Raw genomic sequence first — 70,814 nt, 5'->3', positions numbered from 1 at the left:
CCCTGTGTTATGCCCTCCTACCCAGGCGTCCCTCAAGGAATCCCCTCCCTCCTCACCAGATTTTTCCCTGTCTGTCAAGACAACCCGGCCCCTTTGGCCCATCCATCAGCCCAAACCCTACCCTTTGTTCCAGAAAGTTCCCTGTCCCTCACCCTAAGATCCAATCCCTATCCCAACCCTCTCTCCTCCCCTTGTTCTGATTTGTTGTAGCCCTCAAAACCACACCCTGAGAGTCGCTTATTGGTTACTATATGGTGTCCACCCTCCACTTTGAAAGATTTTAAAAACCCATGCACAGGGAGCGCTTTTTACTTCTGCTTGCTTTTGGGCTGTTCACTTCTATCTTTCTCCCACCTCTGCTGATAAATTTGCTGTATTTTACACTGCAGAAGAGCCTCTTCTGCCTCCTTCAGTCGGTCCTCGTCGATCCTCCAGGGCTCTGTACTGTTATGCAATTGGCCTAGAGATTCTGGCTCAGGCAAAACCCTAACCTAGCCAGTTCCTCACTCTTGCCATTGCCTCTGGAACATCACAGAGCTAGCCAGGGCTCCGGAGGCCAGTGACAGTGACCATGCCCTGGCATGTCCCAGCTTCCAGAGCCGCACCTGCCAGGCCACAAGCCCCAGGCCTGGTCCCCACTGCCGGCCTCGGGGGCTCCTGGGCATCCTCACCCTGAGTGCAAAGGCAGCCACAGGAGCCCCCCAGGGCGCTCTGGATCCAGGCTGCAGACACCCTAAAGGCAGCACTGAAAGGGACATGGATGGGGACTGCAGCTGGATCTTGCAGTGCTCACCACCCCTACCTGCCCTCTAGGTGCACCCAAACCTCACCTGCTGCACCTTGAGCACATTTACCCTTTTTGCCCATCCTGGCATGTGTGGTGTTCCCACATCACAGAGCAGCCCTTTGCAGGGAGTGACCAGCTCCCAGCTGCTCTGCTACCCTGGCCTTACTTTCTGTTTCCCAGCAATGAACCTAACGGATACACTCATGAGAATTGTAGCACAACATTGGCTTCTCAGTGTGGGATCTCAGCACATCATTCCCGATGTCCAGAGATGCCAGGAGAACTCTTGGGGGTCTCGAAAATCCTGGAATGTTGCCAAGAGTGTTTGGTGGCTTGATTTTGATCCATCCACAGAAGTAACAAGAGTTTGAGGACAAGAGAATCACTTTAGAGTAAAAGGTGTAAAAGAGACACATTTAGAGGGTGAAATATAAACTTTAAGGTTTTTGGTACAGGGGGGTTATGGAGACAAGATGGAGGGATCAGGGCGTGTCTCGTCCTTCTTCTTTCTTCTTCTTGTCCTCCATCTCCTGTGATGATGTTGGCACTTGGGGATTGGTTTCTGGTGAAGGTGCACTTGCCAACATGGGTGAAAAGCATTGGGAAATAAAGGTAAATATTGTGTACGTAGATTTTAGTATAAAAAGACATGACCGCCCCGTGGGTGGTCAGAGAGTGCCTGTGACTGCTTGCAGATCAGACCTCTGTTGGGCAGACAGAAAATTTTGTAGGTAAGAAATAATAAACAATCCGAAGACCGAAAAGCTGAAGAGTCCAGACTCGTCCTTTGCATCGCGTGCCACCCAAGAACCACTCTACCCGTGTCGGGGCAGAGACAGACAGCCGAACCCGACATTTGGCGTCCCTGGGTGGGCACCCGGTGGGCACTCGGCGGGCGACCCGAGGAGCAGCTCGGCAGCGACCAGCGATCCAGCAGCATCCGGCAGCCTTTGCTGAGCCACGGTGAGCTCTGCTGTGCACCTCTTGCACAGGGTCAGCCTTGAAGCACCGAGTGGGCAGCTCCCGAGTTGGACTCATTCCCAGGAGAGCACTGATAACTCCTTGGGAAAACAGCCAGAAAGCAGCCAGGAGAATCTGAAGACGCAGCAGCCACAGAAAACATCGCACTCCACCTCAGCCGAAGAAAGTTCGTAGCAGAACAGCCCGGATCGGAATCGGAAAGGCGCCTCCGGATCCATCTCCTGTGACCTGCAGGCCAGAGACCAGGAGCTTTCGGACTGCTCTGACGACAGGAATTCGGTGAGAAGGTCAAGAATTAAGAACATGGGGGGGTACACTTTCCCAGGAACAAATAGAAATTCTGTCCGACCTGTTGCCTTCTTGTGAAGGCCGCGATGACCTGGTTTCAGAGTCCGGCACTTCGATCTCCTTCGTGGGATCCCTTGTGGTCAATAACGGACGCTGACACCAATGTGGTGGACGGTTAAAGGCCTTTATTGAGGGGTCTTAAGGGTATTTATGGACTAAGGGGTCTCTCTACGTCACAGGGGTTTGGCTATACTTTCTAGGGTTAGTATGGAGTGGAAAGTTACTGGCATGCATAGGTTAGGGGGGCTACACGTCTGGCTACATTCCAAGGGTGATCCTTATCTATGGGGAGGGGGGTAGAAGGATTCCTGTAATTTTCCGTTACAGCCCGAAATCTTCCGAACGCCTGTCCCTGGCCTACCACACTTCCCCCCCCCTCTTTCACAAATGAACGAGGTAGTCTTATACATAGGCACCAAAATGAGGTAGGAAGTTGAGATTTGACTAGGGAAAAGGGTCTTGGGAAACCTGAGTAAGTTTCTGCCAAGCAAGTCTCTCGTGACTGGCAGCGTTCCCTGTTGAATTCACAGGAATTGTGGCTGTCCCATGAACAGGATGTTAGCCTGTTCTAGGCGGGCCTGAACAAATGAGACTAGCTTGTTCAGCAGGCATGGCCCAAAGGTAATAGCTAAAAGCAGCATTGCCAATGGACCTATTAGGGTAGAAATTAAGGTAGTTAGCCATGGTGATTGGTTGAACCAGGATTCGAACCAGTTCTGTTGGGCTTCCCTGTCTTTCTGTCTCTGAGCCAGTCTGTTTCGGAGGTCTGCCATGGAGTCTCTGATGACTCCCGTGTGATCAGCGTAGAAACAGCATTCCTCTTTCAAGGCAGCACACAGGCCCCCTTGCTGCATGAACAGGAGATCCAGTCCTCGCCTGTTCTGCAGGACTACTTCTGAGAGCGAAGAGACTGACTTTTCTAGAAAGGAAATGGATTTCTCGATCCTCTGCAGGTCCTCATCGATGGTCATCTGCAGCTGGGACAGTCCTTGGTGTTGAGTTGCTAGGGCTGAGACACCTGTTGCCGTTCCAGCTGCTCCTAGGCCGAGCAGCATTGCGATAGTTATACCTGTTAATATTTCTCTCTTGTGGAGCCGGTTGTTATTTTCGAGAAGGTGGTACACCTCTTCGTCTGAGTGGTACAGGATCCTAGGGATGATCAGAACTTGAACACAAAAGTCGTTAGAGTTATCGAATTTGGCAAGAGACACACAGGGACTCACTCCAGATCTCTGGCAAACCCACATCCCAGATGTGGATGGGACTACCCACTTATTATTTTTCCTGTCGGGCTCAACTACTTCGGTGCAGATGTCGCCTTTCCGCTTAGCTAGGGTTGCATTGCCGAAGCATCTGCCCTGACCTGTGACTTGACTCAGGGTAATTCCTTTGTGGGGTGTGTCCCATCTGCACTGGCGAGGGGCATCGGCTGTGGAATAGCTGAAGGGGGTATCTAAAGCGACTCCTTCGTAAAAGGGGGGTTTAACATCGTAAAAAAGCCAGCAGGAATCGGTTAAGTTAGGGTTAGATTCATTCAGGGATAGAAAGGTAGCTTCTAACATGCGAAGGATTGGGTTCGAGCCTGACCTGGCTGATTGGCCTATCTGGAAGGCTTCCTCATCGCCAGTCGGGACGTCGGTGACCCTTGTGGGTAAGGGTTTGGGGTAGGTCATGTTTCTCCCTTTCTGTGTGCTTTTGATCACTTTGTTGGGCCCAACTGCTCTGGGTGCTGACGGTGGGAGTCTGGTAATTCGCACATTCACCCACTTTCCTGACCCTTGAAGGACTACTGTCCATGCTTTGCCCACGGCCCAGCTAGGGTGATTCGGCTGTAAAACTGTCATGTTATAGTGAGTGCATTTCCGGAATTTGGGGACTTTATGTTGGTTTCGATAGAAACTTCCCTGGAGGAAGACGGGTGTTTTGCAACCTGTGGGTGCCCAGGTGAACTGTAGGAATCTGTCGGGCTCTTGTGGGTCCCACCCAGGTCCTGACGGCCTGGCGTCTGTAACTATTGTTTCGCAGCCCCAGTGTCCACAGTATCCCCACCCTGGGCGATTGCAATAACTTTTTCCTGGGTTTGAGGCTGGGCACCAGTAAGATAGGTACATGTGCGTGGCGTGTGAAGAGTAGGGGTCTACCTTTTGTTGTTCTGGAAACAGGTCGGTGATGTGAAGCATGAAGGATGGGGCATTCGGCGTGGTGATGACTCTGAGCACCTTGTCACCAGCAACATGTTGCATGACCCACCTGAATGGCTGATGAGGGTAGTAGTCTGGGCTGGCTTGTCCTCCGGCGACAAGCCCCAATAGCATAATCACGCAGAAACACCGTGTTTGCTTGGGTCCCGCCCGTGTGGGTCTCTCAGGTGCTGTCCGGTGGCTCGGTGGACTGTCACTTTCCTCCGGGAGGGGAACGTACGCATCCCGGGGACGGCCAATAAGCATGTCCTGTAAATAGAAACTCACAATTCTCATAGCAGCGCCTGGACTGGATCTATGGGTCGAATCGTCTTGTTCACTTCTCTCAGGTCATGGGCGAGACGATAACCCTCTCCGGACCTTTTGGGGATTACAAACACAGGGGTGTTCCATGGACTGGTGGAGGGTTCTATGTGACCCTTTTGCAGTTCACGGTTAACCAGTTCCAGCAAAGCTGCCACTCGAGGCTCTGACAAAGGCCACTGCTCCCTCCAAATAGGATCTGATGATTTCCAAGTCGATTTGATCGGCAGCTGAGGGTGTACAGCAGTAGCCCTTATGATAAATTTGTAATCTTGACTTTTAGCCTAGCAAGGACGTCCCTTCCTATTAGTGGTGGAGAGTTTTGCAAAATGTAGGGGTAAATTGCTACTGTCTGCTCTGGTCCCTTGTTTGTGTGAAGTGTGATAGCCACCAGCTGGGTGCTTTTCCACGCCCGGGTTTGTCCCCCCACCCCGTTCACTGGGGGGACTTCCTTAAACCGCCAATGTCTGGGCCAATGCCGCTGAGGGAGAATCATGCAGTCTGATCCCGTGTCTACCCAAAACTGAAGTCCTACAATGTGGGGGTCCTGACTGCCATAGAGGCGGCATGTCCCCCTCACCCTCGGGGGTTCCTTCCCTATTCTCATGGCCAGGGCCACCCAGGGGTCCCGGTTTGGGGCGTCCCCTGATGGTCCTGTAGCGCTTGCGTGGCTTGTGATGATGGGGGGTGTGAGGGTGCGGTTGGTGGTACTGCATAGCTCTGCCATTGTATCGCTGGCGAGGGTGCGATACTGACTGCCTCCTGTGGGAGCATAGGGTATGAAGGTCCCCTGCCCCACTGTGGGTTGGCATATGCAGGCCGTCTCGCATCCATAGCGGGAGGGGGCTGAATATGGCCCGCACGCCCCCCCCCCTCTCCCGTTTCCCCGGGGCCGGGATCTACAGTCCCTAGCAAGGTGACCTCTCTTCCCACAGCTCCAGCAGATCCCTCTGGGGCGCTGTTGGGGCGAGGGTGTTGCCTGGGGACGCTGTGCCGGCTGGGGGCAGTTAGCCGCAACATGACCTGATTGACCACATTTGAAGCAGGCCATCACACTGGTTAGGGTGTGCACGGTTGCCTGAAGTGGGGCCAGCTGCTCTTCCCTCACAACATGCTTAATCATGTCAGCCAGGCTGGCCCCGGCTGGTAGGGAACGCAATATATCTTTGGTTACGGTGTTACATTGTTGTCGAAGGCAGTCAGTTACCACCGGGCCTTTTGCGACAGCGGGTAAATTAGAAGAGTCCACCGCAGCCTGAAGGCGGTCAACAAATTGTGTAAAGCCTTCACTCTCCCCTGTTTGATGGTCGACCATGGTGTCGGTCTGGCCACTACCCTGGATGCGGCGTGTATAGCTTCTCTGGCCGCCCGGGAAGTCGCCCTGACTTCCTCGATCCGGAGCTGGGCAGCTTGTTGCTGGGGTGTGGCTACTTCGTCATGTTTCCCCAACAACCTAGATAAACTCGACCCGTGGAGTGGCTGCCCTTCCCCCGCTGTCTGAGCGAGCATGGTTGCACATTGGTCCGTCCATTCCTGTTTAAATATTATCAAGCCCGCCCCATCAAAAAGCATACGGCTTATTTGCACTATATCGAAAGGGAGTAAATCATCATTGCTAAAAAGACCATCCACGAGAGTGGAAACCACCCCTGAGTTAATTCCTTTTTCTGAAATGGCTTTTACTATTGTTTGAACGTCTTTGGAATTAACGGGAGTATACCTTCTTTGCTGGTTCCCCTGGGGTCCCGTAATTCTCACCGGGAAGGCAAGCACCGATGCTGCGGATGCCCATTCCGCGCATTCGATTTTGATTTTACCCCAGTCGGTGAGTTCGTACTGGGGCTGGTTCCCGGTTGTGTTAAAAGTTTTAATTGGTTTCGTCCGAAACTGCATTGATTCTGTTTTCTCTGCTTCCGAGTCGCTGCTGGACTCGGTGGGCTCCGCAGAGCGATCTGGGGAGCTGTGGCTCCCTTCAGAGTCGGAAGTCGACTGCCAATATACTTCCGGTCTCTGCTGCCGTTTTGTCCGGCTATGGCCCCGCTCCTCCCCTCGGGGGCGGTGCTGATGCCGCTGGCGGTGCCACCCCCTGGGCTCGCCCTGCCTCCCGCAGGGAGGGATCTCTCCCATATATGGTGGCATCAGTCGGCGTGGCTCCCGAGTGAGTGCCCGCCCTCTGTCGCACCCCTGCGCATGCGCGTCTGCTGGGATCCGCGGCTCTCAGCCAGGCATGGGCTCAGCGCTGGTTTCCCGCGCATGCGTGTTCGCGGCTGGCCGCGGTTCTGGGTTCTTCCCGCCGCGAGCCGGCGGGCTCCACCCCTCTTCCCGGCCACCCGCGCCATATTCAAACGGGTAGGGGGGCGGATCCCCTCCGCCGCTCGCCCGCGCGCCAGCCCTCTCGATATTTCGGGCTTCTGCCGCCAGCCCCTCCCAAAAGGACCGTGCGAGTCCCTCCGCTTCTTGCGCTAAGTCGGCTATCGGCGGGGAAGGGTTGGGCGAGGGGTCCGCGGGCACCCCGGGGGGCTCCAGAGGTGGTCTGGGCCCCGGCGGGTCCCCCGAAGGGGTCAGGGGGTCCCCCGGGGGCTCTGAGGGCTCCGGGGGCTTTGGGCTGGAGGAGGGATGGGACGCACCCGGCCCCCCCGTCTCCCCGCTTTCAATCGGGTCGCTACCAGGGGGGTTTCGTGTTATCGCCTCCTCCCCCAGCTGTGGCGCGATTAACAAACAGGAGCGCGCCGCATTCCACGTCTCCTGTTCTTCTAATGCTTTGCGTAGGGCAGCTTCTGCCTTCCCCCACGCTTTCAGGCTTTTGCTGCTGCCTGTGGCTTTCGTGTCCTCTGCTAGCGCGACAGTACATTTCTGCCACACCTCAGAGTGCAATATATCTATGGGTCGAGAAATGACCCCAATCTCTAGGAGTCTTGTCAATGCGAGATTAAAATTCCTGAGTTCACATTTGATTCCCCATTGCATATGTATCAAACTTACGACCTTCGCTATCGCTTCCATACAAATCGCGGGTCCTGGGGCGTCCCCCTTCTTCGCTATGGCCGTTCCGGCGTTGAGTGCTGTCCCCTGGCCAGGAGTACTCCCGTCGCCCGGACTCGTCCCGATCCCGGGTTTTGGCACCACTATGTTGCCTTCTTGTGAAGGCCGCGATGACCTGGTTTCAGAGTCTGGCACTTCGATCTCCTTCGTGGGATCCCTTGTGGCCAATAACAGACGCTGACACCAATGTGGTGGACGGTTAAAGGCCTTTATTGAGGGGTCTTAAGGGTATTTATGGACTAAGGGGTCTCTCTACGTCAGACAGGGGTTTGGCTATACTTTCTAGGGTTAGTATGGAGTGGAAAGTTACTGGCATGCATAGGTTAGGGGGGCTACACGTCTGGCTACATTCCAAGGGTGATCCTTATCTATGGGGAGGGGGGTAGAAGGATTCCTGTAATTTTCCGTTACAGCCCGAAATCTTCCGAACACCTGTCCCTGGCCTACCACACCGACCTACAAGGCGTGGCAGACACACACACTAAGGGGATCCCAAAGAAAAAGCTCAGAGAATTATTGCTGTGGGTGCGTGTAATTACCTGTACTCCGAAACAAGGTTGTTATTTGAAGTAGGCTTTTGGCAAGAAGTTAACAGACATCTATATTTTCTAGCCATCAATGAGGATAAGACAGCCTTAAAATTGCTGTCCTCAGCAAAAATTATGTTAGAGGCAACCTCGACTCAATTTAGGGGGTCAGCCAGGCAACAAGTTGTTGCGAGTCCCACAAGGGCAGAGGGAGCAGAGCAAGGTTCCAAGCAGAAATTGGCTCTGATCTCAATTGGCCCGGGGGAAAAGGTGCCCGAGAAAAGGGTACAAGGAGAAATGTCATTGCCTTCAATCCCACCATCCCGAAAACCCAAGGGAACCCTAAAGCACCCTGAGACTCCAGAGAGTGCAGGGGCTTCAGACTCCGACTCAGACACTGATGATACTATTCCACTCCCTGATGAAATAAAGTTTTCTCCTAGCGACATCGAAGAGACAGGTCACCCTTCAGGAGTGTACCGTCCCGATTCACAGGAATCAGGGGGGGAGGAGGTGGAAAACGTGGCGGAGTCGGGGAGGGGGGTTCAAAGGGAACAAGCAGGGAGGGGGGATGCGCTCTCTCGTGGCAGGCGCGGCGGCGCGGAAGCGGCGGCGGCCGGCGGGGGGGGGCGTGGAGGTGATGGGAGACACGGGTTTTGGTGCGGCTTTTGCGAGCGCAATGCCGAGAGCGGTGACAGCCACCTCTGGAGCAGTGCCAAAAGCGTGTGGGTCGAGCAAAGCTCAGGGAATGGCCGGGGAGAGCTCTCAAACCGGCGCGGCAGCGTCAGACACGGGCGGCAAGAGCGGAGCAGCTGCAGAGCTCCGGCGAGCTGCCATGGGGGGACGCAGGAGACGCGCGGTGGTGACGTCAGACCCGGAAGTCTGGACCCGGAGATCGGCTCGAATCGCAGCGAGAAAGGGGACACCCGCAGAGGGGGGGCTGCGCGCTTCGGCGGGGGGTGTGGATACAGCGTCAGAGGAGGAGGAGAGAGGGGCAGGAACAGACAATAGGGAGGAGACTTCGGAGGTGGAGCGGGACGGAGACAGTGACGTCAGTACAGGGGAGGCAGAGGGCGTCCCCGAAGGCACGCATGCGCGGGAAGTGCCGGCGGAGCGAGGTCGGGGGCGGGTCCGATCCTCTGTGACGTCTGGGGCGAAAAGGAGGAGCCACGCTCGGGGTTCGACATCCCGGGGCTCCACACCCTCTCTGAGCCCGATGCCTTTAGCCTCAAACCCTATGGTTCAAACCCTTTCCACTCAAAAGAAACGCTCAAGTACTCAGCCCTCAATGCCAGCTCAGTCAACAGCCATGCAAACTCGGTCTCAAACAAGGTTGCGAGCGTTGCAGTCTGCTGAGCGAGGACCGATGGAGTTCGTGTCGTCATCAAGGTTGTCCAGGCAGGCGACAGCGCCACCTCGGTCACCTGAGGGGTGACCACATTGCAGGACACGTCGGACCTGCTCGACAGCGCCACCACATCACCTGCTGGCCAAACTGCAACAATGCAGCAATTTTTTCCAACAATTTATAAAAAGAAAGCCACATTAAAGAAGATAAAACCAACAACAGCAACACAACAAAAGGATAATATTCCATCAACTTCAGGATCATATGAAGTTGAAGACAGTTCAGATGAAGCACAGTCTCAAGAAGAAGAGATGATACACATTACAGCAAGAGAGGGAATTCCAACATGGATGCTTTCAGCAGCGGAAGCAGCAAGGAATCTTCTGCAGTCTTTTGATGCAGCAAAAAGAACACGTTCAAGAGAGCCTCAAGTTTCTTTTCTGGATTTAGGAGCGAGACTGAGGACCTCAAGTCAAAGGACATGGAGCGAAGGATCACCAAGAGCCTCCACGATTCCATTGTGCAGGCAATGGCCAATGGAGTTTCCAGAAGAGGATGAAGAAGAACAACCAATAGAACCAATAGACTGGAAGGAAATTAGAAATGAATTATCAAAAGAAAAGGGTTTGATCAGAGGATCAGGAGACATAATAATGCCAGTGACATATGATGCACAAGGCCAAAATCCAAGGTGGGAAAGGCTGGGTCACGAGGTGATCAAGGACTTATCAAAGGCCACTCAAAACAATGGTCTGAATTCGCAGTACTTCAAACAGCTCCTGAAGGGGACATTCAATACATATGATTTCACGCCATTCGACATTCGATGTCTTGTGTCGATGATTCTCACTGACACACAAAGTCTTATCTGGGACAGAAGATGGAGAAGATATCTCACAGAGTTGAGAGTCAGCTATCAAGGTGGGCCAAACGCAAACCTCACAGAAGCACAGTTAGCAGGAGATCCTCCAGATGACAATCCAGTGGAGCAAGCAGCACGGCTTCCACGACGGGTGTTGAATGACATCAAAGAAGCAGCACGCAAAGCAATCTTGCAGATTGCTCCGGCGGGAGTTCCGGACGTCCCATTCTCATGCGTCAGGCAAGGTCCCACAGAACCATTCTCATCTTTCATAGATCGGCTCTCGCAAGCTGTGGATCGACAGGTGACGATTGACGAGGCGAAGCAACCTCTCATGGAAAGTTTAGCTTTCGGCAATGCCAACCCGGATTGTCAACGGGTCATCAGCGCAATGCCAGGACGGCCATCCTTGGCAGAGATGGTGGAGGCATGCGGCAGAGTGGGAACACCTCAGCACGTCGCGTCAATCGTGAGGGATGAGCTGAGAGGAGAATGGGGAGAGCAGATAAGAAGAAACCCAGAGAGGCAGTCAGAAGATCAGGACAAAGTTGAAAAGATGCTGGAAAAGGTACTCCAACAACAGAGTGAAAACATAAATAAAGTTCTTGTGACCATCCAGAAGAAGAGCAATCCATCAGGAGGACAATGCTACAAATGTGGAGCATTTGGACACTTGAAAAAGAATTGTCCACATGCACACGCACAAGTGCAGACACAAAAGCCTGCAAAGCCACTTTGTGTGCGGTGTGGAAGAGGAAGACACTCTGTGAAAGAATGTTTTTCCCAGACAGACGTGGAAGGGAATCCTTTACCACTTCCGGGAAACGGGAGAAGGAGCGCGCCCACAAACCGTCAGCGCGCGTCGACACAAGTGATGGCGGTGACACAACAACCAACAGGACAATCATCGGGGATCGTCAAGCAGACACCCTCAGCAAACTCCTCAGCCGATTCTCAAGCGACCCAGACCTCCTTCCACCAGGGGCACAGTGCACACTGGCAACTTCCAAATTAATTTGCTTTCTGGATGAAAGTCATGCGGAGGTTCCAACAGGAATCCGCGGAGATTCACACAAAAAACAAGATTTCTTAATAATAGGACAGGATAGGAGCAGAATCCTAGGACTTATTGTTTATCCATCAGTTGTTTCCGCAGACAAAAGTACGGAACTGACAGTTCTGGCAAAAGCACTTTGTCCACCATTGACCGTGGCGGAAAACACTCAGATCGTGAGAGCTTTTGCTCTGCCACCACACGCCATTGAAGTCATGTCAATCTTCGATGAAGAAGGGCTTCCTTTGAGGGAACATGTCGAAATACATACCACATGGGTAAAGCACATAGGTCGAGATTGACCCACGCTCACATGCCAATTAACTTGTGGAGACAGAACAATAGAAGTCAGAGGCATGCTCGATACAAGGGCAGATGTCACAGTAATATCCTACATCTTTTGGCCTCGCAACTGGAGCTTGATTGCGCCCTTGGGATCTCTCTCAGGCATAGGGGGAGTTTCTCTGTGTCTGCAGAGTGAGAATGCCATCGTTGTCACGGGACAAGGAAACAAGACGGCGATCATTCGTCCTTTCGTTGTGCAGAAGCCAATCACAGTTTGGGGATGAGATCTCTTGGCACAATGGGGTACGAAGATCGAGGTGGATTTTTAGTAGGGGTCACTGCGGCACTCTCCACATTGAAGTTGACTTGGAGAATGGATGATCCAGTCTGGGTGGATCAGTGGCCCCTGGAGCGAAAAAAATTGAGTGCATTGAAAACCCTGGTCCAAGAACAGTTGCAGAAGGGACACATCAAGCCAACAAACAGCCCTTGGAATTCTCCAGTGTTTGTCTTCAAAAAGAAGCTGTCAGGCAAATGGAGGTTGTTGCACGATCTCAGGAAGATCAATGAAGTCCTCGAAGACATGGGACCGCTTCAGCTGGGTCTTCCATCTGTTTCGATGATTCCCAGAGATTGGCCGCTTGTGGTCATTGACCTCAAGGACTGTTTCTTCAGCATTCCACTTCATCCGGATGATGCTCCGAGGCTTGCCTTTTCAGTTCCAAGTATCAACAAGGAAACGCCTCTGCAGCGGTACCATTGGGTCGTTCTTCCTCAGGGCCTGAAAAACTCGCCGACAATCTGCCAATGGTACGTGGCACGAGCTTTGTCACCAGCGCGGAAGAAATTCCCGAAGGTGAGAATCATTCATTATATGGATGATTTGCTCATTGCGGCATCAACACAACAAGAGCTGCAAAAGGCTTGTGACTGTGTGATTGCAGAAGTGCAAAAGGCAGGTCTGGAAATCATTGTTTCAAAGATTCAGGAGGTCGCACCTTGGAAATATCTAGGGTGGAAGATCTCAGAGAAAACAATAAGGCCTCAAAAGATGGAAATCAGCACAAGAATCAACAATCTCCATGATTTACAACAACTTCTAGGAGAAATCAACTGGATGAGGTCAATTTTGGGAATCACAAACAGTGACATTCCAGCGTTGCTTGATCTCTTGAGAGGAGATGCAGACATTTGATCTCCCAGGACGCTCACAAAAGAAGCAAAGAAGGAGTTGGAAAAAGTTACAGATTCCATTCAGAAGAGACAGGCACATCGATTCGTTGAATCGTTGCCTTTCCAGTTAGCAGTGTTGGGAAAGAAAGCACAATTCCATGGTTTAATCTTTCAATGGGACGCATCTCAGAGAGATCCTTTAATAATCATAGAGTGGATTTTCTTACCGTATAGGCCTTCAAAGACAATTCTGACAGATTTGGAGATGGCAGCACAGATCATCATAAAGGGGAGAACAAGATTGCTGACAATGGCGGGACGAGAATTTTCAAAGATATATCTGCCTTTGAAGAAAGATTATTTCGATTGGGCGATGCAGAAATCAAAAGATTTGTTAATTGCATTGTTAGCTTTTCCAGGAGCTTGCACAATCAATTTTCCACAACATAGAATGTTGCAGTCACAAATATGCTACAGAGCAAAGCCAAGAATAAGTGAAGAACCTCTGGACGGGATCACAGTGTTCACTGATGGATCAGGAAAGACACACAAGTCAGTGATCACGTGGATGAACTCAACGACAGGGGAATGGGATTCAAACGTGAAGACGGTTCAAGGCTCTCCACAAATTGTGGAGTTGGCAGCTGTTGTCCAAGCATTTCAGTTGTTCCAACAACCGCTCAATTTGGTCACGGACTCTGCATATGTTGCAGGGGTGGTCAAACGATTGGAAGGTTCGCTCTTGAAAGAAGTCAGCAACGAAGTTTTATATTCCTATCTAGTGAGCATGAAAGCAGTGCTAGAAAGCAGGGAAGAAGAATACTTCATCACTCACATCAGAGCGCACACAACACTACCAGGATTTCTAGCAGAAGGAAATGCTCAGGCAGACAGGTTGACAATGCCCATTTCACAAACACTTCCGGACATTTTTGAGCAAGCATGACTGAGTCATGCATTTTTTCATCAGAATGCGCAGGCGCTGATGGAATCCTTTCATCTCACAAAAACTCAGGCGAGGGAAATCATTAGTGCTTGTCCAGATTGTCAGCTCGTGCAACCACCTGCTTCGACAGGAGCAGTCAATCCACGAGGACTGCAAAGTCTTCAGTTGTGGCAAACAGATGTCACAAAATATCCATCATTTGGGAGACTCAAAAATGTTCATGTATCCGTAGATACATTTTCAGGGGCAGTCTTTGCTTCAGCACATGCAGGAGAAACAGCAGAACATGCTTGTCGACATTTTTTACAAGCATTTGCATCATTAGGTGTGCCTCAAGAAATAAAAACAGATAATGGTCCAACATATACAGGCAGGGTGCTTGACAGATTCCTGAAAAGATGGGGTGTCAGACACACATTTGGCATTCCACATTCACCCACAGGTCAGGCAATCATTGAAAGAACACATCACACCCTGAAATCCCTTTTGGACAGGCAGAAAAGGGGGGAGCCAGAGGCGACACCACATATGAAGTTAAACAAAGCATTGTATGTGTTGAATTTTCTTAACAGTTCGTCTTCTGAACCCAATCCACCAATCGTGAGGCATTTTTCAAACAGCTCTCAGGCAAAACTAAGGGAGAATCCTTTGGTTTTGATCAGAAACCCAGAGACAGGACAAATAGAGGGTCCTTTCAAACTAATCACTTGGGGCAAGGGTTTCGCTTGTGTTTCCACAGGGCGAGGGCTGAAGTGGGTGTCAGCGCGGCACGTGAAGCCATTTCGAACAAGAGAGCAGGAGAGCACAGATCCCGGAAGCAGAGAAACGAGCACACAGACAGAGGAAGAAACTCAAGTTGTGAACAACAACTCAGAAGGAGAACAAAAAGAATAAAAACTTTGGGGGTTTTTTTTCTTTGTGGCTTTGAGTGGGAGCATGAAAATGGTTTTTTATAAGGGTGAAGTCATGAGTTTCATAATGCTCATGCTTTCATCTGTTGCTTTAAGCAATGGAGCAAATCTACCTGTCAGTCAGCCAAAACAAAATGTTTGGGAAACGTTAGCCCAGGCAGCAAATTTAGAAAGTATCTGCCTGACACATTCGAAACCAGGGAAACCATTCACGGCATGCATGGTTGGGTTGCCAGTGGGCGAATGGCCAATTCCAGGGCATCCTTCAATGGAGATTTCGCAGGTCATCAAAGATCCTGTGAATGAATGGTGTGCCTGGACACATCTTTTACCTGTGGCTTCTACCGAACCGCAGGAATTGGAGATTTTTGGGTCCACAACAATGGAGCTATGCATGAAATTTGAAAATTCGAATGTGTCAAGGACGAACAAAAGCATTGGTGTCACACCAAATCACGAATATTATAGAAACGCATCAGCTTGGTGCAATCACACTGTGACGACAGCCAAAGGATCAATCCAGGTCCCAGTGCAATTGCCACGTGGGTTGTTTTTAATTTGTGGGGACAGAATTTGGCACGGCATTCCTGCAAATGCCAAGGGAGGTCCATGCAGCATTGGAAGGATTTCAATGTTGTCACCAGATTTGAAAGTATTGAGAGAGCAAAAACACAAAGAAAAAAAGTCCTTGCAACATTACAGTGCAGATTGTGATGATGAAGTATACACCTGGGACAAGGCAAGGAGAATTGCGGCAGCAATTTTCTCACCTCAGACAGCGTCGGGGGTGGCCTTGACTCAACTGGACCATATGGGTTGTTGGTTGAGCAAGCATGCTCAATCAGTCTCTCTCGCTTTGAGTGACATGTTGAAAGATATAAGCAGTGTGAGAGAGGCAACTCTTCAAAATAGGGCAGCAATCGATTATCTATTGCTTGCTCATGGACATGGATGTGAAGAGTTTGAGGGAATGTGCTGCATGAATCTCTCAGATCATTCAAAATCAATTCATGAAAGCATTCAAAATATAAAAGACAGTATAAAGAAACTAGGCGAAATCACTGGGTCATGGATTGATGATGTGGCGGGATTTTTTGATCTTTCTCCCTTATGGAGAGGGTTTTTAAAAATGGGATTTTATATTTTAATAATACTCTTAGTCCTCATGCTCATCGTCCCATGCATCTTTTTGTGTGTGAGACGTGTCATGAGTCAAGTTGCCAAAGAAGTCTTCTTGGTGCAAACAGAAGGGGGAGATGTGGGATCTCAGCACATCGTTCCCGATGTCCAGAGATGCCAGGAGAACTCTTGGGGGTCTCGAAAATCCTGGAATGTTGCCAAGAGTGTTTGGTGGCTTGATTTTGATCCATCCACAGAAGTAACAAGAGTTTGAGGACAAGAGAATCACTTTAGAGTAAAAGGTGTAAAAGAGACACATTTAGAGGGTGAAATATAAACTTTAAGGTTTTTGGTACAGGGGGGTTATGGAGACAAGATGGAGGGATCAGGGCGTGTCTCGTCTTTCTTCTTTCTTCTTCTTGTCCTCCATCTCCTGTGATGATGTTGGCACTTGGGGATTGGTTTCTGGTGAAGGTGCACTTGCTAACATGGGTGAAAAGCATTGGGAAATAAAGGTAAATATTGTGTACGTAGATTTTAGTATAAAAAGACATGACCGCCCCGTGGGTGGTCAGAGAGTGCCTGTGACTGCTTGCAGATCAGACCTCTGTTGGGCAGACAGAAAATTTTGTAGATAAGAAATAATAAACAATCCGAAGACCGAAAAGCTGAAGAGTCCAGACTCGTCCTTTGAAACGCGTGCCACCCAAGAACCACTCTACCCGTGTCGGGGCAGAGACAGACAGCCGAACCCAACATCTCAGGAGCTCTTAGGCAAAAAAACTCCACTGATGACTAGTTTTTGCACAGAAGAGGAGGTACTGACAAGCATAAGGCGCAGGCAGGCTCTGGCTTAAGAATTCCTGAGCCACAGGATTGCACGCACTGCTGTTGCCAGCTGCTTTGCTCGTATTTTTAGAGCCAGTTCTGGACAAAGGCTGCTGTTGACAGAGTAGGAAAATGTAGAGAAAGAAAGGTGCAGGACACAAGCAAAAAAACTCAGGAGGGAAAACACTAAGAAATACAGAGCTCAACAGAAGTCCTGGAGATGGTTCAATGGAAAATGGCACCAGCAGTGAGCAGAACCCGAGGCTGCTCACTGCCACCACAGGGGCTCCTCAGTCTCCTGCTGCTTTGTGTCTGATCCCTGCTGGGCTGTCTCTGCCCCTGCAGCAGACGCAGCCCTGCCTGGAAAGGGCTCCATGCTCTGGTGTTGCAGCCTCCTCCAAGCTACATTCTTAGCAGCACTGAAAGAAGAGGTGAAACCAAGAGCCATTTCTGTCCTGCCTGGAAACTCCTCTCCTTCAGTGCCACTGCCAGAGATCATCCCTCTGTCAGCTTGGCTCTGTGCCTGCTGCATTCTCATCCCTGTGCCTTCCATCAGCTGGAACTCTCCTGCACATCAGCACTCGCTGTCCCACATGATGAAGAGAGAGCTGTGTCAGAAGAGCAAAGATTGCATTTTCTTGGTCTTTTGAACAGCCACAAGAAACATGAGTCCAAAGAACTTTGTTGTTTGTTCCTGGCCTCCTTTTAGGTAACTCTTTTCTGCTTTAATACAAAAGTCTCTTTTCCCACGTGGATGGAATGATGTGGAATTGGCAGTTGCTTCAGGCTGTCAGACAGCATGGGAGTTTTTTCCGTTGTCTCTGCTGAGGATTTGGTGACTTTTCCATTGGTCACTTGGTGGTGTCACCATGGGCTGAGCTCAGCGGCCGACTCTGCTGTCCGCAGGGGATGCATTGGGACGCCAAGGCCCTCAGGGCTGGAGTTCGGGGGCAGGGCGGGCTCGGAGCACGCGGAGGCTGGGCCCGTCAGGAGCTGCTGCTGCTGGCGCTCGCTGTGCTCAGCCCGCTGGGCCGAGCAGCCGCGGCCATGGGGACACAGGCGGGAGCTGTGGCCGAGGCCGGCAGGCGGCCCGGGCCGGCTCGCAGCTGCGAGGACGCCGGCAGCCCGTGCCCTGAGGCCGAGGCCGTGGCGGGCAGTTTGCGGGCAGGGCTTTTCCGAGCCGGCCGCAATGTGCTGCCTCCCGTGTGGGCCCGGCTGCGGCAGAGGCGGGCGGGAGCGCGGCGGGGCCGGCAGCGGCGGGCAGAGGCCGCAGAGAGCAGCAGCCCGGCCGGGCCCGCCGCAGAGCGGCAGGGAGCTGTCGGGCGGCCCTCGGCCGTGTCTGTGCGCACAGGGCAGGAGCAGAGGCAGGAGCCGCGGCAGGAGCCGGCCATAGCGGCAGCTGGCCGTGCCCAGGGCCGCAGCCGCAGCTCTCTCCCCTGCCGGCCACAGCAGCAGCCGCTCGCCTCCGAGGCTCCGGCGCTTGCCGAAGACGAGGGGCCCGGCCCCCAGCACGCCCTGGAGCCCCGCAGCGAGAGGAGCCGCCGGTGCCGCAAAGGCAGCGCAGAGGGCGCAGCTTGAGGAGGAGGAGGACGTGAGGCTCGCTCTGGGCCGCGCTGGGGCAGCTCTGCCGTCTCGGCCTTCGCCTTGAGCCCTTTGCTTCTTTTCCATGAGCCCTGATGGCCGTCCTCGGCCAAGGGTCCCCGCAGCCCTTTCCAGGGCTGGCGGAAAAGCTCCCTCAGTGACAGAATCGCAGAATCACTGCCTTGGAAGACAGCCACTTTCAAAAATGATCGAGTCCAACCCATTTCCTAACATCTCTACTAAAGCACGGCACCGAGTGCCACATCCAGTCTTCTTTTAAAGGCTTGCAGGGATGGTGAGTCCACCAGCTCCCTGCAGGGGTCTGTCCCAGGAAGAACCAAGATAACACTGGGGCCTTCTACCCCCCCGGCGCTTGGAGCTCTGCAAGTTTGTCTTTCTGCTTAGGCAAAGGCCGTGGCAAAGGACTGGGAAAAGTAGTCACAAATAGAGTAGTCTACAGAGCTCTAAATAGATGTGCAAGCAATACAGGAAAGATAGAAAAGAAAAAAAGGCAAAACCCAAATGGCATCAGCAAAGTCTTGGGCATGAACACATAGCTGCAGAGGGTCTTCTCAGCCCTATTTCTTTGTATTTCTGGGAAGCAGAGGAATCCTGCTTGAGCCTCTGGGGAGATGGGTTTGGGAGATAAAAGTTCATTGCTTTTTTTCACCGTGGGGCAGCTCCCATTCCTAACATCAGCTGAGCCTCTCTCCAGCCTGATGCCTGTTGTGCTAGTTGCAGCAAAACAATTGATGGCAGACAGAAGACACTGACACTTGCAGAGATGTGCCTTTTTCCAGTGCGAGATTGCAAAGGAGCAAAGTTTTGCCATTTGGGCACACTCCTCCAGGTTTCTTTGCTCAGGCCTTTGGTGAGCAGAGAATACATCTACATGGAAAACTTTTGACTAGACAAGATCTTTTGGGTCCATTGTCCCCCAAACTTGTGAACAGGTGGTCCTGTTGTAATGCCAAGTAACAAAGAGCAGCACAAATGACACAGAGAAGCCATGGCAAAAGAGGAAGCGGAGCGGCCCAATGAGGAAAGCATGTGGGGAGACACTGGCACATCGAGTGAGCTGCACTCCCAGAAGCTCTAGGCTGGCAGGTCCTGGTCTCACATTCTCCTTTTGGTTCATTTCAATTTCATTTATTTATTTATTGAAAAGCAGGGTGTCCCTGACCAGGGAATGATTGGCATCTGACTCCATTGATTCAGAAGGGCTGAACAATTTATTAAAAGTATTTTATATTCCATTATACTATACTATATTAAAGAATACTAAAGAATACTAAAGCAAAACCTGTGGCTGTCTTGTGACAGCCAGGACACAGCATTGACCCAACAGGCCAATTAATATGAACAACCAGAATCCAATTAGGAAGTCCCTTCAAGTAAACAATCTTCCTAACACATTCCTCATGTGCAAAACAACAAGAGCAGCAAGCAGAGTTAAAAAATGTTTCCTCTTCTTCTCTCTGTACTTCTCCAGGAAAAATCCTCTGAGAGAGAATTCTCTCTCCGTTCAGAGAATGTGAATGCCACATTTATTTAACTTTTTAAAATCATCCGAAAAAAATATATACAATTAAAAATAAGTAATCAAAATTTCAAGGTAGAATGAAAAGACAGTTATTCAAAACTACATCTAAAGATCTGAACATATGTAACATCTGCAACTATAAAGCCTAACATATAAATCCTAATCTTCCAACAGTCTTCTAGCAGGTGCCAACTTCTTCCTGTGCTTGGAGGAATGAGGGCGCTTCTGGACAGGAGGCAAGGACTTCGTGGTGGAGAGACAATGGGAAGTGTGCAGAGAAAATTTCTTGGTAAGAGTGTAGCCAGTCAGGCCTGCAAAGTGGAAACACAGAGTGTAACAGAGGCTGCAACGCAAACCTAAAGCAGCTAAAGGTACATGTTTCATGGGATACATTTCCTGGAAACTTTTCAATAGTTGAACAGGGAAACATGCCCCTGCTGGCAGACACTTGAGGCAGGCCAGGGTGATACCCTGCCCCACTTCCCCAGAGCTAGCACAGGAACAGCCCGGCCTCTGGGCTGCCCTGGGACAGCAGGGAGCCCAGAGCCCTGTGCTCTCCAGGAAAGGCTCAGCTGCACATGCAGCCTCCTGCTCCTCTCCCTGCCCCACAGCTCAGCAGCCCTGCAGCTCCACGGGGCACTGGCAGCAGCACAGCTCCTTGCAGGGGGCACATGCAGGGCACAGCTGTTCCCTGGCAATGAGCACAGCCTCTCTGGGCTGCCACAAGACCCTTCCTCCCACCAGAGAGCGGCCCAGCTCCCACCTCACCTCTTTGTGAGGCTGATCCATGCTTGGTCTTCACTTTGTCCTCAGCCTGGAGTTGCTTCAGGCCCCCCACGCCATGACTAGGAAGGGCGATGGAGAGAGCGGGGGCAGATGCACGCCCTTCCTTAGTGTTTTGTTATTTTTGGCACAGCTAAAAAGTCCCATCCGGAGGTGTCCAACTCAGCACTTGGTCAGCTTTCTGGAGAACATCAAACCTTCACCAGCCCAAAAGGCTGGAGAGGTTTTCCTGCACGTGTGGAGGCTTGCTCTCAGCACACTTAATCATCTGGGTGCCCATCACCTGGCAGAGGGCACAGGCGAGCTTGGTGACCACGGCGCAGACGTTGGCGCTTCGCACAGGCAGCGCCTTGTTCTCCAGGCAGCACCAGAGCACGGGCAGGGCGTAGCGCTGCACCACTTCAGGGCTCCTGGCATGGACCCATTGCACCAGCACTGACGGGACAGAGACACAGCTCCTTACCCACCAGCCTCAATGCAAACAAGGATCTACCTCTGGGTTTGCTTCTTGGAAGCCTCTCTGGCCAAGATCAGTGAAATAGCACACAGAGCCCCATGGCCCAGAAATGGGCATTGCAGCTGATCATGCTTGAAACAGAACCACCAACCCCTCAGGAGCAATTTCTCCAGCCAGAGCTTTGTACCTGTGGCAGACTTTGTACCTTTACTAAATCATTTCACAATCTGTTTCTGCATGAACAATGACTGAAATGTCAAACTTCCTTTTTTTTTCCATTAAGAAGTTGTCGAAACCCACACGGAAGATTTGGAAATGCACCCTAGAGAGGCAATGGAGAGATTTCTAATAAAAGGGATGATTCCATCTTTGTAACTTTGATGTCAAGGGCCAAAAGTCTCATCTGGCTCTTCCCTTTGCTCTGTGGCACGCAGCAAAGGGCAGTATTAGAACACACTTCAAAACTCCAGCCCACCAGAGATGGCTGCTGCTTGACAGCTGGATGAGAAACATCAGTGGCTAGCTGGTGTCTTTGGCAGAATGCTTTTGTGGCTTCCAGCAAAGAGCTGTTGCAAACCTCAGGGTGCCTTAGAGAATTACCCAGACCCCATTGCCCCGGCATTTGAGCATCTCCACATTTGTATGGCATTTCCCCTCTCAATGTTAATAGCATTTTTCCTTATAATGTCCACTGAAATAGGGGTAATAGAGAGAGAAGAATAATACACAGGGGACTGAAATTTAACCAAAACACAATTGCTTCCTAACATCATTGTCTCTGAAATCTGCTCTCTGCTCATTTTCTGAACTATATCAAACACAGACCAAAAATGACTACCAACAGGCTTCTTGCATGGCAAATTTGGCTGAGAGATCAAAAGCTGAAATACGCTCTGGAGTCCATTCTTATTTTCTGATCATGCAAAATGTTATGCAGTAGCCATTTATTATTCTGTGGTGGAAGAGACTTCATTTTCTCTATGCTGTTAATCCACCAGCACCTTAATGCGACAATTCAACACTGAAACATCTCCTGAAAGTACCCAAAACCAATTCTGCCAAGCAGAAAAAGGGTTATGGTACCCATTTTATATTGGGAGCTCATTTGAGTTGAAATGTCATTAAAGACATTGGTGACTACTGAACATGAGGAGCAGCTGTCTGTTCCTACTAAATCTCAGAGAGAACATCTGCTCTTTCTAAAGTAGTCCTAATTTATGCTTCATTCCTTTCTTTGAAAAAGAGATCAAAATGACGGCAAAACTAAATTCCCTATTGCTGGAGATCTACTTTATTAAATGCTCTTTAAAGGGCCTTTGACATCCTAATCACTGAACATGCCCTTTTGAGATTCCCAATGAAGACACCAAGTGTATTACACCTTGCATTTAAAGATGTTGGCATAATTAGCAGTGGATTTAGCCCCAGTTCATGCAAGGCTATCAGTTGTCTTCTCTACTGTCTATTGAGATTATCATTTTTCCATCCCTTGGCTACTGCTGACATAGCAAGCTCCTCTGAGGAATCAATTATCAGCTGCATTTGTAGCATTTTGGACAGTGCAGACACAGGAAGACACTGTTTGCACACGCTGAACTGCTCAGTCCAGTGCCACTTGGACAGCAGAGGCAGGGAGCCCCCAGCACTCTGCTTCTGCCCCTGTGCCCCCAAAGCCTGCCTTGCACTAAATCTGTGCCTCTAAGAGCTGTGTTGAGTTTTGACCTAAGCTGTGACCCCTAGGCTCTGCACGGTTCAGCCTCAAAACTTTCCAGGAGAAAAACAAGGATTCTGTGAGAACAAAACAGATTCCCTGAAACAGGGTTTGTCACCCTTTTCCCTTAAGGATCACAGATGTCCCTGGGCTTCCAAGAGAGGAGCCAGCTGGGGTATTTTTTAGGCCCTCCTTCTCCTGCAGGTGGGTTCTGAGATGCCCCAGTGAGAGCTCAGCCCCCAGGCCGAGCTCTGCCCCCATCTCAGATGCTGCACAGCTCTGCAGCAGCCAGGGAATGCCTGCCAACTACACCTGCCTTGGCTATTGGGCAGGAGGGACGAGCTCAGCACCTCCTGATTTGGAGGAGCTACTCTGCTGTCTGTTCCCAGGCATTCCCTGTAAATACTCCCCCAGAGACCTGTTGGCTTAGAAGGGGAGGCCATACCTGTGATACGCTCTGCGACATCCAGCAGGGCTTGGCCACTCAGTTTGCTCCATTGGTTGCTGAGCTCTTTCATCAGTGACACTTCATCTACAAGTGAAACACACGTTTCTGCTCACTTGTGTGAGGTCATAGCAGAAAGGAGAGTGAGGAGGAGGGAAAGAGCAGGGGCAACCCCATTTTATACAATAAAATCAACTTCTGCTGATTTTTGATTCCTTTTTGTCTTTCCTTCCAGCCTACTTGGCAGAGTTTTAAATTCCAAAAGAAAAGCTCTCCTTTCACATTTGTGAATCCAAAGTTGTCTGCTGCACCAGGAGCCATGTTAAAACATTTCACCTCAGGGACTTCAACAGTTCAGTCACATGGAAGCAGTGAAAAAGTTTTGCATCCCAGAGCAAAAGGGAAGAAGCCCATATTGGGACACAGAAAGGCACTGATTCAGGCAGTTTGTGAGTTCACAGAGCAGCTGAAGTGGAGAAAGTGGAAACTCCCCTTGAAGAGCTGCCTCTTCAACACTCCATTTTTCAGGCATTTTCAGAGCTGACATAAATCTCTGTGGCAAAGGAATTTACAGCAGCCCTTGCCTAGGCAGGTATATGCTGTTGCCATCTTGCCCCATGCAAAACAACATGTGGAACAAGGCATCATTGACAGCTGGATTTAGACCTGTTTGTTCTAAAGAAATGAACTTGGTGAATCATCAGTTCCTCTTTGGAAAAAGAAGACAAAGAAGAAAGGTGGGAAATAGGCAGCTAATGCCTCTAATGTAGAGCCTTCCAGGTGGCTGCTCTGCAGAAGCTCTGATGGGCCGGTGTCCCTTCATGCCAGCAGCAAAGCTGGCCATTTGGGAAGTCAGACAGGGCCCAAGCAAACTCCAAAACTCCTTTGCCTCTGAATTGTAGCAAAGCTGGAGTCCAGGACTTGCTCTTCAGACAAGCAGCACAGAGCCAAGGGAGCCTGGGACTGTTGGGAAATGCTGCTGCACATTCCAGCCTGTTGGGGATGGTGCATAAGGACTGCACCTGCACAGCTCCTGGTGGGTGTCAGCTGGAGCGTTCCACAGACAACAACAGCTCCCAAGGCACTCAGCGCTCTCTCGTGTGGGACAGACAGAGACACGGCTGAGGAGAGTCCATGCCAGGGCTCAGCCTTACCTAAATGAGCAACGGATTTGTCCAGTGCCTTCACAGCTGCGGCATGAACCCCAGGATCCTTTGAGTTCAGGTTCTTTGTTATCCCTTCAACCAAAGGGGTCATCACCGGCTTCAGGGCATCTTTCAGGAGTCCAATGATTTCTGCCAGCACGTCCAGCGCCTTTTCCTTCACTCTCTTGTGGGTGTCATTTATTCTCAGGACAAAATAATCAAAAATCTGTGGAGAGAACAAACAACATGAAAGCTGGATTAAAATGACCTTGTTTGAAGAGGGGATGTAGAAATGAGCACTCAGCAATATAAAAGATGAAAGTGGTCCTTTCTGTCAGGTCAGCCCTTGCTTGCACAATTTCACTGTTTTCCTGTGGGCCGCTCACTGGAATGGTTGCACAACCTGATGCTGCTGGAGAGATTTTCATCTGTTTTTAAGGGGTTTGGCTGGGGCCAGAAAAGTTCCTATGGTATTTCTCTCCATCTATAAATCATTAAATCGATTCCATTTATTACTGTAAAAGGCTACCTTTGTTTTACAAGTATGGAAGCAGATATTTACCATGCCCATTTTTCTATACAGTTGCCTCAAGTACTGAGGGCAGTTATGATTTTATCAAGACTGTGGCTGGAGGAGATCTAAGTTTTATTTTGTCTGTCTCAGAACCTGTGTCTGGTGAAGTGCAGGACTCGGATCAACTCTTCCAGAATCCAGACCATTTCTCAAACTAACAGGTGGACTTCTGAAATGGAATGTGCTCTACAGCTCTCATTAGAGCAGGTTCAGTCCCTTGACAGCCACATCATCAGGCACCGTTTTCTGGAAAAAGGGAAAAAGCAGCTGCTGGGAGGAGAAGGCAGAGATCCGTTCTTAGCTGTTTTCCTCCTTTTCCAAAGAGAAAAAAGGTCCCCCCAAGAAGGGTGAGCACCATCTTTACCAAGAGGAATAGGGATGAGGATGGAAATGAGTAGCCAGAGTTGTGCTCGTGCAAGACAAAATGGAGTGTACGGAAGTATCCTTTTAAAAATAACTGGGTTTAAACCAGCCCAGCCTGATACTTCTCTTCCCCAGGAAAACCCATCTTTGGTCTGGAGAATAATTGCCATGCTTTCAAGGGCTGGTTTTCCCTTCACTTCACCCAGCTAGCAGTAGGAGACAGCAGCAGTTACACCAGCAGAAAATTCTGCCATCATCTCTGATGAACAGCAGCAATAGGCACCTGCCAGACCTATACAACTAGACTGAAGTAACTTGTCCTGAAACCTGGACCAGAATTAAATTTGTCTGGGTAAGAGGGAACCAGCCTGTCCCAAACAACCAGGGTGTAGTGCCAAGACACACTGAATTAAGTTTACTTCTCCGGGCTTGGGAAAGGAGCAAAAGGAAAAGAGCAATGAAGATGCCCTACATACTTGGACAATGTTAGTGGAGATGAGCTGGGGGCTGGTTTTGGACAGGTCTAGGAGGAGTGCCACTCCTTCCATCCGTGTCTGAAACCCCTTGGCTTCCAGGAGATGGTAAAGCTTCTGGAGTGACTCCCTTCCTTCCACAGCTGCTGGTAATGTGACCCGGGCTTTTGCACGGTGTAGGAGGTGTCCATCAGAGGTAGATTTCACCCTGGAAAACAAAACCAAATTAGGACCTGTTGCTGATAATACCTTCAGTTAATTGTGAGCCAAACATCCTGACAAGTTTTCCTAACAATGTGATTTCAAGCTAGAAAATCATGAAGCTCTGAAGAACAACGCGGACCTCGTGACAATCATTACGGGAGACAATCTGCAAGTGGCATTCTCATCACTGCTCCCTCAGGAAAACCAAGGATGAGATGCACCTGATCTATCTTCAGATGCCTTCCAAGGCACACAGGTCACATTGCTTTGTGGGGAAAGGGAGACACTACTTCCAAGTTTAAATGCCTCCTCATATGGCACGTGTGTGTCTTATAGTAAGGAAACCCGTCACTCTGGAGAAGTGTCTCTACAACCAGGCATGAGAATCTGGAAAAGTAGCTCAGATGCATCTGAACAGGTGAACAGGGGCATATCTGAAGGATCCAGAAAATCAGTAACAGAGATAGAAACAGAAGCCAGACCTCCAAGAATTACGCTCACATTTCCTTTTCTTCCCTAGAGACTAGATGCACAACTTAACAAATTCTCTGGGAATAATCCCCTTGGGTCAACCTGTCTCTTCCATGAGCACGGGCAGATGCTAGCCATGCTACTGAGGCATGTGGTCACTTTCCTGCCACCGCTGAGCAGGACAGAGCTCAAGAAATTCCCTCTCTTATCAGAAGAGCAAGTAGCTCTGCCAGTGGCATGAAGAGACAGCAAGGACCAAATTCCTGTCTTCAATGCTGATTGCAGCACAGGGGGAAATAAACCAAACATGCTGTCCATCAAGCAAACTCTATGAAGGAAAGGAATACCAAGACAAAAGTCCACATTGAGACACCTGTTGACCAGAATGGCTCAGGAATTGCCTTGCTCCTTACTACTCAAACTTGGCACTGTTTGAGGGTAAGAAAGCCATGATTCAGCCAGGCCAAACCACATGGATGGGAACTGCTTGTTTGGGGAATGGCATGTTGCTTCTAGACTGGGACTTCTCATTAAAACACCCATCTAAAAAGGGTGTTTTATTTATCATTCCACTTGGATGAAAAAAAAAACCTGGTTGAATTTACTTGTCTCAAGGCAGGCAGCAGAAACTCTGCCCTCTCCTAGCCTGCACAGCACTGCCCTTGCCACTGCCCTGGATCGGCTGAGCTGCAACCAATGGGTGTCTTTTTGTCACCCAATTTTTGTGGAAAGCCCTCCAGAGAAGTTGTGTTCAACACAATGCCGAAGGAGACGTTTTTTATCCTAGAGCATTTGTAGGAAAAGGAAACAATCTCTTGCACTGGTCATCTCCAGCAGAAAGATTTTTCTGTGGAAGAGGCGTGCAGAGCTTGTCATGTGCTTTGTCACATCTGACAAAAGTGCTGAGTACCGTTTGCTAGAAGGCACTGTGGCCTGGGGCTCCTTCGAGCCATCGTTCCTCTTCTCCACCGGCTCCTTGACAGATGGGCGTTCACCCTTCTGCTTTTCCATCCCCTACAAAGACATAGAGAAACCCTATGAATCTTCAGAATATAAAATAGGAAATTCCCTCTTTAAAACACAAGTTAGAACCTGGATCAATGTAGTACCAAGGCTTAGGGAAACACTTCCTAACTTACAGAAATAAACAGACCAGAGATTCATTGGTGCCAACTCTCTGTTTTCAATAGCCCAAGGCAGGTTATGGGCGCTAGCACACCGAGCAGCCGTCTAAATTCCCAAATTCACTAGTCTTGAGCATAAATGAGAATAATGCAAACTGATAGGCAATGAGTGGTCTTAAAGGAAGCAGCAGAAAAAACTGGACTCTGGGGGTTGGCCCATTGTGTTGGAAGTTGATTTGGTTCAATGCTCACTCTCCCTGCTCCTGCACAAAGGCACACTCCCCAAGCTTCTTCCAGCTCCACAGGGCTTGACAGCAGGGCAATATTCCCAAAAGACAGACAGAAATTGTAGTAACTAGGACTGACTTGGACATCTTTTGTATATTTGGAAATTTTCTTGGCACTGTTACTTGCAGTCACTTTTGCAAAGACTCTGTTATCTTCAGACTTTGTTATCTTCTGTTCTCACTTAATTGCTTGACTGGGGGCAGAGTCAGTAGGGAGAGCGTGGTGGGGGCTTACGCTTAAATGTAAACCCATGTTCTCCTCTTTCCCTTTCCTCTTTGTGACTGATATTCAAAATCTTCAAAACCCCACTTTTCCCCTAATAATAGCAGTTCCTTTGTGGCCTGCAGATGAACAGGCTGAGGATTAACAGCTCATTCCCAGGAGCAAAGTGATTCAGCAGAAGAGGAATGAGATAAAGACAGATTTGGTATGTTTGGTCTCCTATTAGCAGTGGTAATACTTGGACAAAGGAGGCATTTCTTCTGCCAAGCACTTACTTTCTTCTTAATTCTTGTCAGGATATCTTCCAGGTCATGCGTGGAAAGAGATTGTTCCAGGAGCATTTTAAATTTTTGATGACTCAGCAACATCTTCACCATCTCCTGGCCATAATGCCTGAGGAAGGATGGAAGGAAGGATGGGAGAAAGGAAGGGAGGAAGGGAGAGAGGGAGGCAGGAAGGAAACAAAAGAACAGTGAACCAAGGAAGAGTGTTAACAGAAGGGCCTGGTACCTTCAACTCATCGGGTGCAATCCTTGCATGAGAAGGCACAACCTACTCAGCAAAGAGGGAGATTTACCTCCACTTGACACTGCACAGTGTTGTCAGCTGAACACAAGAAGCAAGAGGAGAACGTGGGGCCACAGGAAAACACCATTCACTCTGAAACTGTGGGTGTTCCCAGGGATCGAGCAAAACACATCTGCTTTGTTGACAGAGCCTATTAGCAGTGTCCTGCTGCCATTGCACAATAATTTGCCTTTCTTTAACTGGCAGAGAAGCCAGGACAAAACACCTCCTGCATCCTGTTGATTATTCTATACTATATGTATGCACAGGGTCAGCTAGTTGTTCTGGTGTTCTTGGCAACTATTAATGGGAACTTCATCATCAAAGTAAGGGGATCTTGGTGGTTTGGGTTGATTTTGCCACTAGGAAACCACAGTTTTCTTCAAGAAGAAATTTGGAGGACAGTGTGCCCCACGTAACAGCATTGTAGAAATCTGCAGAAGGGGTTTAGGAAGAATGAATACATTGGCTAAAGACCCCTGAAATATTTCTAGGAAAGTCTTCATGACTTTCCCAGAAACAGAGGTTTGGGATCCTTCAGTGATAAACATTAGCAAACACTTTGGCTTTGTGTTGTATACCTAAGGCCATAATAAACTCTTGTACTGGCTAATATGAGCTCTTTTGAAGTCAGTAAAGAATACTTCAAGTCACAGGAAGTTGGCAATGCTCCTTCTTGCTGCCAACCTCAGGTTTCACACTACAGTCATTTCCCCAGGCAACCCAGAGCAGCGGTCACAGCACCAAGCCTGACAGAGCTCAAGAAGCGTTTGGACAATGCTCTCAGGCACATGGAGTGACCCTTGGAGTGCCCTGCGCATGGCCAGGAGCTGGACTGGATGACCCCGATAAGTCCAATCCAACGCAGCATATTCCACGATTCTGTGACCCTCATCCACACAGTGAGGTCACGTATTATTTCCCTGAGTTTCCACTCTTGTAGTTTTACCTTTAAAGCCAAAGACAAAACAGCTTTCCTGGTTTTGGAGGTGAAAGGAAGACCATTACCTTGTGTCCTTGTGACAGTCCTGAGCCAGTGTCCCTGCCACGTGTGCCAGCCTCTCAGCCCTGGGGGTGCCTGCGAGCTTGGTGACTCCCATTTTCTCCATCAAGGACAGGAGGAGTTTGGCCGCACACTTCCGCACCTGGACGTAGCGGCTCCTGGGAAGGAGAGAACAAACCCTGGGGCACAGGGACGAGGAGCAGCAGCAGCAGCACAGGCCTTGGCCAGAGCGTGCTCCCTGTCCTTGCTGGGGGAAGGAGCCTGGGCTCTCCCTGCAGCTTCAGGCACCTGCAGAAGGTTCTGTCCTCAAATAAACACAAAGTTAGCATTGTACAGAAGGACTGCCTGCGTGGAAGAGGGAGGAATTCCGTCTCCCTGCACTATCTGATATTCCATTTCTTTCCCAAAATTTACTCAAAGAAAGATTAAACTAATAGATCACATATGAATTATTTAGAAATTAAGGAAAATTCATGCCGACCCATCAGAGGGCACCCACTACACAGAGCTGCAGCAGGATGAGGCTCTTTCCACCCATTTCTTCCCACATCTGCAGACCTCTGGGATAAAACAAATGCAGGGAAAACACGCTGCGGGGCGTGAAGTTGCGGAATATCCAGCAATACAGCCTCTTTCTTCTGTGAGGCTTGGCAACAGATACATCTGAGTGCTTTACGCTATTGCAAAGCTAAGGAAAGGGGGGCAGTCAGTTTAGCCAGGTTGTCCTGATCTAGAGATTGTCTCTTGGGAACTATCAGGCACCAACACTTAGGGCAGCATTTGCTTCAGCTGTCCCATGGCACTCAGCCTGTGAAGGGGCCTGTGAAGTGATTCATCATCTCAAGGCTAACATGAAACTTCATGTTGAATAGAAAGCAGAGCTCTAAGGCCAGCACAGTCACACAAGGCTCCTTTTGGCACGAGCTGCACCTGCTGTGCAGGCTGTGCCCCACCCAGCACATTCTCCCCCATGTGCTCCACACCCCAGCAAGGACCCTCCTTATTTCTCAGGTTAATGGCATCATGAGGAAAATGTGGTTTTCCCCAGGGCCTCTGTGGTTAGTGCTGTGAAATATCAAAGAGCGCTCACAGCTGCAATTGCAATTGTCCCTGTTCCCACAAAAGCACAAGGCTCTATCCTTAGCCTTTGCAGCACTTGCATTTCCCCACTGTTCACCATATCTAGGAAACTCTGACAGACTGGGAGAACTCCAGGAAGCAGCAGGAAACTGACTCAGAGGAGCTTTAGTTTGGCTATCAGGAAAAAGTTTTTCACCCAGAGGGTGCTTGGGCCCTGCAACAGGCTCCCCAGGGCACTGGTCACAGCACCAAGCTGACAGAGTTGAAGAAGCATTTGGACAACAATCTCAGGCACACAGGGTGACCCTTGGGCTGTTCTGTGCAAGGCCAGAAGCTGGAATTGATGATCCTGAAGGGCTGCTTCCAACTCCCCATATTGTATAGTTCTGTGATTCTGTGACCCAATGGGCTGCAGGAGGGCAGAAATAGGTGGCAAGAGGAAAGAAATGAGGTTGATGGGAGAATCGAGTACCTGAGTCCAGAGAAGATGCAGGATGCCGGACCCTTCCCTCCCAGCATTCCCATTCTTTCCCTCATCCCTCCCCTCACCCACACACTAGAAGGTGAAGAATAGCACTAAATGAAGAAGAACCTACTTGACTCCCTTGTCCATGAGAGCAGTCATTGCTCGTGCAGGAGTCACGTTCTCCACCATGATCCCCAGGCTCTGAGAGGCTGCCTTCTGAACAAACTCTGGTGAGTTCCAGACCATCTGGAGAAGGACTGGAGCAACCTCATCCACCTGGGAATCCATGTCCTTCTTCAAGATTGCAAAGAGCTCTCCCAGTGTGACGATTGCAGAGTAGGACACCTTGGACCGGAGGTTGGTCACCTGGGGAAATCGTGAGGGGAAATATAATTCTCACCTTGGATAGAAAACCACTTGCCTTCAACACAAGTCCCAGGAAATGACAACACATCCCACTGTGTCCAGAGGATCGTAAAAGTACATTAAGAGCAGGAGAGCACAAGCACAGAAAGGCACTTACTCTGGCACCTCACAGCTGCTTACTGCAGGCCTAAAAAAAATTTCACCTAAGTGTGAAATTTAACCTTTCTACAATGGGCACTACATTGATTTTAGGCTCTTTCACTAGAAAGTCAAAACAAGGGCTGCTTTCAAATCATAAAGGCACAAGTCATAAAGATAAAAGTGTCAGATGCTCCTGTTCCAGAAAGCAACACCAGCAGTTGAAGCACTCAGACAGGAAATAGAAAACACAGGCTCAGGTCTACAGAGTCATTTGCAGTGTTGAATTACAGCTTGGGCAGAGATTAGGACTCTGGCAAATAACATCATTAGTGTCTCAGTTTCTGCATTTGCACATTGCATTCAAATGGCACCTCACTGACAAGTGCCACATACCCAAGCTGCCAGTAAATACAGCTGCACGTACACACAGATCCTACAGACATTAGAAGTAGAAGGTCTAAAACCAGAAATGAAGGCAGTCCCTGAGCACACATGGAGATGAACAAGCACATATCTACTCTACAAGCCGCGTATGAAGTATGGGGAAGAATTCAAAACAATGTTCTCACCTCGCTGGTAACTGCCAAGCAAATCTCACGAAGTCGACAAAGCAGGACTGCTGCATGGGACTCAGCCAGGCGTGTGATGTTGAAGAGTCCCTTCTTCTTCAGTTCCCTGAAAGGCAAGTAACAAAAAGATTGATATTCCTCTCTACCCAAGAACTAGGCAGCACCCCCTGAAGTGACCAGGCTGGCAGCTCAGTCAAACAATGGGAGGTGCTTTTCAAGGAGCACTTAATGAAATTATGGAACACACTGCCACTGGATGTTGTGGCTGTCAAAAGCGTACACAAATCCAAGAGGCAAAGAGAGGGCTTTCAGAGTCTTCATTTGTGGCCGTTTGAGAAGACAGCCTTTCTGAAAGCTCTGGCACGTGAAGTGCCTCTCTCACTACTTCCTAGAAGCTGTGAGGCTGGGCCATGCTGCTGTTTCATGTCACCTCCCTGTACCTGTCCCTGAGACACAGTCCCAGCAGGCTGCTACTGGGACATTTTCCTTCTTTGTCAGCCCCAGCAGGCAGTTCAGCACTGAGAGTCAGCACTGCCACTCTGGAGCTGAGTTCCCACTCCACAATCTAGGCCTGTCTGTCACCCACTCCACTCCACCTCACACATTCCCCAGAAAAGCAGCAGGATGTCCCAGAAGATTAAGATTCCATCCCTGGACAAGAACTGTTGAAACTCTGGCTTTCCCACAACACTCCTCCCTAAAACAACCCCCACAACAGCAACATGTTATTTAAAAGGTGCAAATAACTCCATCTCTCAGCACTTGCTTTGTGCAGGCCCTCAGCCACAGGAAGGTATGTGAGGCATCAGGGCTGCAGCACAGGGCTGCTGACCGATCCCATGGGCACCCCTGAGTGTCATCAGGACCCCCCACACCTGCAGAAGCTCTCTGTACCTCACAGGGCACCAAAGAGAAATGGGGAAGAGAAAGCAGAAGAGAAAGGGCAAAGCAAAGGGATCTGCACAAGGAGATGCATTGTGGCCAGTTTTTCATGCTTATCCCAGTGTGAATGCAGGCCTTACCCCTGTGTGAATGAAGCATCCACCAGGGAGTGATCAAAAAGCCATCAAAAAGAAAACCATTATCATCTCATATTTGTAGGGTTATCACCTCTGGGCCACCTTCTGCCTGTGTATAATTTTGGGACACATTGGGAGTATTGACAAAACATCTCAGTATTGACAAAACAGATGAAGCAGTGAGAAGGAAATAGTTGACTTCCAAAAGTGCAAGATTCCTAGAGGATTTTATTTCTTTTTCCTTCTCTTCTGCCATGAGCGCTTCACCACTAATGACATGCTGATGGACTTGAAAGCACAACTCAGTCCATTTCTCAGAAAGAGGAACTCCCTGGAGCTGCTTCTGGGACTCACATGCAGGAGTCCCTGCCATTGCTGTCAGCAGTGGGAGCACAGAGGAATCTTACTCAGTCCCACTGGGCCAGTGGCCCAAGGCACCCAAATCTCTACACTCAAAACTGCTGCCATCCTGCTTCTTGCCTTCAGCCAGCAAATCGTCTCATGCCACAGCTTTCTCTCTTCCCTCAATATTTCCTTTGCAGCTCCATGGAGCAGCAGGCAAAGCAAGGAAACAGCACGGGCCTGCTGCAGCTGGAGCACTGCTGCAGAGCAAGGCCAAGAAAAGGCTGCTCTCCAATCTTTATGCTCTCCCTGCTCTGCAGGGGTTTCACCTGTGCCCTTTGGCCCTCGGGGCTCTCGGGGCTCCGAGGCACGAGCAAGACACGCTTCTGACCGACCTTAACGCTCAGAGGGACACAGAGGGAACGGGGCCTTTCTTACCAGTCATCGCTGCCCAGCATGGAGAGTGCCTCCTGCAAGGACTGCTGTGGGTCTGAAGAGGCTCTGTCCTTCTGCCCATGCCCACGGAGCGGCTCCTCTCGGCGCTTGGCACCAGTGGCCGTCTGCGGGGTCACTGTAAGGAGAGGGTCGGCCATGGGCGCTGCAGCCCCGGGCAAGGCACCCGCCATGGCGCGGCCTGCAGCCCCATCTCCCAGCCAGGGCTCTGTGTGACACACACTGCCGCTGGGTCAGAGGCTTCCCTGCTGCCTGGATCCTGGGGCTCCTTGCTTGCTCCCAGCCTCCCCCAGCTGGGCACAGCTCCAGGCTGAACCTGACAATTGCCCCCACAGCGCCAGCTCCCAAGTGCCACAGGTGCCACAGCCAGCGGCAGCTTCCTGAGGCTGCAGAGCTCCCGCTCCCTGCGAGACAGCGCCCACAGCAGCACTGGCCAGCCCAGGAGGGAACCCCTCAGGGGCCTCTCTTTTTTCGGTGTCCTCATTTCCCCCAACCCTGAGGACAGGGGCACTCTGCAACTCCCTGAGGAAAGACCTGCAGCTGCCTTGTGACAGCGCCAAGCCAAGCCTGAACAACCCAGCCCTGCGGGGCCCGGCTCAATGCCCACGGAGCAACGACCAGGAAACAGCCATACCTGACCCTTCACATCTGACCTCTGTTTCCATTGACTTCAAATATTCTAGACAGAGGCAGCTGAGTGCCCATACATGTTAGCCTACTATTGGGAAGGGTAACATGGAATTACCCTTCCCAGTAAAAGGGAGTCTTTCATGAATTTTGTTCTTTCCAAACATCATGAATCTTTCCTCTTTTAGAGGTCCACACTGGCTGTATTTCAAAGATGCTAAGGTGAAATTGATTTGTCATCTAATGGATGTGTTTGCAAACTCAGCAGTTTCTAAGCTCTCTTGTGGAAAAAGCAATTTCCAGACGGGACAGTTGATAAAAAAAAGCCTTCCAGATGTACTTGGAGGATAAAAATAGGCAAATACAGATGCACATTGTTGCAGACAGACTCTCTTGTTAATCAATTGACCTGCATTTGCCTTAAACGAATTTCTTGGTAAAGAAAAAAAGTTACAAGGCATGAAAAAAATCAGATGATAAATGCATTTCTTATGAAACCCATTTGTCATGAAAAGCACTGTCAATCAAAAATTTCACATCATGTACTCAAAAGCTCATTTTCTAATGTGTAGATGGCAGCATTTGAGCTGTCTAAAATGAGGGAGTATAAATATTGCACAGAACCTAGATGAACTCTTCTAGACTCTGGAGGGTTTTTGTGCTACCTTGCATGCTCTCAGAAAGTATGGAGGAACCATAACATCAAAAATATTCAGACAGGAGCTAATCTGGGTGTCACTGATGTACCCCAGTCACTGACATCAGCGATGGCACTGCAGAAGTATGTAGACGCACACATCTAGATTCACTGTGAATGGAGAGCCACGTCAGGCTAGTTCTGGTCAATTCTGAACATGGAAGTAGCATCACTTGGAAAGAGCATTCCAAGCATCATTCCTAGCTCCCTTCCTATAACCTCAGCCTCCTTGGGATCACAGCACAGGCTGTGATCGCTGGCTGCGTAGCCACAAAGGAGAGACAAGAGCCACTAGGGCTATCTGCTGGGTATTTGCTGCAGGCAGCAAACAGCCTGGGAGCAGCAGGCAGCCCCTCCTGGCTGCCATCTGCTACACACGGCCTCTGTATTGGGTGGGTGACACAGGAGGCGCTGCTTGTTCCCTCTTGGCATTGCAGGCCGTGGGATGGCGGCAGCGAGGAGCCATCGGGCACTTCTGGGAGCAGAGGCACGGCTGCACCACGCCGCTGACGGCCGTGCAGAGACGGCCCTTGCTGGGATAGCAGAACAGCTGGCTGCAGAGCAGGACAGCAGCACAGGCAGAGGGCCCAGATGGTGAGTGGACAGCTGATGGTGGTGGCACTCGTAGGTGCACAGGGAGCACACCCTGGCAGACTGCCCCGCAGCTCATCCCTGCAGTCACAGCTGCCTCCAGGCACCAGTGCTGTAGTCTGGACTGCCAGGATGGGCAAAAGCCAGAGCTTAGGCCTTTACCATGACTTTATTCAGCTCCACTTTCTGATGGATCGCTGAGAACCAAACCTCTGCTACTACCAAACTGGAGTAACTCAAAAGTAGATTTGCTGTTCATTCCAAGGACAGGCTATGGGCTCAAGCTCCCAGCTGTGATGGCTGAGGCAGGAAGCAGTTTGTGCTCCTTGTGCTCCTTGTACCGGAAAAATCCCGAGTGGGAAAAAGCTGCCACGGAGCAGGCTTACCTGAGGAGCTGCTTGGGAAGCTGCCATCCCCATGGATGACGTGCTTATTGGGCAGTAAGTGCACGTTGTCCTGCTTTCTCAAGACCTTCTTCTTCAAGGCACTACCAGGGTGTTTCATCTGCACACTAGGAGCTGTGCCATTGATAGGTGGTAGGCTAAAGGCTGCAGGGAGCAAAGAGGAGCTTGTAAGTGGAGGCAGCTGGACAGGGTGATGATATAAAGGGCCAGAAAATTTGCTGGAGCTGGGCAACGTCTCTTTGTTATTGCAAACAACTCCAAGTATAACAATGGTATACCACTTTATACCAAGTATAACGCTAACATGGGACATTGATCACAGAATCCTAGAAGAATTTGGGTTGGAAGGCACCTTTAACCACCATCTAGTCCAACCCCTGTGAGCAGGGACATCTTCATCGAGATCAGGTTCCTCAGAGCCCCATGTAAACTGGCCTTGAACACCTTCAAGGAGGGACCAACAACAGCTTCCCTGGGCAAATGCTGCCAGCTTTTCATCCCCTTCATTATACAAAAAATTCTCCCTAATATCTAATCTAAATCTACCCTCTTCTAGCTTGAAAGCAAACTGTGGTAATTCTTCCCCCAGGAAACCAGGAAAAGCCAGTATTGCTTTGCTTTTGTTCTGTTCCAGAGGCAGGCAGGGCAAGTTGCCAAAGAAAGTGCAGATAACCCTGCGTGACGCCCTCGGGCTGAGTGCTGCCTCCTCAGGGCCCTGCTGCCGCCCTGGGGCAGCGCTCACAGCCCTGCAGGCAGAGCCCCTCAGCCGGGATTCAGTCGGGAGCACTGCTTGCTCCTGGGGCTACAACAGAAGCCCTGGCTGGGGCTTCAGCGCAGCTCTACAGCGCCAGCTCCTCAGCAGGGAGTGGCAGGAGAAGGATCGCTGGTGTTTTCATCAGAAGGAATTGAATTTGTTTCTTTCAGGTTGCAGCCTGGTTGAAAAGCATTCTTTTGGACTCACCTTCCTGGAGGCTGCTCTCCAGGAGAGAGTCTGAAGCCCCAGCGTACTTTGCAAGATAGAGTTTTCTACTCTGAAAGACTTTAGAGGTGAAGGTGGGAAGCTGCAATTCTGTTACTGACTCAGTGAGGCCATGGGCAAGACACTTCATGCCTCTGTATTTTTCTTTGGGAAACAGAATTAAATCCTAACGCAAGCTTCCACTCAGATGCAAGCGGAACAGCCCCCCCCAGTCTGATTGCTACATTGTGCAAAGGGCAAGCAAGTGGTCGAAAAGGATCACCACAAGTGTAGCCACCACTTACCTGCTTCAGCTGCATCCCCAGGCTCAACTATCTCTGGAGGAAGTTGCAAGAATCTTTTCTTTTGTCTTCTTTCCTTCATCTCTTCCACAATATGCTCTATGTCCTTTGGCTCTAAGTTCTTTTGAGCCAACTTCCACAATGCAGCACGGATCTAGGTGCAATGGAAATACAGTAGACTGTAAGCAGAGACACACAAACCAGACACAGCATCACATCAGGAGCACAGAGTGCCATAGGCTTCAATGCAGCTCCATACACATTCCAATAGTTTCAGAGGAATGTCTCCAGTCCTCACCTGGATTACAATTACACACAGTGAGGTGGAACACTGTAGTGCCACAACCTTCCACTGCTGCAACTGCAACCTATGTCAGGAAGCCCTGCTTGAAGCATGAAACTCATAGGAGTGCTCCAAGACAGATGAAGAGCTCCCATGACAGTGAGCAGGCAGTTCAGTTCCTACAGGCCGTGGCAGGAGAATGAAAACCATGTGCAATACCCAGCAAGGAGGGCTAATGAGCTGTAGCTTAACCCTCATGGCCAGCAATTGCAGCTGTTTCTCACTTCCTGGCTTCTGAAGGACTCAGCTCTCAAGCACTTGGTCTCTGAGACCAGCAGACCAAAAGGAGGACTCCTTTTGGTGAAAACAAGTTGCAGAAACACTGATGTTAATGAGCAGAAAAATTGATAATGAGGGGGGCTGTGAGATACAGCCACAAAGGTAACCAGGAAAAATCAAACTCTCCCATTTGATTTTGCAGCCTTGCTTACACTCAACGTTAGAATCTTTGCTTCTCTGCTTCCAAGGAATGCACTTTGCCCACGTTCGCCGATGTGTAGCTTGCTCTGCCATTCAGAACTTCTCTAAAACAGCCTTCGCACCTAAAGAACGCTTCTGGCGTCACCTTAGCACCATCTCCAAACCAGTGACCTTGGCACCACTGGAAATAGCCAAGCAATTGCCCTGTAGCTGTGAAATATATTCCCAAGAGAATCCCCCTCCTTATCCTCCAGGAGGAGAAGATTATGATTTTCAGTGACATTTTGGGCCAAGCACTAAACAGCCACTGGAAAGGAAGTCTGCTCATCCCTGTCCTTATCCCTTACCTTTCCAAAGCCGTCCCTCAGCTCTTTGTCCCCCGTAAGACCATCACTGCTGGGGTGATCCGTCTCCTTGGCCTGGCTCAGTGGGATGCCTGGGAAAGGAAGCAAAGGTTCCTGTAAAGCTCTGGCAGTCTTCAAGCCCCCAAAAACGCCATGCTGGCCAAAAGGCAAGACATGTTCCAGATTGTGGAGCTCTCCTAAAACACAGAGATTGGGATTGAGAGCAGCTAGGTACAGTGCCTAGGCCCTCTCCCAAGGGATGGGCCAGTGGCAGCAGACATGACATTACTCTGTTGGCCAACAGCCTGAAACCTGCTGCATGACAAAGGCCTCAGGCCCTGCATGCTGGAGAGCCTCTGTGTCTGATAGAGAAGGGCAGAGATGGAGACTGCTCTTGACAGAGATTCTTATCTGCCCTTATTCATGCTGATTTTAGTAAACATCTTCTTTCTGGTTCTTAAAAGAAGTCCCAGGTTCCAATACCTGTAAGCATTTAGATCAATGTTTTCTTCTCTTTCTTGGAATATTTTAGAGGAAATTCAAAGAAAATCACTGCATTGCTGAAGTGATACCCAAATGTGAACTGTGTTCCTGATACTAGATAATTCATTTTCCCCAAGTATTTTCCTTCTAAACTATGTGAGATTGGGTGGGTTTTGGGCCAGGCTGACTACAGGCTGGTTTTCTAATTGCAGGTAGAACATTGGGGCTTATTCTGAAATACTCTCCAGCAGAGCTCTTAAAATTCTGAGAACTAATCATTCTATACAACAGCTTCAGAGATGACGCAATCAAGTAGCAGCGGAGTAGAAAATACCAATGTCTTAAATCAGGATTTTTTTACCCCTGCAGAATGGTCAGCTTAATAATAAAAAAAGAGAGTTAGATATGGGCTTTGAGGAAGGAGGGCAATTCCAGATGGAAGGCAAGGCCTTGGAAGGTAAAAGCGTTTGGGAAGTTGGCAGGGAAAGCACAGATCCCAGGGTAACCTCCTTGGGACCATGGCAGTCAGTCAGGCCTGCAAAATAGACACACAAAATGTAACAGAGGCCATGACGCAATCTAAAGCATCTGAAGCTCTGTATTGCATGGGACACATTTCCTGTAAGCTTCTAAACAGCTGCCCAGGGAAACATGCTCCTGCTGGCAGACACTGGAAGCTGGCCGGGGGAAAACCCTGCCCCACTTCCCCAGAGCTACAGCAGGAGCAGCCTGGCCTCTGGGCTGCCCTGGGCTCTCCAGGAAAGGCTCAGCTGCACATGCAGCCTCCTGCTCCTCTCCCTGCCCCACAGCTCAGCAGCCCTGCAGCTCCACGGGGCACTGGCAGCAGCACAGCTCCTTGCAGGGGGCACGTGCAGGGCACAGCTGTTCCCTGGCAATGTACACAGCCTCTCTGGGCTGCCACAAGACCCTTCCTCCCACCAGAGAGCGGCCCAGCTCCCACCTCACCTCTGTGTGAGGCTGATTCATGCTCCTGGGGCTCCTGGGCCAAGGCCCCCTGAGCCAGCCGGGAGCCCAGACCTCCATTCCCAAGGCCGGGGTCTGGCACATGGGCCTCCAAGCCAAACAGGTCAGCCAGTTTCCTTGGGAACAGAGGCATCCCAGGTCCTATCTTGCACCAAGTGCTCTTTCCCTTCTTCCTCTGGGTTTTTGTTGTAGATTCAGAAGAAGCTGTCAACCAGGTACAAGAGAAGAAGTGAGTTAATTGAACTCATGCCTTTACCATCAACCCATCTAATGGGTGAGGAATTCAAAGCGTATTTTAGTTACTGAAATGATTGCTTGTTTTTTTATTTTTCATGAAACTAGCATCAGTTTAATTTCTCTGAACAATATGGAGCTGGCAAGCCAAGAGAGAAGAGCTCTACTACTTCATGCGGTGCCCGTTGCCTCCCCACTACTACAGGATTGCTTTCCTTACAAAGAGTTGGGAATTCACAGTGCTCTCTAGAATCTGACAGTGTCTAGGAAGTAATTGTTTTCAAAAGTGGTTTTCAAGGTCTTTGTCTCTGTAACTCCCACTCAGTTCTGGGTTGGGTTTTGCAGTTTTGGGGATTTTTTATATTACTCTTTACAACAAAGGAAGTTCTGGGACACAAACTATGGCACCATGTGTTTGACGCAAAAGCAGCTTTGCTTTCTCTATTAGATGTGCCCAGTATTCTGCGAGCCTGTATTTGTAGGGAACAAAGTGTTCATCCCAAAGTTCCACTTTTGCTCTACTTACTTGTTCCAGGGGTTTATTCTCTGCTTTCTTTTCAGCAGAGACACCCAAACGCAACATAAACACAACCTATCTCAAAACAGTTCTGATCTTGGCTAATAGTGACAATTCAAAATGTCCTTAATGGAAAATAGCTGATGGCCGGTCATTCCGAAATACTCCCCAAGAGAGCTGTTAAACTAGGAGAACTAATTCTTTACGTGGATGCACAGAGAATAAAATCATATGGCAGCCAAGCAGGATGAGTGTCTTAAGACTGGATTCTTTCACCATGTAGAATGCTCGGGTCAGTAATAAGAGTGAAACAGGAAAGCGTTAAAGAGATAAGTCATTTCTAGTCCAGAATTAATGCAGAAAAAAATATCACCTTATTTACTGAGCAGTACTAGTCCCTAGCTTCATTAAGCATTCAGATGCATATCAGCAATGAAGGAGTCCTTCCAAAGGGGCCATACCCAGCATTTGGCAGAAATAACCCTGATCCCTAAAGGGACCAGGAGATCTGATTCCTTTTGCTGCATCAGCAGCATTATTTCTTCAAGTCTCATCTCTCCTATCATTACACACCCAGAGATGCCAAAGGAACAACAGTGTCAATGAGGCTTTCAACTTGAAAGCACCGTCTGACCCAGATGCACCAGACACAGCATTTTGTCTGGCACAATTCCACTTGTCAGGGATCAGGCAAGGCAGGGACAGGGACAAGGCAGAAGGCGTCTCCTGCCCCAGCCTCAGCCTCAGCCTGCAACACTGACACAGGCAGAGAGAGCCAGGGAAGAGATTTGTCACTGTGAACCTGCCACAGGTGGCTTTGGGCTTGTGCTGTCAGAGGATGACAAACTCACACCCTGCCTAGGCTGCACCATTTGGAAGTCTCCCTCTCCTTCACTGGAAAAAATCAAAAGGACTTTCTATCATAGGAGGTTTTCCTAATTTCTGCCAATGCAAAACCAGGCAATATCCATGAATCTCCATCATATCTCAAAGGGTTCAGCTGAGAAACAGCCCCAGGAAAAGGTTTTCTCCTTCAAAAGCAGGAGGAAGGAGTGGGAACATTTTGCATTTCATGCTAAATGCCTTCTTTTTCCCTACTAGTTGTGACACCACAATGATTGCAGGGAGATAAAAGGCATGTGCAGGGTAAAGAGGAAGGTTTCCTTTTCCTCTGCTGCATTTCCAGGGCCCCGAGGTACCACTCCAGCTCTTGCTACTCAACACTTCACACGGGAGGAATTTCACTGCACCACTTCTACTGCTCTCGGAGAGTCCACTGAGCACATCAAGGAATTAAAAAGAATTAAGTGAAATTTTTTAAAGAATGGGTTTTAACCAAGCTTTCCAAATGTCACCTCTGAGTCAAGAATACAATATTCATTCCAGGAAAGACATGCCCTCTACCTACCTGCATCTTCAGAATTCTCTTGGCTTCTGCTGCTGGGTCTTGGCCTTGAGAAAATGGAGGACAAAAGAACATGTGAGGAGGTAGAAAGAGAAGGGCGGGAATGGCCATACCATGAAAGGAGGCATGACTTTTTAGCATGGTCACTGTGATGAAGGAGGAAATGTAACACATAAACCCAACAAGATGAAAAGCTGATTAATTGTCCTTAAGCTTTCTGGTGCAGGAGTCACACAGAGCTGGCCAAGCTCTGGCTGAAACACAGCAGTCATTCTTCAGTTTGCATCATAACTCCCAATTCTGCTGCCTCTCCTTTTTGGAGCCAAGTGGCTCCTACAGCCTCTCTGGAGCAGCAAGAGCTGCTGAGCTGAGACAGGAGTCTGTAAGGAGGGCAGCTACTTCTGTGCTGCTGCCGAAGCTTGACTTTGCCTGCTCGTGCCTTACCCTGGTGACAGCCTTGTGCTACACGTGGTCAGAGCACTGCTGTCTCCTGAGAACGATATGGCTCTTTCCAGAACAAAATGGCTTTTTCTGACTCAGCTGCCAGGGAAGGATATTCACATGGCACTTTAAAAGCCCTACCAAAAATTTTCAATTGGAGTGATACTTCTGGGACTCCTGCTTTATTATTATCACTTGGATAAGCTTGATAGCTACATTTTCTCATGCATCTCCAAGCCAATATCTTTCCTCAGATACAGTCCTAGAACTCTTCTCTAGCACCATGCCCTCTTTGATCTTAAGCCCAGATCAAAATATTAAACATCAATCGGGTTATACATGTATACTCCAAAATTTTTCTGGCATCTCATTTCATCATGGAGGCCGTGGCACAGTGAAGTTACACCTGCTGATTACAGAAGCAGCTCCTGAACTTGCAGACACTTCTCCTGTAGCCAATATTTGCCCATGCATATTCTCATGGCAGCAGAAGTTGACAGTCAAGGATAAGAGCATTCAAAGACCTGCAGGACCCTATCCCATGCAGTACAGTTCCCAAATGACACAACAACAATTACAGAGGGAATCAATAGCCAAGTCCAGCAAGGGACCCATCTTAAAGGTGCTTTGCATCCCTGCCTCCTCTTCCCCACCACCACCTTGGCTCTTGGGTTATATGATGCTGGGTTTGACATTGTGCTGGATCACGATGGATGGGTAAAATGGTGAATACACACAGGTTTGCCTAAATACAGGGGACAGTTCACTGTGCAAAATCACCTCAGGGGACGGGAAGAGTGAGGTGAGCAGCACACTGGAGCAGCAGACACTTTGGCTTACCTCATCTCCCGGGACTCCTGGAAATCCAGATGGGGAGAGCTTGGCAGGGACCCTGCAGCACTGCCCACAGGGGGACTGCCTGCCTTGCGTATTGGGGGGATCAGAGGCAGTCCCAGTGACCTCTTCTTCATTTCCCCACCAGTGGAATACAGCAAGGCAGCCTGGAAAGAGTAGAACACAGTGCTCAGATCAAGCATCCAGCCTTGCCCCCATTCCTGCCTCAAGACATTTAGACATGTGTTTGACTGGAACCTGACAGGAAAAGTCAAACTTACAGAGCAGATTGGCCTAGGACAGGGAAAGTTGACCTAGAAAAGGGAATTTGTGAGGGAGAGACCATGTCACATCTTTGACACTTCTCCCCTCACGCTCACTTCTCTGCAAGTGTGGCTGCATTCCCGGCTGGTATCCACATGTTTGATATCAAGATGTTCTGGGGTGCCACTGCCTCCACTGGCACTTTTGGATGGCTTGGGAGTGGGTTTACATCACTGTTCTCTTGCTCTGCCTTAGGCACCCAACAGCCACTGCTGATCTCCGGCCATGGCCCCACAAAGCCATTCTGCCGGATGCCAAAACCTGCTTTTCCCAAGGCCCTCATCTCTTCTGCTGCTGCCCTTCCCTCCTACAGTTCCCCAGCAGCCTTTGAGCCCAGATGCTGCTGAGCTCTCGGCATGCTCGCTGCTCTCCAGCTCCCACACATCCATCATCTCAGGCTCCCTGGCATTTGGGAAGCTCAGCAGAGCTCCCTGCCCTGCTGCTCTCTGCAAGCTCTCTGCCTGCCCAAGTCCCTCCAGGGCCCCCATGCCACGGCCATGAATGGGGCTGGAGGCACTGGGGGTAGATGCACACCCATCCTTAGTATCCCATCATTTCTGGCCCAGCTAAAGAGTCAAATCAGGACCTGTCTCAACTTCACTGTGAAAGGGTCAGTTCCTTTCAGGGAAAAGGTCTCCCAGCTCTGCCTAAATCACATAATGTGAAAGTTTGGCACACAGGACTTAGCGTGGTCTCCTTACCTTATGGCCTTCTCCCTCGGAACTCACCTCCTGTATTTTTACCCTGTACTCATCAGAGCTGGTGCCATTTTTCCCAATCTCCTGCTCTCCGCTGCGTATCTGACTTGGTGGGGTGCAAGGAGAGCTCTTCTGGATGGGAAGCAATGGTTTGGAGGGAAGGAGCATAGAAGGATTTCCCAGGGAAAATCTCTTGGCAAGTGGGTAGGCAGTCAGGCCTGCAAAGTGGAAACACAGAATGTATCACAGCCTGCAATGCAAACCTAAAGCATCTGAAGTTCTGTATTTCGTGGGACAGATTTCCTGGCAACTTCTAAACAGCTGCACATGGAAACATGCTCCTGCTGGCAGACACTTGAGACAAGCCAGGCAAAAACCCTGACCCATTTCCCACGACCTACCACAAGAACAGCCCGGCCTCTGGGCTGCCCTGGGACAGCAGGGAGCCCAGAGCCCTGTGCTCTCCAGGAAAGGCTCAGCTGCACATGCAGCCTCCTGCTCCTCTCCCTGCCCCACAGCTCAGCAGCCCTGCAGCTCCACGGGGCACTGGCAGCAGCACAGCTCCTTGCAGGGGGCACGTGCAGGGCACAGCTGTTCCCTGGCAATGCGCACAGCCTCTCTGGGCTGCCACAAGACCCTTCCTCCCACCAGAGAGCGGCCCAGCTCCCACCTCACCTCTGTGGGAGGCTGAGCCATGCTCACAAGGGAAGAATTGAGTTACGTGAACTCCCACATTTATCATCAACACCTCTAATAAGTGTGTCAGTTGAGGGTAGCAATTTTTATTTATTGGGAAAATTTCTCTGGTTTTATTTTTCATGGAAGTAGCATGTTTTTAGTTCCTCTCAACAATATTGAGTTAGCATGTCTGAAGAGAAAGGTGGAAGTCTCCATTGGTAAGAGGGGAAAAAAATATTCCTTCTTGAAACTGGCCTACTGGGAATCCCCAGGAAAGACCCACACAGCTGTGACTGCTAGTTCTGCAAACCACAAAGGCCTCTCAGAGAGCAGGCAGGCCTTTCTGGGGTTTCTATAGCACCATAATACCATCTTCAGGGTTGGACCCTATCAGCAAGCAGAGGAGGAAGGGGAAATTTATCTGTAGTGAAACCCAACATTAATGGCAGAGAAAGCAACAGGATTTGCGTCTCATGACCATGTCCGACTTGGGGTCAGCTGTGGCCACAGTCCCTGTCCTGGTTGACAGTATGAGTGATTTGGCTACTGTCAAAAAGGAGAAAGCAGCGTAAATAACTGAGACATGTTGTGATGCTATGGGTGTCCTTGCATGATCATCTGTAGCTGCCAGCCACCTACTCTGACACAGAGCCAGCACTGACCACCATGGACCAGTTTTCCCTGAAATCTGGGGGGATTGTTTTTCCATTCGACTTCAGCCTTTCAGCTCCTTTATATCCTCACCTTTTCCTTCCTGGGTCTTTCCTTTTCTAGTAAAATCCATCTTCGAAGCCGTGCTTCTGACTGGCAGAAGTATCAGGGTTTGAATCTGGGAACACGCTCAGTGTAGACAGCGACGGGAGCTTGGTCCCAGCCTTAGAACAAGGCCGGGCGACTCCAAGCGCCAGCGCTCGGCACAGAGAGGCAGAGCCAGATGCGTCTGCTGCCGCTGGGGCCGTGTCAAGCACAACCTGCACCAGCCCAGCCTGGGGCTGCCCCTTTGTGACACGCTCCCCATGGTTCTCTCGTTTCCATGGCTGCAAAACCCCACCCCAACTCCATCCCCTTCCAATCCCTTCCCAAGGGCAGCCAGCCCTAAGCCCAGCCAGGCCGGGCCTGAGGGTTTTACACTCTCTGAGAAGTAGACCATCTCTAAGGCTGCTTTTCAAGGCCTTTATTTCTGTAATTCCCACTCAGTTCTGTGTTGCAACTTGTTGATGTGGGATTTGCTTTCTTTCTCTTCCCATCAAAGAAAGTTCTTGAACACAAACAATGGCACCAGGCAGTAGAAGAAAAAGCAACTTTGCACTCTCTAGTAGATGACTCCTAAATTCAGCTGGCTGAGAGCTGTAGGGAACAAATTCAACATCCAAACATTCTACTTTTGCTCTGCTTCATTGTTCCAGGCGTTTGTTTCCTGCTTTCTTTATTGCAGAGACAGCCAAACCCAACATAAACATGATCCGCCTCAAAACATTTCTGATCCTGGCAGTTCCTGACAATTTCAAATTTTCTAAATGGAAATGGCACAGGGCAGGTCATTCTAAAATACCCCCCAACAGAGGAGATAAAACTAATCCTGCTTGATTTGGCAGAACTAAGCCTGAGCCACGGGACACGTGGGTCTGATCCCTTTTTCTGCATCTGCAAAATTATTTGTTCTAGTTGGAGCTCTCCTATCTATTCAAAGAACCTTTACACTCTGCATCAGATGCCCCCAGTGTTCAGTGGGCCAACATAATCAGTGTATCTGTAGGGTGCAAACTGGCCGTGCAAAGTTCTCCTTCCTTGTGGCAGGGGTTTGTTCCTGCTTTCTTTCCTGCAGACACACCCAAACCAACATTACAGTACCTGCCTCAAAACAATTCTCATTTTGACTGTCCCTGAGAATTCAAACCTATACTCAGAGCATTTCCCTGTGCCCAGGGACAGGCTCCAAGGCTGGACTCTCACCTGCACAGAATGAAGAAGAGCTGCTGCACCTGCCAGCGGCTCCGGGGTCTCGCAATCAGGGCTTTGAATGCAGCTTTTGTACACACTCTGCCCCCTGAGCCCAGCAGCATTCCTGGGCATCGGCACCGCTGCTGCAGGCCAACGTGCTCCAGGCACAGCTGCAGGAAGGAGACTGCAACGCGTCCTGGCCGAAGGCGTCTCCAGGCTGCTGCGGCCCTTCACCAGTGGTGGAATCATCTTGCGCTGTCCTGGGGGGAGTCAACGCCAGATGAGCCATGGAACTTTCACCTTCTGCTGGAACTACTCCATGATAGCTCCTGCTCTTCCTGAGGGAGAACCCAGCGCCCGTCTTGGAATGCGTGTCCTGGGGGGATTTTCCTCTTGCCTTTTGGGTCTTTGTTCCAGTGGGGGGATGGTGAGGTCTGACAGTTTGATATCTAGAAATCACTGGCCTTTTTTCTTCCTTTTCAGGCATTCTGCTTGTTAATAAACTGTTGGGTTTTTTCCATTGTTGTCTATTAGTATTCATTTCCTATTGCGGGAAATGGATTGTTGGTACACATTAAAGGAGACAACTTATTGCAGAGTGTCCTGTTTTAAGTTGTCTCAAACTGTGTGGGACAGATGGCTTCACACAGGAGCATCCCCGAGGCTGCTGAGGGGAAGGCACAGAGGGAGACAAAGCCAGTATTTCTGAGGGAAATTCCTTGACACCAAACCAACCTGAGTCATCAAACAGCTGACCTGTTTCGAGACATGGGCCAAAGGGGAAACCTTTCAGTGTGTTTGGTCCAGGCTGGGCTATGTTCAAGGCAAATGTGTGTCAGTGCACTTGGCTCCTTCTCTCCTCATTGTGTCCGGCATGCACAGGAGCCCATAGCTCCTGCAGAAACCATCACAGCACTCAGTGGGAGCAACTTGTGTCCTGTGCTCACACAGAGCTGTGGTGTCCAGCACAGCACCTCACTGGAAAGAGGAACTGTTCTAGCCCTCTTGGAAGGAGCTAAGGAGCTTTGGCCTTCAGATCAGCTCCTTCCCAGCTCTTGATTTGCTGCCCTGGGTGAGCTGCTGTTTGTGGCAACACTTGTTTCACAGCTGAAAGCCCCGCACTACTGGCCAGCAGCCATTGCAGGAGCTTGTGCTAGTGCCATTGAACCTTTCAGATCTTCCTAAGGAAAGCTCAGGGCAGAACTTGTCAAAAGAGCATTGCATGGGCAATGCTTTTAACATTAAATCTTTCCTCTGTGCTCTGTGCCACACACATTAAATCTTTGAGGAAACAAGTTTGCTGCTCCAGAAATTCCTCAAATCAGTCCATTAAACTGTAACAGAACACAATTTGGGATGTGTAATCTCACTTTAATCCATTGGGCAGAAAGCTACAGGAGCACTGCTTGTGAGCTCTGTGTCTAACCTAAGTGACCTTGCCACCAAGAACTTAGAAAAGAGAGGAGAGATGGAATCAGTAGCAAAGGATCTGCATTGTGATTCTCCCTGAGGACATGTCCCACTTCCACTGGGCCATGGCTTTTTACCCTACATCAAAACTTTGTTCTTCAGATTGTGGTGGTGAATGCCCCCGGCCTTGTCCGGCCACACGGTGATCTGGGAAATGCTTGTCAGGCCTTGGCCTTGCTGAACAGCCCCTGGGCTCAGCTCCTGCTGAGCTTATCAGAGACACAGAGTGCTCCCAGGAACTTGCCTTGTCTAAGGAGCTCCTGGGGTGTCCTGTGAACAGCCTTGGAAACCACTTTTGTTGCCTGAATGGCATGGCATCCTTCCTCTCCCACTTTCAAAGACAGGCTGCTGACCCACAGTCCAGCCATGATGAAGCATTTTATGGCTGAGGCCCACTCTCTTGTGACCCATAAAGAGCGCTCCAAAAGGAGGCCCTTGAAGCTCTCCTGGACCACAGTGGCTGCCAGCAGCAACCTCCCTCTGAGTGGGGCCTCTCTGAGGCAGTGAGCTCTCAAATTTGCTGCACTGGTGGGATGACTGATCAACAATGGATCCTGGGCCAATAGCCCCACTCCCGGAGATTCCAGTTTAACCACTGTTAAGCTTGAGTGCTGTTAAGCTTTTAGGTGGCATTCCTTTTGATTCACGTCTTTTCTGTCCCTTCCCGCCCCTTCTCTCCTTCCTCTAGTAGGAAGTCTCTGCAGAGAGATCTGGACAGGCTGGATCATGGGCTGAGGCCACTTGCATGAGGTTCAACAAGGTGAAGTGCCCCGTCCTGCCCTTGGGCCACAGCCACCCCATGCAAGGCTACAGGCTGGGGGCAGAGTGGGTGGAAAGCCACCCAGCAGAAGAGGACCTAGGTTGGCAATGGCTGAACATGAGCCAGGTGTGCCCAGGTGGCCAAGAAGGCCAATAGCATCCTGTCCTGGGATATGCTTTAGTGGTGGCCTTGGCAGTGTCAGGGGTCTCAGGTTATTGGGGGGGTCTCTAGAAAGGTCTTTTTCAATGGAAACAATTCTGCAATTTTAAACTTCCATTCCTGTTTTGAAGGATGCAATTTCAAATAGATCTACATTTGCGGTTTAAGGAATTTAGCATTGACCTCTCCTTGAAAGTAATAGGAATCAGGCTTTAAATGTTCTCAAAACACATTCATTCCTTGATCTTCAGCTGTGTGATAGAATTGAGGTGGTTTTGTGCAGGAAGGTTGGGCCATGGGCTAAATGCAAGCAATTTAGCTGCAAGGGCACTTGTTTCATCCACTTTTCTGGTTCCTTTCCCCAATAGTGGCAGATTTGGGAGTATTAGTCTTGTGCTTTGACTTCTGGCTCAGACTTGCTTATGAATGTGTCATAAAATCTTATCTGCTGAAAATCTTTCTAGTGAAAAATGCTTGCAGACTGGTGGGAATTGCTAGAGACAAGGCTTACAAACCAGTCCCCAGTATGATTAGCCCAGTGTCCCTGCTTAAATCCAGATATGCTTGTATTAAAAAGGAACTAACTATTCCAACTCCCCTGCCCCCTACCCTCCACCTTTTTTTCTTTATTTTGTAGCTCTTGGGTCAAGAGCTGTGTGCCATTCCAACTCTTTGTTATCAAATGTGTGAAGTGCTATGGCTGCTGTAGCAGCAGGCTGGGTTCAGTGGGAACAAGCCCAAAGCACTGGGTCCCACAGCAGTGGCACGGTGGGAGACTTGCCTCTGCTGCCATGGCCATCAGCCATCGGGAGAGCAGCTGCTGGGGCTTCCCCCATTCTACCAACAGCAGTCTGCCTCCAACATGTGGACTGCATGGCCACGATTCTGCCAGAATGTGGACAACACATCGTTTGAATGTATCTTGATGTTGTTTCACATCACCTGACTGGAGCAGTTTGGTGGGCAGGACACCCTATAGGCAGGGCCATGGCAGGGATGGGCAGCTGGCACTGGCAGTGTTATTTTCCCAGGCAGGCTCCTGATCCAGCTGTGGGGGAAGGCACCAACAGCTGTATCAGCCCAGCGAGCAGCAGCACATGGAGAACACCCTCAAATGCAAAGAGCCCGTCACCCCTATTGCTCCCCCCATGGAAGCAAGGGCAGATTCCACCACTGGTGAAGGGCCGCAGCAGCCTGGAGACGCCTTCGGCCAGGACGCGTTGCAGTCTCCTTCCTGCAGCTGTGCCCGGAGCACGTTGGCCTGCAGCAGCGGTGCCGATGCCCAGGAATGCTGCTGGGCTCAGGGGGCAGAGTGTGTACAAAAGCTGCATTCAAAGCCCTGATTGCGAGACCCCGGAGCCGCTGGCAGGTGCAGCAGCTCTTCTTCATTCTGTGCAGGTGAGAGTCCAGCCTTGGAGCCTGTCCCTGGGCACAGGGAAATGCTCTGAGTATAGGTTTGAATTCTCAGGGACAGTCAAAATGAGAATTGTTTTGAGGCAGGTACTGTAATGTTGGTTTGGGTGTGTCTGCAGGAAAGAAAGCAGGAACAAACCCCTGCCACAAGGAAGGAGAACTTTGCACGGCCAGTTTGCACCCTACAGATACACTGATTATGTTGGCCCACTGAACACTGGGGGCATCTGATGCAGAGTGTAAAGGTTCTTTGAATAGATAGGAGAGCTCCAACTAGAACAAATAATTTTGCAGATGCAGAAAAAGGGATCAGACCCACGTGTCCCGTGGCTCAGGCTTAGTTCTGCCAAATCAAGCAGGATTAGTTTTATCTCCTCTGTTGGGGGGTATTTTAGAATGACCTGCCCTGTGCCATTTCCATTTAGAAAATTTGAAATTGTCAGGAACTGCCAGGATCAGAAATGTTTTGAGGCGGATCATGTTTATGTTGGGTTTGGCTGTCTCTGCAATAAAGAAAGCAGGAAACAAACGCCTGGAACAATGAAGCAGAGCAAAAGTAGAATGTTTGGATGTTGAATTTGTTCCCTACAGCTCTCAGCCAGCTGAATTTAGGAGTCATCTACTAGAGAGTGCAAAGTTGCTTTTTCTTCTACTGCCTGGTGCCATTGTTTGTGTTCAAGAACTTTCTTTGATGGGAAGAGAAAGAAAGCAAATCCCACATCAACAAGTTGCAACACAGAACTGAGTGGGAATTACAGAAATAAAGGCCTTGAAAAGCAGCCTTAGAGATGGTCTACTTCTCAGAGAGTGTAAAACCCTCAGGCCCGGCCTGGCTGGGCTTAGGGCTGGCTGCCCTTGGGAAGGGATTGGAAGGGGATGGAGTTGGGGTGGGGTTTTGCAGCCATGGAAACGAGAGAACCATGGGGAGCGTGTCACAAAGGGGCAGCCCCAGGCTGGGCTGGTGCAGGTTGTGCTTGACACGGCCCCAGCGGCAGCAGACGCATCTGGCTCTGCCTCTCTGTGCCGAGCGCTGGCGCTTGGAGTCGCCCGGCCTTGTTCTAAGGCTGGGACCAAGCTCCCGTCGCTGTCTACACTGAGCGTGTTCCCAGATTCAAACCCTGATACTTCTGCCAGTCAGAAGCACGGCTTCGAAGATGGATTTTACTAGAAAAGGAAAGACCCAGGAAGGAAAAGGTGAGGATATAAAGGAGCTGAAAGGCTGAAGTCGAATGGAAAAACAATCCCCCCAGATTTCAGGGAAAACTGGTCCATGGTGGTCAGTGCTGGCTCTGTGTCAGAGTAGGTGGCTGGCAGCTACAGATGATCATGCAAGGACACCCATAGCATCACAACATGTCTCAGTTATTTACGCTGCTTTCTCCTTTTTGACAGTAGCCAAATCACTCATACTGTCAACCAGGACAGGGACTGTGGCCACAGCTGACCCCAAGTCGGACATGGTCATGAGACGCAAATCCTGTTGCTTTCTCTGCCATTAATGTTGGGTTTCACTACAGATAAATTTCCCCTTCCTCCTCTGCTTGCTGATAGGGTCCAACCCTGAAGATGGTATTATGGTGCTATAGAAACCCCAGAAAGGCCTGCCTGCTCTCTGAGAGGCCTTTGTGGTTTGCAGAACTAGCAGTCACAGCTGTGTGGGTCTTTCCTGGGGATTCCCAGTAGGCCAGTTTCAAGAAGGAATATTTTTTTCCCCTCTTACCAATGGAGACTTCCACCTTTCTCTTCAGACATGCTAACTCAATATTGTTGAGAGGAACTAAAAACATGCTACTTCCATGAAAAATAAAACCAGAGAAATTTTCCCAATAAATAAAAATTGCTACCCTCAACTGACACACTTATTAGAGGTGTTGATGATAAATGTGGGAGTTCACGTAACTCAATTCTTCCCTTGTGAGCATGGCTCAGCCTCCCACAGAGGTGAGGTGGGAGCTGGGCCGCTCTCTGGTGGGAGGAAGGGTCTTGTGGCAGCCCAGAGAGGCTGTGCGCATTGCCAGGGAACAGCTGTGCCCTGCACGTGCCCCCTGCAAGGAGCTGTGCTGCTGCCAGTGCCCCGTGGAGCTGCAGGGCTGCTGAGCTGTGGGGCAGGGAGAGGAGCAGGAGGCTGCATGTGCAGCTGAGCCTTTCCTGGAGAGCACAGGGCAGCCCAGAGGCCAGGCTGCTCCTGCTGTAGCTCTGGGGAAGTGGGGCAGGGTTTTCCCCCGGCCAGCTTCCAGTGTCTGCCAGCAGGAGCATGTTTCCCTGGGCAGCTGTTTAGAAGCTTACAGGAAATGTGTCCCATGCAATACAGAGCTTCAGATGCTTTAGATTGCGTCATGGCCTCTGTTACATTTTGTGTGTCTATTTTGCAGGCCTGACTGACTGCCATGGTCCCAAGGAGGTTACCCTGGGATCTGTGCTTTCCCTGCCAACTTCCCAAACGCTTTTACCTTCCAAGGCCTTGCCTTCCATCTGGAATTGCCCTCCTGCCTCAAAGCCCATATCTAACTCTCTTTTTTTATTATTAAGCTGACCATTCTGCAGGGGTAAAAAAATCCTGATTTAAGACATTGGTATTTTCTACTCCGCTGCTACTTGATTGCGTCATCTCTGAAGCTGTTGTATAGAATGATTAGTTCTCAGAATTTTAAGAGCTCTGCTGGAGAGTATTTCAGAATAAGCCCCAATGTTCTACCTGCAATTAGAAAACCAGCCTGTAGTCAGCCTGGCCCAAAACCCACCCAATCTCACATAGTTTAGAAGGAAAATACTTGGGGAAAATGAATTATCTAGTATCAGGAACACAGTTCACATTTGGGTATCACTTCAGCAATGCAGTGATTTTCTTTGAATTTCCTCTAAAATATTCCAAGAAAGAGAAGAAAACATTGATCTAAATGCTTACAGGTATTGGAACCTGGGACTTCTTTTAAGAACCAGAAAGAAGATGTTTACTAAAATCAGCATGAATAAGGGCAGATAAGAATCTCTGTCAAGAGCAGTCTCCATCTCTGCCCTTCTCTATCAGACACAGAGGCTCTCCAGCATGCAGGGCCTGAGGCCTTTGTCATGCAGCAGGTTTCAGGCTGTTGGCCAACAGAGTAATGTCATGTCTGCTGCCACTGGCCCATCCCTTGGGAGAGGGCCTAGGCATTGTACCTTGCTGCTCTCAATCCCAATCTCTGTGTTTTAGGAGAGCTCCACAATCTGGAACATGTCTTGCCTTTTGGCCAGCATGGCGTTTTTGGGGGCTTGAAGTCTGCCAGAGCTTTACAGGAACCTTTGCTTCCTTTCCCAGGCATCCCACTGAGCCAGGCCAAGGAGACGGATCACCCCAGCAGTGATGGTCTTACGAGGGACAAAGAGCTGAGGGACGGCTTTGGAAAGGTAAGGGATAAGGACAGGGATGAGCAGACTTCCTTTCCAGTGGCTGTTTAGTGCTTGGCCCAAAATGTCACTGAAAATCATAATCTTCTCCTCCTGGAGGATAAGGAGGGGGATTCTCTTGGGAATATATTTCACAGCTACAGGGCAATTGCTTGGCTATTTCCAGTGGTGCCAAGGTCACTGGTTTGGAGATGGTGCTAAGGTGACGCCAGAAGCGTTCTTTAGGTGCGAAGGCTGTTTTAGAGAAGTTCTGAATGGCAGAGCAAGCTACACATCGGCGAACGTGGGCAAAGTGCATTCCTTGGAAGCAGAGAAGCAAAGATTCTAACGTTGAGTGTAAGCAAGGCTGCAAAATCAAATGGGAGAGTTTGATTTTTCCTGGTTACCTTTGTGGCTGTATCTCACAGCCCCCCTCATTATCAATTTTTCTGCTCATTAACATCAGTGTTTCTGCAACTTGTTTTCACCAAAAGGAGTCCTCCTTTTGGTCTGCTGGTCTCAGAGACCAAGTGCTTGAGAGCTGAGTCCTTCAGAAGCCAGGAAGTGAGAAACAGCTGCAATTGCTGGCCATGAGGGTTAAGCTACAGCTCATTAGCCCTCCTTGCTGGGTATTGCACATGGTTTTCATTCTCCTGCCACGGCCTGTAGGAACTGAACTGCCTGCTCACTGTCATGGGAGCTCTTCATCTGTCTTGGAGCACTCCTATGAGTTTCATGCTTCAAGCAGGGCTTCCTGACATAGGTTGCAGTTGCAGCAGTGGAAGGTTGTGGCACTACAGTGTTCCACCTCACTGTGTGTAATTGTAATCCAGGTGAGGACTGGAGACATTCCTCTGAAACTATTGGAATGTGTATGGAGCTGCATTGAAGCCTATGGCACTCTGTGCTCCTGATGTGATGCTGTGTCTGGTTTGTGTGTCTCTGCTTACAGTCTACTGTATTTCCATTGCACCTAGATCCGTGCTGCATTGTGGAAGTTGGCTCAAAAGAACTTAGAGCCAAAGGACATAGAGCATATTGTGGAAGAGATGAAGGAAAGAAGACAAAAGAAAAGATTCTTGCAACTTCCTCCAGAGATAGTTGAGCCTGGGGATGCAGCTGAAGCAAGTAAGTGGTGGCTACACTTGTGGTGATCCTTTTCGACCACTTGCTTGCCCTTTGCACAATGTAGCAATCAGACTGGGGGGGGCTGTTCCGCTTGCATCTGAGTGGAAGCTTGCGTTAGGATTTAATTCTGTTTCCCAAAGAAAAATACAGAGGCATGAAGTGTCTTGCCCATGGCCTCACTGAGTCAGTAACAGAATTGCAGCTTCCCACCTTCACCTCTAAAGTCTTTCAGAGTAGAAAACTCTATCTTGCAAAGTACGCTGGGGCTTCAGACTCTCTCCTGGAGAGCAGCCTCCAGGAAGGTGAGTCCAAAAGAATGCTTTTCAACCAGGCTGCAACCTGAAAGAAACAAATTCAATTCCTTCTGATGAAAACACCAGCGATCCTTCTCCTGCCACTCCCTGCTGAGGAGCTGGCGCTGTAGAGCTGCGCTGAAGCCCCAGCCAGGGCTTCTGTTGTAGCCCCAGGAGCAAGCAGTGCTCCCGACTGAATCCCGGCTGAGGGGCTCTGCCTGCAGGGCTGTGAGCGCTGCCCCAGGGCGGCAGCGGGGCCCTGAGGAGGCAGCACTCAGCCCGAGGGCGTCACGCAGGGTTATCTGCACTTTCTTTGGCAACTTGCCCTGCCTGCCTCTGGAACAGAACAAAAGCAAAGCAATACTGGCTTTTCCTGGTTTCCTGGGGGAAGAATTACCACAGTTTGCTTTCAAGCTAGAAGAGGGTAGATTTAGATTAGATATTAGGGAGAATTTTTTGTATAATGAAGGGGATGAAAAGCTGGCAGCATTTGCCCAGGGAAGCTGTTGTTGGTCCCTCCTTGAAGGTGTTCAAGGCCAGTTTACATGGGGCTCTGAGGAACCTGATCTCGATGAAGATGTCCCTGCTCACAGGGGTTGGACTAGATGGTGGTTAAAGGTGCCTTCCAACCCAAATTCTTCTAGGATTCTGTGATCAATGTCCCATGTTAGCGTTATACTTGGTATAAAGTGGTATACCATTGTTATACTTGGAGTTGTTTGCAATAACAAAGAGACGTTGCCCAGCTCCAGCAAATTTTCTGGCCCTTTATATCATCACCCTGTCCAGCTGCCTCCACTTACAAGCTCCTCTTTGCTCCCTGCAGCCTTTAGCCTACCACCTATCAATGGCACAGCTCCTAGTGTGCAGATGAAACACCCTGGTAGTGCCTTGAAGAAGAAGGTCTTGAGAAAGCAGGACAACGTGCACTTACTGCCCAATAAGCACGTCATCCATGGGGATGGCAGCTTCCCAAGCAGCTCCTCAGGTAAGCCTGCTCCGTGGCAGCTTTTTCCCACTCGGGATTTTTCCGGTACAAGGAGCACAAGGAGCACAAACTGCTTCCTGCCTCAGCCATCACAGCTGGGAGCTTGAGCCCATAGCCTGTCCTTGGAATGAACAGCAAATCTACTTTTGAGTTACTCCAGTTTGGTAGTAGCAGAGGTTTGGTTCTCAGCGATCCATCAGAAAGTGGAGCTGAATAAAGTCATGGTAAAGGCCTAAGCTCTGGCTTTTGCCCATCCTGGCAGTCCAGACTACAGCACTGGTGCCTGGAGGCAGCTGCGACTGCAGGGATGAGCTGCGGGGCAGTCTGCCAGGGTGTGCTCCCTGTGCACCTACGAGTGCCACCACCATCAGCTGTCCACTCACCATCTGGGCCCTCTGCCTGTGCTGCTGTCCTGCTCTGCAGCCAGCTGTTCTGCTATCCCAGCAAGGGCCGTCTCTGCACGGCCGTCAGCGGCGTGGTGCAGCCGTGCCTCTGCTCCCAGAAGTGCCCGATGGCTCCTCGCTGCCGCCATCCCACGGCCTGCAATGCCAAGAGGGAACAAGCAGCGCCTCCTGTGTCACCCACCCAATACAGAGGCCGTGTGTAGCAGATGGCAGCCAGGAGGGGCTGCCTGCTGCTCCCAGGCTGTTTGCTGCCTGCAGCAAATACCCAGCAGATAGCCCTAGTGGCTCTTGTCTCTCCTTTGTGGCTACGCAGCCAGCAATCACAGCCTGTGCTGTGATCCCAAGGAGGCTGAGGTTATAGGAAGGGAGCTAGGAATGATGCTTGGAATGCTCTTTCCAAGTGATGCTACTTCCATGTTCAGAATTGACCAGAACTAGCCTGACGTGGCTCTCCATTCACAGTGAATCTAGATGTGTGCGTCTACATACTTCTGCAGTGCCATCGCTGATGTCAGTGACTGGGGTACATCAGTGACACCCAGATTAGCTCCTGTCTGAATATTTTTGATGTTATGGTTCCTCCATACTTTCTGAGAGCATGCAAGGTAGCACAAAAACCCTCCAGAGTCTAGAAGAGTTCATCTAGGTTCTGTGCAATATTTATACTCCCTCATTTTAGACAGCTCAAATGCTGCCATCTACACATTAGAAAATGAGCTTTTGAGTACATGATGTGAAATTTTTGATTGACAGTGCTTTTCATGACAAATGGGTTTCATAAGAAATGCATTTATCATCTGATTTTTTTCATGCCTTGTAACTTTTTTTCTTTACCAAGAAATTCGTTTAAGGCAAATGCAGGTCAATTGATTAACAAGAGAGTCTGTCTGCAACAATGTGCATCTGTATTTGCCTATTTTTATCCTCCAAGTACATCTGGAAGGCTTTTTTTTATCAACTGTCCCGTCTGGAAATTGCTTTTTCCACAAGAGAGCTTAGAAACTGCTGAGTTTGCAAACACATCCATTAGATGACAAATCAATTTCACCTTAGCATCTTTGAAATACAGCCAGTGTGGACCTCTAAAAGAGGAAAGATTCATGATGTTTGGAAAGAACAAAATTCATGAAAGACTCCCTTTTACTGGGAAGGGTAATTCCATGTTACCCTTCCCAATAGTAGGCTAACATGTATGGGCACTCAGCTGCCTCTGTCTAGAATATTTGAAGTCAATGGAAACAGAGGTCAGATGTGAAGGGTCAGGTATGGCTGTTTCCTGGTCGTTGCTCCGTGGGCATTGAGCCGGGCCCCGCAGGGCTGGGTTGTTCAGGCTTGGCTTGGCGCTGTCACAAGGCAGCTGCAGGTCTTTCCTCAGGGAGTTGCAGAGTGCCCCTGTCCTCAGGGTTGGGGGAAATGAGGACACCGAAAAAAGAGAGGCCCCTGAGGGGTTCCCTCCTGGGCTGGCCAGTGCTGCTGTGGGCGCTGTCTCGCAGGGAGCGGGAGCTCTGCAGCCTCAGGAAGCTGCCGCTGGCTGTGGCACCTGTGGCACTTGGGAGCTGGCGCTGTGGGGGCAATTGTCAGGTTCAGCCTGGAGCTGTGCCCAGCTGGGGGAGGCTGGGAGCAAGCAAGGAGCCCCAGGATCCAGGCAGCAGGGAAGCCTCTGACCCAGCGGCAGTGTGTGTCACACAGAGCCCTGGCTGGGAGATGGGGCTGCAGGCCGCGCCATGGCGGGTGCCTTGCCTGGGGCTGCAGCGCCCATGGCCGACCCTCTCCTTACAGTGACCCCGCAGACGGCCACTGGTGCCAAGCGCCGAGAGGAGCCGCTCCGTGGGCATGGGCAGAAGGACAGAGCCTCTTCAGACCCACAGCAGTCCTTGCAGGAGGCACTCTCCATGCTGGGCAGCGATGACTGGTAAGAAAGGCCCCGTTCCCTCTGTGTCCCTCTGAGCGTTAAGGTCGGTCAGAAGCGTGTCTTGCTCGTGCCTCGGAGCCCCGAGAGCCCCGAGGGCCAAAGGGCACAGGTGAAACCCCTGCAGAGCAGGGAGAGCATAAAGATTGGAGAGCAGCCTTTTCTTGGCCTTGCTCTGCAGCAGTGCTCCAGCTGCAGCAGGCCCGTGCTGTTTCCTTGCTTTGCCTGCTGCTCCATGGAGCTGCAAAGGAAATATTGAGGGAAGAGAGAAAGCTGTGGCATGAGACGATTTGCTGGCTGAAGGCAAGAAGCAGGATGGCAGCAGTTTTGAGTGTAGAGATTTGGGTGCCTTGGGCCACTGGCCCAGTGGGACTGAGTAAGATTCCTCTGTGCTCCCACTGCTGACAGCAATGGCAGGGACTCCTGCATGTGAGTCCCAGAAGCAGCTCCAGGGAGTTCCTCTTTCTGAGAAATGGACTGAGTTGTGCTTTCAAGTCCATCAGCATGTCATTAGTGGTGAAGCGCTCATGGCAGAAGAGAAGGAAAAAGAAATAAAATCCTCTAGGAATCTTGCACTTTTGGAAGTCAACTATTTCCTTCTCACTGCTTCATCTGTTTTGTCAATACTGAGATGTTTTGTCAATACTCCCAATGTGTCCCAAAATTATACACAGGCAGAAGGTGGCCCAGAGGTGATAACCCTACAAATATGAGATGATAATGGTTTTCTTTTTGATGGCTTTTTGATCACTCCCTGGTGGATGCTTCATTCACACAGGGGTAAGGCCTGCATTCACACTGGGATAAGCATGAAAAACTGGCCACAATGCATCTCCTTGTGCAGATCCCTTTGCTTTGCCCTTTCTCTTCTGCTTTCTCTTCCCCATTTCTCTTTGGTGCCCTGTGAGGTACAGAGAGCTTCTGCAGGTGTGGGGGGTCCTGATGACACTCAGGGGTGCCCATGGGATCGGTCAGCAGCCCTGTGCTGCAGCCCTGATGCCTCACATACCTTCCTGTGGCTGAGGGCCTGCACAAAGCAAGTGCTGAGAGATGGAGTTATTTGCACCTTTTAAATAACATGTTGCTGTTGTGGGGGTTGTTTTAGGGAGGAGTGTTGTGGGAAAGCCAGAGTTTCAACAGTTCTTGTCCAGGGATGGAATCTTAATCTTCTGGGACATCCTGCTGCTTTTCTGGGGAATGTGTGAGGTGGAGTGGAGTGGGTGACAGACAGGCCTAGATTGTGGAGTGGGAACTCAGCTCCAGAGTGGCAGTGCTGACTCTCAGTGCTGAACTGCCTGCTGGGGCTGACAAAGAAGGAAAATGTCCCAGTAGCAGCCTGCTGGGACTGTGTCTCAGGGACAGGTACAGGGAGGTGACATGAAACAGCAGCATGGCCCAGCCTCACAGCTTCTAGGAAGTAGTGAGAGAGGCACTTCACGTGCCAGAGCTTTCAGAAAGGCTGTCTTCTCAAACGGCCACAAATGAAGACTCTGAAAGCCCTCTCTTTCCCTCTTGGATTTGTGTACGCTTTTGACAGCCACAACATCCAGTGGCAGTGTGTTCCATAATTTCATTAAGTGCTCCTTGAAAAGCACCTCCCATTGTTTGACTGAGCTGCCAGCCTGGTCACTTCAGGGGGTGCTGCCTAGTTCTTGGGTAGAGAGGAATATCAATCTTTTTGTTACTTGCCTTTCAGGGAACTGAAGAAGAAGGGACTCTTCAACATCACACGCCTGGCTGAGTCCCATGCAGCAGTCCTGCTTTGTCGACTTCGTGAGATTTGCTTGGCAGTTACCAGCGAGGTGAGAACATTGTTTTGAATTCTTCCCCATACTTCATACGCGGCTTGTAGAGTAGATATGTGCTTGTTCATCTCCATGTGTGCTCAGGGACTGCCTTCATTTCTGGTTTTAGACCTTCTACTTCTAATGTCTGTAGGATCTGTGTGTACGTGCAGCTGTATTTACTGGCAGCTTGGGTATGTGGCACTTGTCAGTGAGGTGCCATTTGAATGCAATGTGCAAATGCAGAAACTGAGACACTAATGATGTTATTTGCCAGAGTCCTAATCTCTGCCCAAGCTGTAATTCAACACTGCAAATGACTCTGTAGACCTGAGCCTGTGTTTTCTATTTCCTGTCTGAGTGCTTCAACTGCTGGTGTTGCTTTCTGGAACAGGAGCATCTGACACTTTTATCTTTATGACTTGTGCCTTTATGATTTGAAAGCAGCCCTTGTTTTGACTTTCTAGTGAAAGAGCCTAAAATCAATGTAGTGCCCATTGTAGAAAGGTTAAATTTCACACTTTGGTGAAATTTTTTTTAGGCCTGCAGTAAGCAGCTGTGAGGTGCCAGAGTAAGTGCCTTTCTGTGCTTGTGCTCTCCTGCTCTTAATGTACTTTTACGATCCTCTGGACACAGTGGGATGTGTTGTCATTTCCTGGGACTTGTGTTGAAGGCAAGTGGTTTTCTATCCAAGGTGAGAATTATATTTCCCCTCACGATTTCCCCAGGTGACCAACCTCCGGTCCAAGGTGTCCTACTCTGCAATCGTCACACTGGGAGAGCTCTTTGCAATCTTGAAGAAGGACATGGATTCCCAGGTGGATGAGGTTGCTCCAGTCCTTCTCCAGATGGTCTGGAACTCACCAGAGTTTGTTCAGAAGGCAGCCTCTCAGAGCCTGGGGATCATGGTGGAGAACGTGACTCCTGCACGAGCAATGACTGCTCTCATGGACAAGGGAGTCAAGTAGGTTCTTCTTCATTTAGTGCTATTCTTCACCTTCTAGTGTGTGGGTGAGGGGAGGGATGAGGGAAAGAATGGGAATGCTGGGAGGGAAGGGTCCGGCATCCTGCATCTTCTCTGGACTCAGGTACTCGATTCTCCCATCAACCTCATTTCTTTCCTCTTGCCACCTATTTCTGCCCTCCTGCAGCCCATTGGGTCACAGAATCACAGAACTATACAATATGGGGAGTTGGAAGCAGCCCTTCAGGATCATCAATTCCAGCTTCTGGCCTTGCACAGAACAGCCCAAGGGTCACCCTGTGTGCCTGAGATTGTTGTCCAAATGCTTCTTCAACTCTGTCAGCTTGGTGCTGTGACCAGTGCCCTGGGGAGCCTGTTGCAGGGCCCAAGCACCCTCTGGGTGAAAAACTTTTTCCTGATAGCCAAACTAAAGCTCCTCTGAGTCAGTTTCCTGCTGCTTCCTGGAGTTCTCCCAGTCTGTCAGAGTTTCCTAGATATGGTGAACAGTGGGGAAATGCAAGTGCTGCAAAGGCTAAGGATAGAGCCTTGTGCTTTTGTGGGAACAGGGACAATTGCAATTGCAGCTGTGAGCGCTCTTTGATATTTCACAGCACTAACCACAGAGGCCCTGGGGAAAACCACATTTTCCTCATGATGCCATTAACCTGAGAAATAAGGAGGGTCCTTGCTGGGGTGTGGAGCACATGGGGGAGAATGTGCTGGGTGGGGCACAGCCTGCACAGCAGGTGCAGCTCGTGCCAAAAGGAGCCTTGTGTGACTGTGCTGGCCTTAGAGCTCTGCTTTCTATTCAACATGAAGTTTCATGTTAGCCTTGAGATGATGAATCACTTCACAGGCCCCTTCACAGGCTGAGTGCCATGGGACAGCTGAAGCAAATGCTGCCCTAAGTGTTGGTGCCTGATAGTTCCCAAGAGACAATCTCTAGATCAGGACAACCTGGCTAAACTGACTGCCCCCCTTTCCTTAGCTTTGCAATAGCGTAAAGCACTCAGATGTATCTGTTGCCAAGCCTCACAGAAGAAAGAGGCTGTATTGCTGGATATTCCGCAACTTCACGCCCCGCAGCGTGTTTTCCCTGCATTTGTTTTATCCCAGAGGTCTGCAGATGTGGGAAGAAATGGGTGGAAAGAGCCTCATCCTGCTGCAGCTCTGTGTAGTGGGTGCCCTCTGATGGGTCGGCATGAATTTTCCTTAATTTCTAAATAATTCATATGTGATCTATTAGTTTAATCTTTCTTTGAGTAAATTTTGGGAAAGAAATGGAATATCAGATAGTGCAGGGAGACGGAATTCCTCCCTCTTCCACGCAGGCAGTCCTTCTGTACAATGCTAACTTTGTGTTTATTTGAGGACAGAACCTTCTGCAGGTGCCTGAAGCTGCAGGGAGAGCCCAGGCTCCTTCCCCCAGCAAGGACAGGGAGCACGCTCTGGCCAAGGCCTGTGCTGCTGCTGCTGCTCCTCGTCCCTGTGCCCCAGGGTTTGTTCTCTCCTTCCCAGGAGCCGCTACGTCCAGGTGCGGAAGTGTGCGGCCAAACTCCTCCTGTCCTTGATGGAGAAAATGGGAGTCACCAAGCTCGCAGGCACCCCCAGGGCTGAGAGGCTGGCACACGTGGCAGGGACACTGGCTCAGGACTGTCACAAGGACACAAGGTAATGGTCTTCCTTTCACCTCCAAAACCAGGAAAGCTGTTTTGTCTTTGGCTTTAAAGGTAAAACTACAAGAGTGGAAACTCAGGGAAATAATACGTGACCTCACTGTGTGGATGAGGGTCACAGAATCGTGGAATATGCTGCGTTGGATTGGACTTATCGGGGTCATCCAGTCCAGCTCCTGGCCATGCGCAGGGCACTCCAAGGGTCACTCCATGTGCCTGAGAGCATTGTCCAAACGCTTCTTGAGCTCTGTCAGGCTTGGTGCTGTGACCGCTGCTCTGGGTTGCCTGGGGAAATGACTGTAGTGTGAAACCTGAGGTTGGCAGCAAGAAGGAGCATTGCCAACTTCCTGTGACTTGAAGTATTCTTTACTGACTTCAAAAGAGCTCATATTAGCCAGTACAAGAGTTTATTATGGCCTTAGGTATACAACACAAAGCCAAAGTGTTTGCTAATGTTTATCACTGAAGGATCCCAAACCTCTGTTTCTGGGAAAGTCATGAAGACTTTCCTAGAAATATTTCAGGGGTCTTTAGCCAATGTATTCATTCTTCCTAAACCCCTTCTGCAGATTTCTACAATGCTGTTACGTGGGGCACACTGTCCTCCAAATTTCTTCTTGAAGAAAACTGTGGTTTCCTAGTGGCAAAATCAACCCAAACCACCAAGATCCCCTTACTTTGATGATGAAGTTCCCATTAATAGTTGCCAAGAACACCAGAACAACTAGCTGACCCTGTGCATACATATAGTATAGAATAATCAACAGGATGCAGGAGGTGTTTTGTCCTGGCTTCTCTGCCAGTTAAAGAAAGGCAAATTATTGTGCAATGGCAGCAGGACACTGCTAATAGGCTCTGTCAACAAAGCAGATGTGTTTTGCTCGATCCCTGGGAACACCCACAGTTTCAGAGTGAATGGTGTTTTCCTGTGGCCCCACGTTCTCCTCTTGCTTCTTGTGTTCAGCTGACAACACTGTGCAGTGTCAAGTGGAGGTAAATCTCCCTCTTTGCTGAGTAGGTTGTGCCTTCTCATGCAAGGATTGCACCCGATGAGTTGAAGGTACCAGGCCCTTCTGTTAACACTCTTCCTTGGTTCACTGTTCTTTTGTTTCCTTCCTGCCTCCCTCTCTCCCTTCCTCCCTTCCTTTCTCCCATCCTTCCTTCCATCCTTCCTCAGGCATTATGGCCAGGAGATGGTGAAGATGTTGCTGAGTCATCAAAAATTTAAAATGCTCCTGGAACAATCTCTTTCCACGCATGACCTGGAAGATATCCTGACAAGAATTAAGAAGAAAGTAAGTGCTTGGCAGAAGAAATGCCTCCTTTGTCCAAGTATTACCACTGCTAATAGGAGACCAAACATACCAAATCTGTCTTTATCTCATTCCTCTTCTGCTGAATCACTTTGCTCCTGGGAATGAGCTGTTAATCCTCAGCCTGTTCATCTGCAGGCCACAAAGGAACTGCTATTATTAGGGGAAAAGTGGGGTTTTGAAGATTTTGAATATCAGTCACAAAGAGGAAAGGGAAAGAGGAGAACATGGGTTTACATTTAAGCGTAAGCCCCCACCACGCTCTCCCTACTGACTCTGCCCCCAGTCAAGCAATTAAGTGAGAACAGAAGATAACAAAGTCTGAAGATAACAGAGTCTTTGCAAAAGTGACTGCAAGTAACAGTGCCAAGAAAATTTCCAAATATACAAAAGATGTCCAAGTCAGTCCTAGTTACTACAATTTCTGTCTGTCTTTTGGGAATATTGCCCTGCTGTCAAGCCCTGTGGAGCTGGAAGAAGCTTGGGGAGTGTGCCTTTGTGCAGGAGCAGGGAGAGTGAGCATTGAACCAAATCAACTTCCAACACAATGGGCCAACCCCCAGAGTCCAGTTTTTTCTGCTGCTTCCTTTAAGACCACTCATTGCCTATCAGTTTGCATTATTCTCATTTATGCTCAAGACTAGTGAATTTGGGAATTTAGACGGCTGCTCGGTGTGCTAGCGCCCATAACCTGCCTTGGGCTATTGAAAACAGAGAGTTGGCACCAATGAATCTCTGGTCTGTTTATTTCTGTAAGTTAGGAAGTGTTTCCCTAAGCCTTGGTACTACATTGATCCAGGTTCTAACTTGTGTTTTAAAGAGGGAATTTCCTATTTTATATTCTGAAGATTCATAGGGTTTCTCTATGTCTTTGTAGGGGATGGAAAAGCAGAAGGGTGAACGCCCATCTGTCAAGGAGCCGGTGGAGAAGAGGAACGATGGCTCGAAGGAGCCCCAGGCCACAGTGCCTTCTAGCAAACGGTACTCAGCACTTTTGTCAGATGTGACAAAGCACATGACAAGCTCTGCACGCCTCTTCCACAGAAAAATCTTTCTGCTGGAGATGACCAGTGCAAGAGATTGTTTCCTTTTCCTACAAATGCTCTAGGATAAAAAACGTCTCCTTCGGCATTGTGTTGAACACAACTTCTCTGGAGGGCTTTCCACAAAAATTGGGTGACAAAAAGACACCCATTGGTTGCAGCTCAGCCGATCCAGGGCAGTGGCAAGGGCAGTGCTGTGCAGGCTAGGAGAGGGCAGAGTTTCTGCTGCCTGCCTTGAGACAAGTAAATTCAACCAGGTTTTTTTTTTCATCCAAGTGGAATGATAAATAAAACACCCTTTTTAGATGGGTGTTTTAATGAGAAGTCCCAGTCTAGAAGCAACATGCCATTCCCCAAACAAGCAGTTCCCATCCATGTGGTTTGGCCTGGCTGAATCATGGCTTTCTTACCCTCAAACAGTGCCAAGTTTGAGTAGTAAGGAGCAAGGCAATTCCTGAGCCATTCTGGTCAACAGGTGTCTCAATGTGGACTTTTGTCTTGGTATTCCTTTCCTTCATAGAGTTTGCTTGATGGACAGCATGTTTGGTTTATTTCCCCCTGTGCTGCAATCAGCATTGAAGACAGGAATTTGGTCCTTGCTGTCTCTTCATGCCACTGGCAGAGCTACTTGCTCTTCTGATAAGAGAGGGAATTTCTTGAGCTCTGTCCTGCTCAGCGGTGGCAGGAAAGTGACCACATGCCTCAGTAGCATGGCTAGCATCTGCCCGTGCTCATGGAAGAGACAGGTTGACCCAAGGGGATTATTCCCAGAGAATTTGTTAAGTTGTGCATCTAGTCTCTAGGGAAGAAAAGGAAATGTGAGCGTAATTCTTGGAGGTCTGGCTTCTGTTTCTATCTCTGTTACTGATTTTCTGGATCCTTCAGATATGCCCCTGTTCACCTGTTCAGATGCATCTGAGCTACTTTTCCAGATTCTCATGCCTGGTTGTAGAGACACTTCTCCAGAGTGACGGGTTTCCTTACTATAAGACACACACGTGCCATATGAGGAGGCATTTAAACTTGGAAGTAGTGTCTCCCTTTCCCCACAAAGCAATGTGACCTGTGTGCCTTGGAAGGCATCTGAAGATAGATCAGGTGCATCTCATCCTTGGTTTTCCTGAGGGAGCAGTGATGAGAATGCCACTTGCAGATTGTCTCCCGTAATGATTGTCACGAGGTCCGCGTTGTTCTTCAGAGCTTCATGATTTTCTAGCTTGAAATCACATTGTTAGGAAAACTTGTCAGGATGTTTGGCTCACAATTAACTGAAGGTATTATCAGCAACAGGTCCTAATTTGGTTTTGTTTTCCAGGGTGAAATCTACCTCTGATGGACACCTCCTACACCGTGCAAAAGCCCGGGTCACATTACCAGCAGCTGTGCAAGGAAGGGAGTCACTCCAGAAGCTTTACCATCTCCTGGAAGCCAAGGGGTTTCAGACACGGATGGAAGGAGTGGCACTCCTCCTAGACCTGTCCAAAACCAGCCCCCAGCTCATCTCCACTAACATTGTCCAAGTATGTAGGGCATCTTCATTGCTCTTTTCCTTTTGCTCCTTTCCCAAGCCCGGAGAAGTAAACTTAATTCAGTGTGTCTTGGCACTACACCCTGGTTGTTTGGGACAGGCTGGTTCCCTCTTACCCAGACAAATTTAATTCTGGTCCAGGTTTCAGGACAAGTTACTTCAGTCTAGTTGTATAGGTCTGGCAGGTGCCTATTGCTGCTGTTCATCAGAGATGATGGCAGAATTTTCTGCTGGTGTAACTGCTGCTGTCTCCTACTGCTAGCTGGGTGAAGTGAAGGGAAAACCAGCCCTTGAAAGCATGGCAATTATTCTCCAGACCAAAGATGGGTTTTCCTGGGGAAGAGAAGTATCAGGCTGGGCTGGTTTAAACCCAGTTATTTTTAAAAGGATACTTCCGTACACTCCATTTTGTCTTGCACGAGCACAACTCTGGCTACTCATTTCCATCCTCATCCCTATTCCTCTTGGTAAAGATGGTGCTCACCCTTCTTGGGGGGACCTTTTTTCTCTTTGGAAAAGGAGGAAAACAGCTAAGAACGGATCTCTGCCTTCTCCTCCCAGCAGCTGCTTTTTCCCTTTTTCCAGAAAACGGTGCCTGATGATGTGGCTGTCAAGGGACTGAACCTGCTCTAATGAGAGCTGTAGAGCACATTCCATTTCAGAAGTCCACCTGTTAGTTTGAGAAATGGTCTGGATTCTGGAAGAGTTGATCCGAGTCCTGCACTTCACCAGACACAGGTTCTGAGACAGACAAAATAAAACTTAGATCTCCTCCAGCCACAGTCTTGATAAAATCATAACTGCCCTCAGTACTTGAGGCAACTGTATAGAAAAATGGGCATGGTAAATATCTGCTTCCATACTTGTAAAACAAAGGTAGCCTTTTACAGTAATAAATGGAATCGATTTAATGATTTATAGATGGAGAGAAATACCATAGGAACTTTTCTGGCCCCAGCCAAACCCCTTAAAAACAGATGAAAATCTCTCCAGCAGCATCAGGTTGTGCAACCATTCCAGTGAGTGGCCCACAGGAAAACAGTGAAATTGTGCAAGCAAGGGCTGACCTGACAGAAAGGACCACTTTCATCTTTTATATTGCTGAGTGCTCATTTCTACATCCCCTCTTCAAACAAGGTCATTTTAATGCAGCTTTCATGTTGTTTGTTCTCTCCACAGATTTTTGATTATTTTGTCCTGAGAATAAATGACACCCACAAGAGAGTGAAGGAAAAGGCGCTGGACGTGCTGGCAGAAATCATTGGACTCCTGAAAGATGCCCTGAAGCCGGTGATGACCCCTTTGGTTGAAGGGATAACAAAGAACCTGAACTCAAAGGATCCTGGGGTTCATGCCGCAGCTGTGAAGGCACTGGACAAATCCGTTGCTCATTTAGGTAAGGCTGAGCCCTGGCATGGACTCTCCTCAGCCGTGTCTCTGTCTGTCCCACACGAGAGAGCGCTGAGTGCCTTGGGAGCTGTTGTTGTCTGTGGAACGCTCCAGCTGACACCCACCAGGAGCTGTGCAGGTGCAGTCCTTATGCACCATCCCCAACAGGCTGGAATGTGCAGCAGCATTTCCCAACAGTCCCAGGCTCCCTTGGCTCTGTGCTGCTTGTCTGAAGAGCAAGTCCTGGACTCCAGCTTTGCTACAATTCAGAGGCAAAGGAGTTTTGGAGTTTGCTTGGGCCCTGTCTGACTTCCCAAATGGCCAGCTTTGCTGCTGGCATGAAGGGACACCGGCCCATCAGAGCTTCTGCAGAGCAGCCACCTGGAAGGCTCTACATTAGAGGCATTAGCTGCCTATTTCCCACCTTTCTTCTTTGTCTTCTTTTTCCAAAGAGGAACTGATGATTCACCAAGTTCATTTCTTTAGAACAAACAGGTCTAAATCCAGCTGTCAATGATGCCTTGTTCCACATGTTGTTTTGCATGGGGCAAGATGGCAACAGCATATACCTGCCTAGGCAAGGGCTGCTGTAAATTCCTTTGCCACAGAGATTTATGTCAGCTCTGAAAATGCCTGAAAAATGGAGTGTTGAAGAGGCAGCTCTTCAAGGGGAGTTTCCACTTTCTCCACTTCAGCTGCTCTGTGAACTCACAAACTGCCTGAATCAGTGCCTTTCTGTGTCCCAATATGGGCTTCTTCCCTTTTGCTCTGGGATGCAAAACTTTTTCACTGCTTCCATGTGACTGAACTGTTGAAGTCCCTGAGGCGAAATGTTTTAACATGGCTCCTGGTGCAGCAGACAACTTTGGATTCACAAATGTGAAAGGAGAGCTTTTCTTTTGGAATTTAAAACTCTGCCAAGTAGGCTGGAAGGAAAGACAAAAAGGAATCAAAAATCAGCAGAAGTTGATTTTATTGTATAAAATGGGGTTGCCCCTGCTCTTTCCCTCCTCCTCACTCTCCTTTCTGCTATGACCTCACACAAGTGAGCAGAAACGTGTGTTTCACTTGTAGATGAAGTGTCACTGATGAAAGAGCTCAGCAACCAATGGAGCAAACTGAGTGGCCAAGCCCTGCTGGATGTCGCAGAGCGTATCACAGGTATGGCCTCCCCTTCTAAGCCAACAGGTCTCTGGGGGAGTATTTACAGGGAATGCCTGGGAACAGACAGCAGAGTAGCTCCTCCAAATCAGGAGGTGCTGAGCTCGTCCCTCCTGCCCAATAGCCAAGGCAGGTGTAGTTGGCAGGCATTCCCTGGCTGCTGCAGAGCTGTGCAGCATCTGAGATGGGGGCAGAGCTCGGCCTGGGGGCTGAGCTCTCACTGGGGCATCTCAGAACCCACCTGCAGGAGAAGGAGGGCCTAAAAAATACCCCAGCTGGCTCCTCTCTTGGAAGCCCAGGGACATCTGTGATCCTTAAGGGAAAAGGGTGACAAACCCTGTTTCAGGGAATCTGTTTTGTTCTCACAGAATCCTTGTTTTTCTCCTGGAAAGTTTTGAGGCTGAACCGTGCAGAGCCTAGGGGTCACAGCTTAGGTCAAAACTCAACACAGCTCTTAGAGGCACAGATTTAGTGCAAGGCAGGCTTTGGGGGCACAGGGGCAGAAGCAGAGTGCTGGGGGCTCCCTGCCTCTGCTGTCCAAGTGGCACTGGACTGAGCAGTTCAGCGTGTGCAAACAGTGTCTTCCTGTGTCTGCACTGTCCAAAATGCTACAAATGCAGCTGATAATTGATTCCTCAGAGGAGCTTGCTATGTCAGCAGTAGCCAAGGGATGGAAAAATGATAATCTCAATAGACAGTAGAGAAGACAACTGATAGCCTTGCATGAACTGGGGCT

At 49.7% G+C, this 70,814-nt stretch overlaps 1 protein-coding gene across 1 annotated transcript; it reads right to left on the bottom strand.

The window, feature by feature from the left end:
• Positions 1-19,998: 19,998 nt before the first annotated feature.
• LOC129133701 (TOG array regulator of axonemal microtubules protein 2-like) lies at positions 19,999-34,278 on the bottom strand. Its single transcript, XM_054653326.2, has 12 exons — positions 34,091-34,278; positions 32,292-32,397; positions 31,346-31,581; positions 29,675-29,827; positions 28,375-28,492; positions 27,376-27,479; positions 25,794-25,998; positions 24,390-24,606; positions 23,236-23,322; positions 20,826-21,057; positions 20,608-20,684; positions 19,999-20,150 (listed from the first exon to the last, which is right to left on the bottom strand). Exons 1-12 carry the CDS (start codon positions 34,276-34,278, stop codon positions 19,999-20,001), a joined length of 1,875 nt encoding a protein of 624 aa, XP_054509301.2.
• Positions 34,279-70,814: the final 36,536 nt, after the last annotated feature.

The sequence above is a fragment of the Agelaius phoeniceus genome, chromosome Z (genome assembly GCF_051311805.1).
Source record: "Agelaius phoeniceus isolate bAgePho1 chromosome Z, bAgePho1.hap1, whole genome shotgun sequence".
NCBI classification, from domain to species: domain Eukaryota; kingdom Metazoa; phylum Chordata; class Aves; order Passeriformes; family Icteridae; genus Agelaius; species Agelaius phoeniceus.
Note: the sequence above shows the minus strand (reverse complement) of the source record. Positions and strands in the feature narration are given on the sequence as shown.

Bases quoted from the DNA above. Each gene is read 5' to 3' on its own strand.
- LOC129133701 (XM_054653326.2), bottom strand. From the start codon at position 34,278: ATGGCGGGTGCCTTGCCCGGGGCTGCAGCGCCCATGGCCGACCCTCTC. The intron at 21,058-23,235 runs GTATGGCCTCCC...CTGTCCCGTCAG, and splicing joins TGTCGCAGAGCGTATCACAG to TGCTGGTGCAATGGGTCCAT. The intron at 20,685-20,825 runs GTGAAGGTTTGA...CGCCCTTCCTAG, and splicing joins CTCTCCAGCCTTTTGGGCTG to TCATGGCGTGGGGGGCCTGA.